Raw genomic sequence first — 69,378 nt, 5'->3', positions numbered from 1 at the left:
AGCGTCGGCAAACATCTGCCCATTCATTTTAATGGGTTTTACGATGTTCTGTGCCGACGGTCATTTTTTTTACGCGCCGCTGTCAAAAGGTGGCGCGTAAAAAAGATGCCCGCGTCAAAGAAGTGCCTGTCACTTCTTCAGACGTAAATGGAGCCGTTTTCCATGGACTCCATAGAAAAACAGCTCCAATTACGCCCGTAATGGACGCAGCGAAAGACGCCTGCACATGCCTTTACGGCTGAAATTACGGTGCTGTTTTCAGGAGTAATTTCAGCCGTAACGGACGCTGCCGTGTGAACATACCCTCAGGGCTTAAAATGTCAGGGGAAATAGCCCCAATACATGTGTGTCCGCCCCAAAAAAAATGTGTGTATAGGAGACATCATAGCATATCTATAGCACTACGACCCTATAAACTATGGATAGGATTAGATACATTGGCTCAGCAGACAATATCACACATGATAGGATTCGATACAGTGGCTGAGCAGACAGTATCACACATGATAGGATTAGATACAGTGGCTGAGCAGACAGTATCACACATGATAGGATTAGATGCAGTGGCCCAGCAGACAGTATCACACATGATAGGATTAGATACAGTGGCCCAGAAGACAGTATCACACATGATAGTATTAGATATAGGGCCTAGCAGACAGTATCACACATGATCGGATAAGATACAGGGCCCAGCTCGCTGACATTGCGGCTCCAGCGATGGACCCAGGAAAGGTAAGAATAATAATTTTGCTTCTTTATGTGTTACTAATTATTTTTGTGTGTTTATGTTTTTACAATTCCACAGGATAGGCCATCAATAGCTGATGTGTCGGAGTCCGTCTCCCGGGACCCACCAATCAGCTGTTTTGAAGGGGCCGCAGCACTCGTACGAGAGCTGCTTCCCCTTCATTTCACTACTCGCTCACACTGTGAATCGCCGACACCGATTCACAGTGTGACCGGAATGAAGGGGAGCAGCTCTCGTACAGTCAGCGCTACTAATCTTACCTTCCTCTTCAGCCGCGGCAGAAGTTCTGTCCTCTCGATGTTGTACGCGGCGCATAGCGCTGTGACGTCATGCGCTGCGCACAGCGCTTGACGTCAGGACCTCCGCTGCGATCCGGAACCAGGAAGGTAAGTACAGTCTGTTACTATAGTAACAGGGGCCCGCAGCCCGAGTTACTATAGTAACTTTTTATTGATGTGGTGCGGGGGGCTGTGGGCCCCCTGGCTTCGGGGCCCGGTCGCAATTGCGACCGCTACGACCCCTATAGCTACGCCAGTGCATGTCCTTGTACTTGACACACAATATGTTGCTGCTAGATTGTGCCCTGCTCTCACCCCTTCTTGTTTGCCCAAGCAGAGTCTTAGGGAGGCCTCTCAGATTTTGTCTAGCAGTGCCACATGCCGGAGGACTTCTGGAATCGAGGCAGTTGAAGAGTGGGACGCTGGTATAAAAATTATCCAGGTACAGGTGGTAACCCTGGTCCATCAGTGGGTACACCAAATCCCACACAATTTTTGCATTAACTCCCAGTAATTTGTAGGTATACCCTAATGCACTCTCGCACAGCTTATGCATCTTCACGCCATACCTTGCCCTCTTACCCGGTATGTACTGGCGGAATTGAAGCCTCCCTTTAAAATGTCCCAAGGAGTCATCAATAGAAATGCAATTCTCGGGGGTGTATGCTTGGGAAAACCAGGCACTAAAACGGTCTAATAGGGGTCTCCGTTTATACAAACGGTCAAAACTGGGGTCATCTCGGGGTGGGCGGGGCTCATTATCAATATAATGTAAGAAGCGAAGTATTGCCTATTTTTTTATTTTTTTTTAGGTTCCAGTTCAGTACTGAAGTTGCTTTGAGGGGCCGATATATTAGAAACCCCTATGAAACACCCCATTTTAGAAACTAGACCCCTCAAAGTATTCACAACAGCATTTAGAACGTTTATGAACCCTTTAGGTGTTTCACAGGAATTTAGAGCAAAGTAGAGGTGAAATTTACGTATTTATTTTTTTTTGTCAGAAAATCCTTTTTATACCATGTTTTTTTTTTAGAACACAAAAGGTTTTACCAGAAAAACGCAACTTAATACTTATTGCCCAGATTCCACAGTTTTAATAAATATCCCACATGTGGCCCTAGTGCACTAATGGACTGAAGCACCGGCCTCCGAAGCAAAGGAGCACCTAATGGCTTTTGAGGCCTCCTTTTTATTAGGCACCATGTCCGGTTTGAAGAGGTCTTGTGGTGCCAAAACAGTGGCAAACCCCCAAAAGTGACCCCATTTTGGAAACTAGACCCCTTGAGGAATCCATTGTAGCTTTCTTGGGGTGCATGCGACTTTTTGATCAGTTTTTATTCTATTTTTAAGTGGCGTGGTGACTAAAAACCAGTAATTCTAGTATTGTTTTTTACAGCGTTCACCGTGCGCTGTAAATGACATTCACTTTATTCTGCGGAGCGATATGATTACGGCGATACCATATGTTTATATTTTTTTTTAGGTCTTATGGCGTTTGCACAATAAAATACTTTTTGTAAAAAAACATTTACTTTTTGTGTTACCTTATTCCAAAAGCCATAACTTTATTTTTCCACTAAGAAAGCCGTGCGAGGATTTGTTTTTTGCGTAACTAACTGTAGTTTCGATCAGCACAATTTATTCCATTTTTTGGGAGGTGACGTGACCAAACAATTGTGATTCTGGTATGGTTTATTACTATATTCTTTTACGGCATTCACCGTGCGGGATAAATAACAAATTAATTTTGTAGTTCTGGCCGTTAGGGACGTGGCGTTACCAATTATGTATAGTTTGTTTATATATTTTTATTAATAATAAAGGCCTGATAAGGGAAAAAGGGGGATTTTTACTTTTATTTTCTTATTTTGACACATCTTTTTTTACTTTATTACTTTGTCCCACTAGGGGACTTGAGGACAGGAGGCCCTGATCACAATTCTAATACACTGTACTACATGCGTAGTGCAGTGTATTAGAGCTGTCAGCTACTCACTGACTTTGTCAGGACCCACAAGGCTTCAGTCGATGGCATAGCCGGACACCATTTTTAGGTGTCCGGTTGCCATAGTGACCATCACGGCCGCTAACGTGTAGCAGGCCAGCGATGGTAGCTTAACCCCTAAAAAGCTGCGATCACTATTGAACGTGGCTTTTAAGGGGTTAATCAGCGGGGACACAGCGATCGGTCCCCGCTATAGGAGCTGCAGCAACCGCTGTACGGGACAGCAGCTGTCACAGCTCTTGTATGTGTCGGGAAGACGGCCGAAATGGCCGTTGCTCCCACAACGTACTATTCCGCCACTGAGCACGAACGGTGTGGTCAGCATGACGGAATAGTATGCCGCTGAGCATTAAGGGGTTAAGCACAAACATAATTCCATGCTGTATAAGGGAGTGCAAAAAAACAAAATGTAATAGAAGTCAATGCTAATATGCCAGATATGATTACAATAAACCACAGGGAACCCTTATACAACAGTGACAAACGGAAACCATTTGCACCGGATACGTCATTATTGAAATCAACGGTGATGCAAACGGAAGCCGATGGTTTCCGTTCGGATTACGTTCACGGGTTCCCCTGACGGAAAGAGCAGACGGAACCCACGAACAGAGTCCCGATGTAGATGTGAACGCAGCCTTAGGCCTCGTTTACACTTGCGTGATATACGTGCGTGCGACGCGTGTGCTTTTCACGCGTGTCGTACGCACCTATATTAGTCTATGGGGGCATGCAGACAGTCCGTGAGTTTTGCTCAGCGTGAGCGCGCTGAAAAAAAACCTCACTACATGTCCTATCTTTGTGTGCTGTTCGCGCATCACGCACCTATTGAAGTCAATGGGTGCGTGAAAACCACGCATGCCGCACGGAAGCACTTCCGTGCGACTGCGTGATTCACGCAACAGCTGTTAAACTCTGAATGTAAACAGAAAAGCACCACGTGCTTTTGTTTACAAACATCCAAACGGAGTGTCATAATGATGGCAGCCTCACATCATACACTGATGACACATGCAGCTGTTAAGTGCCTTTTGCGCACGCAAAATGCCGCATTTTTTGCGTGCGCAAAACGCACACGCTCGTGTAATTTAGGCCTTAGTCCTTGACAACAACCGAATATAAATCAAGCAATACCCTGAAGGCCTCCTGCACACCTGTGTGCACAGTCCGGGATTATGGCATGGACGGGCAGCAGAGTGTCATCTGTGGGCCGTCCGCAATCACGGACAGTGCACAAACAAGATGTGCATTCATTTCAATTAAACCGCAACGCAATTCCGGACCGTATAAAGACATGTTCTATATTTTTTTTGCGGTCTGGGCTCCAGGCAATGCACGGACTGTGAAAATCACGGTCGTGTGCGTTGGCCCGTAGGTTAATAATTGTTTTATACTATGAGCAATTGCGGATAGTATACCGCGAAACTACGGTTGTGTGCAGGACGCCTAAACCACCAGCCGTGACCATATAAGCTACAGTGGCGTCATCACTGCTATAACTTCTCAGTACCACACTTCCAAGGGTTCGCCCCTTAGAGATGCCCAAAACCACCGCCATCATAATTTTGCCAAAAACCAAAGAAAGAAATAGAACACTTCATATACGGTTGCCAAGGACCCGCACACCCTCACAGAACCATGTCACACTCACACGCAGAGTCAAAAATGGCTGAAAATTGAAAAATTGCAGAGCGGTTTTCAGAGAAAACAGCCTCTGATTTTCATCCGTTTTTGAGGGTGAAAAAGTTTTTTTAAAGGCGTTTTTTTTTTAGAAGTTTTTGGAACTGTTTTTCCATTGACAATGAAAAACAGCTCCAAAAACAGCTCAAGAAGTGACATGCTCCTTTTTACGGGGCATTTTTTTTATGCACCCTTTTTTAAAACGGCAGCGTAAAAAACTGCCTGGTCGGAACAAAACGCAGTTTAGCCTACCGTTTTCTCAGGCATATTTCGGGTAGGATTACGCGCCGAAATACGCCTGAAAACGCAGCGTGACAACATACCCTCATAAAGATGAAATCTTTATTAGTCCGGAATCTGCAAAAGGAATCGCTGCGAACCCCCTGCAAAACCGCAACTGCTATTTGTTGCAGATTTTACCTCCCCATTGAATTCAAATGGGGAAAACCGGCAACAAACAAGCAGCGTTTACGGAAATACAATGAACATGTTGCGGAATAAAAGGGTCAATTTCTGAGAGTTTTTTTTCCACTCCGTATTTACGCAGCGTGTGGATGAGATTTTTTATTTTATCTCATCCACTTTGCTGCTACTGTATTTGCTGCGGAACTAATGCAGTTGCAAAAAATCTGCATCATTTACGCAGCGTGAGCTGACCCTAAAGTTTAATACAGACAAATCTAATGGGAGGGCTGGTAGGACAACATTTTTCAAGCCATGAAACACACTGCTTAACTCCACCACCAATATTCCCAGCCCCTTGACTCACATTCCTAACTCAAACCCTCCCACCAGGCTATAAACACAAAACCCTTAAAGTTAAAACCTTGCAGGCCCAGACCCATCGTGACCATCCTCTGCCCAATTGTCACGAAGGGTCTGTGGACCCACTGGGCCGTACCGCCTTGGCGGTAAGGCAGCTGGCCAACAGGGCGCAGGTGAATATCTATAGTTCGTATAGGTACCTGTGGCAGCTCTGACAGCAGCAGGGCAGGCTCGGCTTGGACTAGGCAGCAGGTAGACGCGCACCCTACGGGATCCGGCTGAGGCGAGTGGAAGTGAACGCTGGCGTCGGAGAAGGCTGGGGACAGTGCTTGCCGACTCGTGGCTGCGGCTGTCAAGAGGGGATTGGAGCGAACAGCCCGCAGCCACGGACGTTACACCAGCTTTGCCCAACTCTGGGCTCACATTACTGTTATATTTACCATGCTTCTAAATGTGAGGTTCTTCGCACAGATTTTGATCAAATTGTGGTGGGTCCATTTGCCACGACAAGGGGACATCAGGGTAGGTAGGAACCAGCTGTATTCTTCTCTATAAGGTAATGTGTCCGATCATAGTCACGGCAAAATGCCATTTGTTATGGTGGTGTAAAACACTCTCAGAAATAGTAATTCCATGAATTTACTTCCATTTTATGCCGACACATTATCTTGACTTCAACGTTCCTGCATTGGAAAAAGTCACAAGCGACCTTGTAATCACTACAAAAATCCGGTAATGTTGGATTTTTTTTTCCGATGGTCACAGGGTCACTTGCAACTTTTTTTTCCATAGGGAAGCATTGAGGTCACGATCAGCTCTCAATTTTAGAACGACTGCTGACGCCAGGAAGCCCTACCCGGATCTTGATGAATTAGAGGGGTTTCCAAGAATGGACTATTTTTACCTAGCCACAGAATAAATGAGAATTGTCTGATTGCTGGGGGACCCACTGCTGGGACCCCCACCTTTTGGAGAATGGGGTCCCTGAACCGCTCGCTACAACCCCAGCTGTACTCGTCTGTTTCTTTTAGTCCTATAGACTTTGAAAGAAGTGGTAGAGTGCACGCTCGACCGCTGTGCCATTCAAACTCCTAACTGGGGTACAGCCGCGTGGAGGAACGGGAGGCTTGGGACTCTAGTTCTTGATCGTTGGGGGTCCCAGCAATCCGACCATTATCAATGATCCTGTGGATAGGTGATAATTGTAAGAATCCTGAAAGGGGTATTCCCAGAATTGACACAGAATTTTTTCATAAGTTTGGACAATTTCAGATGATTACAATATGGCTACATTTTAACATGGCTGCAAGAGGCAGACCCTCCTTGGTGAATCAAACTTAGGATTGCCAAAGGGTTGAGACCTTAGGAACAGATAAAAACTAAAGTGACTAATACCTGGGCGGTTAGAAACCAAATTATTTTCACCAGCTAAAGAAAACATGGACTGACACATACAAATGGTTTCACGCAGTTTTATTGCTGAAGAAAATATATATAGGCACACTTTTCTTTTAAATATCAGGCCGGATCACACTGGCATTTTACAGAATAAATTATTTGAATAATGTAATAAATGCTAAATGCAGTTTATTAAAAAGAATCATTCCACTATTATGATTTGAATTAAAGGAGTACTCCCACTTTTTTTATTTTTATTCTCTGGCCAGTTGGAAAAGCACATTATGTAAATGGTGGTGAAGGTAATCATCTTACCGGTACCTGTATTTGTGAGTTATCCACTCCCTTCTGGTCCTCAGCTGTGTTCATGTGACCAGAAATAGGACTCGCCAACTGCCAGAGTGTCTCACGTGTGGACAGAAAGTCAGTTTCTCTATTCATTACTTTCACAGCCTTGATGTGAGTCTTAGGGTATGTTCACACGGCAGCGTCCGTAACGGCTGAAATTACGGGGATGTTTCCGCCTGAAAACATCCCCGTAATTTCAGCCGTAACGGCATGTGCAAACGCTTGTACGCAGCGTCAATTACGGACGTAATTGGCGCTGCTATTCATTGGAGTCAATGAATAACGGCTCCAATTACGGCCAAAGAAGTGACAGGTCACTTCTTTGACGCGGGCGTCTATTTACGCGCCGCCATTTGACAGCGGCGCGTAAATATACGCCTCGTGTGAACAGACAAACGTCTGCCCATTGCTTTCAATGGGCAGATGTTTGTCAACTCTATTGAGGCGCTATTTTCGGACGTAAATCGGGGCAAAAACGCCCCAATTACGTCAGTAATTAGTGCGTGTGAACATACCCTTAGGGTATGTGCACACGTAGTGACCAAAAAAGTCTGAAAATACGGAGCTGTTTTCAAGGGAAAACAGCCCCTGATTTTCAGAAGTTTTTTGAGCAACTCATGTTTTTCGCGGCGTTTTTTACGTCCGTTTCTGGAGCTGTTTTCATTGGAGTCTATGAGAAAACGGCTCCAAAAACGTTTTTACGCGTCGTCGTTTGACAGCTGTCAAACGACGACGCGTAAATTACAGGTCGTCGGCACAGTACGTCGGCAAACCCATTCAAATGAATGGGCAGATGTTTGCCGACGTATTGTAGCCTTATTTTCAGACGTAAAACGAGGCATAATACGCCTCGTTTACGTCTGAAAATAGGTTGTGTGAACCCAGCCTGAGGCTTTATTCAGATGAACGGGAAAAACGTCCGTGCAACGTGCGTGATTTGCACGCGCGTTGCACGGACCTATATTAGTCTATGGGGCCGTGCAGACATGTTCGTGATTTTTACTCAGCGTGAGTCCGCTGAAAAAAAGTCACGACATGTCCATTCTTCGGGCGTTTCGCGTGAATCACGCACCCATTGAAGTCAATGGGTGCGTGAAAACCACGCATGTCGCACGGAAGCACTTCCGTGCGAACAGCGTGATTCGTGCAACAGCTGTCAAAAGGATGAATGAAAAACAGAAAAGCACCACGTGCTTTTCTGTTTACAAACATCCAAATGGAGGGTCATAATGATGGCGGCTGCGCGAAAAGCACGCAGCCGCGCACCATATGCTGCTGCCACACGGAGCTGTTAAGTGGTTTTTGCGTACACAAAACGCCGCGTTTTTGCGTGCGCAAAAACGCCACGCTCGTGTGAGTGAGGCCTTATCGGAATGAATGGAAAAACGGACTTCCTGTCCCCACATGAGACTGTGCCATTTGGAGTCTCCTATTGCTGGTCACATGACACAGCGGAGGACCAGAAGGAAGTGGATAACTCACAAATACAGCTAGCGGTAAGAAGATTACCCTCACCACAATTTACATAATGTGCCAGAGAATAAAACATTTTTGGGGAGTGCTCCTTTAATTATTGGAAAAAAAAAGTAAAAATAAATAGTGGGGTATTTTCTCCTAATGAATAATGGGACTAACCCCCCCCCCCCACCCCCACAAAAGAAGTCTAATTGTAAATGAGAAGCATCACCGGCTTTTTAACAATTCTTTACTTTTATTAAAACTACAGTATGGCTTTCTGTTCTTTACAAATCTATTGTAATGGTTAAGAGTAACTTGCAGTATCATTTCTCACCACATAGCTGCCTGCAAAAACTTTTCATTGAAAACAAAAGCAAACAGCGCCACCACTCATTTTATTTAGAAAAATATTGGTATTTGAAATGTAATGACCAAAAATATATATACCTTATCTATAGTTTCAAAGAGGTTTTCCAGGTGTTAAATTGGATATGTCTGTTTTAGTAAATAATGGCATTCGCCACGTAATAACTATGCTAGAGCATCTTTTTAGAACTTTGCGTTGTGCCTTTTCTATGCTATTTCTTTTGGAAATGTTTGAATAAATTAACAAAATGTAACACTCTACCAGCACTGACTGGACAGCGTCACACTATGAAGGGACACAACCTGGTTTCAAGGGAACAAGTAATGCTCAGTTGTCCATTTACTAAAATATTTCCAGGAGGAACAACAGAGGAACAGCAGAACTCTAAGAAAATCTGCTCCAGCAATGTTATTTGATGGGGAATACAAGTATTAGCTAAAACAGGCATGTCAGGTGAGCTGGGAGGTCCGATTTAGAAACTTCCTTTGAGTTAAAGGTGGGAGTCTCAGAGCCCAAACCCCACCATTGAAAACTTCATATATGTCGCCATATTTTTTTAAAGTTAGAGTTACGCTTTAACTATACGTTTGTTCAGGAAATTTGGAGCTCTAGAGCTGAAAAACAGAGCTTTGGAGGTATACCGAGATATGGTTTAAAAAAAAAACAAAAACGAATGTTGGACCTATTCAGATAAAAAACCACAAAGCATAATGTTGTTGAAGTATGAAGACCTGTAATGTCAGAGAGACTGGTTGTTAGGGACTTGCTGCTTGACAACACCATATAATAGGCTGTAGCTCTTAGGGCTTATTCAGACGAACATATAATACGTCCGTGCTACGCGCGTGATTTTCACGCGTGTCGCACAGACCTATGTTAGTCAATGGGGCCATTCAGACAGTCCGTGATTTTCACGCAGCGTATGTCCGCTGCATAAAACTCACGACATGTCCTATATTTGTGCATTTTTAACGCATCACGCACCCATTGAAGCCAATGGGTGCGTGCAAATCGTGCTCGGGACATGGAAGCACTTCCGGGTGCCGCGCGTGATGCCCGCTACAGTAGTAAAAACTATGAATGAAAACAGAAAAGCACCACGTGCTTTTCGGTTTGTAAACATAAAAACAGAGTGTCATCATGATGCTGGCTGCGCGAAAATCACACAGCCACGCACCATATGCTGATGACGCACGGACCTTTTGTACTGTCCCGTACTGTAATCATGTTTTCAGTACGGGACAGTAGTTCCACGGAGAGGCAGGGACTCCTAGCATCGTACATAAGTATGATGCTCGGAGCCCGGCTCCCTGCACTGTGTTCGGTCCGGGACTTGCGGCCGAAATACGTCCGTCAATTACGGACGTAATTAGTGTGTGTGCACATACTCTTAGGGATACACATTCTGTCTCGGGTGACTCAGCTGACCAGTCAAATGTGGACTGGTTCTGTGTTGACAGCAGAGAAGGAGAAAATCAGCTTTGATGCAATTCACCTTTACAGCCGGTGTTAAGATTTTTTGAAAAATAGAAATGTAGGTGGAGATTGTCTTTAGAAAAAGTCTTCTAGCTTAGTAACATCTTATACAATGGATTATTTAATGCCAGTGATGAAGCTTTCAACATCTGTAATATGCCAGCTACACCTCCAAGTAGGGTTATATTAAAGGAACACTCCAGGCAAAACTAATGAACGGTGTAATGCCTAGAGCAGGATCTGAGGGGGCGGAGCTTGACACAGGAACTCTTTTTGGTGTTCTTTGAACTTAGGTAGCGCCCTGCATGAAGCATATCATGCTATCACTTTTGCCTGGAGTGTTCCTCGAAGGTCATCAAGGCCAACATCTTCATGAAAACTAGACCATTGGGTAAATGTCAAATAAAGTATATATTATCTCCAAAAACTGAATATAGAAGGATGGGTCTTTCTTTGAAGTCTTTAAATACAGATATTTTATTGGATATATTTTCTTTAGTAAATTGTAAAAAGTAATTGAAATCGTTAGAGCAGGACCAGAAGTCAATGATTAACTGTAAGTACTGGACTATACTTGGGAGCTAAACACAAGAATTAGAAAACTTTCCTAACTCTATGATAGAGTAACAATGAATAGTAAAGAGTGTCTAAGACTCCTTAGTGAGGCCATCTTCATCATCACTGATGTGCGTCCGCTCTTCAGACACTCCACTTTCGTCTATGTTTTCCAGCTCATCTGCCCGCTGGATTGCCAAGTCTTCCAGGTTGACCGTAGCTAGTGTGTTCTGCTCTGGGTACACCCATGGCTTGAAGTGAGGGTCATGCTTTCTCTTCCATTCAGGATACTTTAAACCAGCCTTGTAAATCTTCTTCATTGCCTGTACAGAATCAGGTATATTATATGAAAATAGAGACACTACATGCCTACAATTAGGGATTCGAAACAAATTAGGAACATGTTTTGGTGTATTCACCCAGTGCAGAACCATTACAGCAAAACGGAATGCAAATACATCTGATTTTACCATAATTGTGTTTTCTGCTATCGATGTAAAATCCCAGCATATTACATGTATTTACATGTGACCTATATCGCTTTGCAGTAATGGTGCAGCTGTCTTTCGCACCATTACGCACTGTGTGAATACACCCTAATACAAGGGCTTCTTTATATTAGTGCATTTCGAAGGGAAGCCTTGGGTGGGGTTAAGGTAGTTCTCCCAGAGGCATAGCTTGAAGCTTCTAGGCCCACTACCTACCATGTATCATTCAGAATACTGGTCTTTTCTTCTGAGGCAGGGGTACCCCAGATGAGACTGCACATACAACCCCATAGAGAATGTGAACGGGAGCCGTTCCATTCTCTGAAGCATATGCCGTCTGTGTGGGAACGGCGCATGCGCCATTCCCACACAGACCCAAGCTAAGCTTTTCATGTGGACCGGAAGCCGCTGCCGGACAGCAAGATGACGACTTCCGGCCATATGTTTAGGCGCAAGGAATAGGAGCGTAGACCAGCGGAGGCAGGTAATTTATGTTCGTTTATGTGATGTGTGTATTATGTTCATGTGATACTGTCTGCTGAGCCCTTTATCTAATCCTCCTACACTGTACAGTCGCTCCGAAAATGGCAGTGCACAGTGTAGGAGGTTTGAAAATTCAAACCCTTCCTTCTCCTGGCACTAGCCAGAAGAAAGGAGGGGGGATTGTGTGAGGACATTAGAGGAGAGTATGTCCACCCCAAATCTGCAGCATAAATCAATGAGGTTGCTTTACCACAGTGGCCATGCTGCAATTTTGGGAACCGCTCCCTCTAGTGCCCAGCACATGGAAACGTTATAAATTAGAATCTAATTTATAATATTTCCGGATTTGTTAAAAAATTAAAACAACATGTAATCACTCAAATACGAATTGTTTAACTGAAAAAAAAAAATAAAAAAATTCTACCCACACATTCCCTTTAAATGCCCATTCTCTACAGCTATACCATTCTGCAAACTTAGAATTAAAACTCCTGTCATTAGATAGCTTTGATGTATATAAGGGTCTCTATAGAGGACCGTGAAGGGTTGCCTGCTAAACAGCCCCCCCAAACCCAAAGTTTAAGGGTGATGTCATATTCGTAACTCTTCCTTGTTGGTTATTGCTCCCACACATTTCCACTTCACAATAACTGCGCTTACAGTTGAGCAATACAATGCTTTTGCATGGGGGGGGGGGGAGGAGGGTTCTATTCTAAGGCACGATTTACTGGTGTAGGTTTAGGTTTTGTAATGGAAATACGCTTACCTTTGGAGCCACAAATTGAGAAACTTTATTCACCACCCACTTTGGTAATGACCCTTCAAATGTAGAAGAAAAAAAATATATAAAATATAAACCCAACATTCACATGAGGTCAGCCATTTTGATATGTTGCGACATGTTTAAAGAATGTAAAATGTCCATCTACTTTTGGGTTGCCTAAATATGAAAGCTTTAGGTTATGCATTTTAATGGGACATTTATTCCACAAAATCAACAGCACCACCTAACGGTGAAGTAGTCTTACTGCGCCCTAAAAAGCGTGAACTACTGCAGACTGGTCGTCAACCGTTCTAGTAAAATAATTGTATACATGTGTCTTAAGTTTCCACACACAAAAAAAATATTGAGCAACCCTGCTATGGATTACTTGTGGTTGTGTGTATGCACAAGGTTTGCATTCATAGGATTTTAAAATGCAATTCTGCAATAACACGTCACCACTGCGACCATCAAAAGACTTCATTGTGGCAGAATGGTGTGTCATCCTGCGCCAGCTGACAAAGTAACAGAAAGCAATGGGGAACTCCAGTAACCAGCAATGCTGCTGAATTTACATGTATTATATTACAATTTCTTTAGCCAGTTGACTCTGACCTGGAAGATCCCTTTAATCTACAAAACCGCTCCTTCATATATACCAGAGTTGAATCTACAATTTATAATATCCTCCATAATCTGTGGGGGTGGGGTTTCCATGAAGATCAGGGAATTCATATATTCTTTTCAACTCGAGGACTTCAGATTATTACTTAGCATGGAGTAAATTGGTGTAAAAAAAAAAAGTTCTCGTTTATAGAAGTCTCAGTATTGGCAGGTACGCAAATTCATACGTCAGTCACTAGGATATGCATTTCTTAAAAGTGACGTAATCTTGCCACAATGCAGAAACTGAAGATTTCAGTCAAGAAAACCCTACTAAAACGAAGAAACGGATACCTGGTTGTATTACCTTTTGGGTCGACTTGTGTAAGGTAGTAGAGAACACAGCTGTTGTCTCCGTTGGCTTTTATTAGATATCCAGTCTGCAAGGAAACCGCCCTAACAAAGTCTTTTCGAGCAGGATGTTTCTGCAATGAAAAAGAATTTATAGTGAAAAAAGCAGCTCATATGCCCATCATTAAATAGTGTTCAACTTTGGTCTTACTGAAAGCGTATCAGTCACCAGAATAGGCTACCTTAAATATGGCCAAGTCCGCTGTACTATTAGCCCAAGCGATACGGTGTTTGGCTAACAGAACAAAGAATACAGCAGACTCAGTTCTGAGAGCCTTCCTCACTGACAGCCGGCGTGTATACAGACAAGGAAAGAAAAAAAAAAACATGCATGTCTTGACTGAGATTTCTGGCTATTAGCCCCCTAGGCTGCAAATGAACATGTGGTATAACTTTACAGAAAGACAAGGGAGGGGAGAGGTGAGATCAGAGACTTTGTATTTCTGTGAAGCCTGGATGACTGACAAAATATTGAGGCCTGCGTAAAGTGGCTATTGAGTTACTACAGTACCCAGAAAAAAATAATAATTCTTAAGTATCAATAAAAACAGACCTTTCATGATATTTTATTTACAAAAGTTTCAGTGTTGCCCTTATGGTCATTGATGAACATCAGGATTTGTTCTGAATACCTACTTATTTTAGCACAGAACCGAAGAGTTTTCTTGTAGTACTTTGGAGAACTGCTAAGAAAGACGTGGCTAAAATGTACGTAAAGACCGAGTTCAGGGGCATAACTAGGAAAGACTGGACCCCATAGCAAACTTTTGACTGGGGCCCCCCTCCCCTGGGTGTCACACAACCCCCCCCTTGTAGATAGTGCCTTTTTTTTTACAGCCCCCCCCTGTAGAGTTATCTACAGGGGGTCTGTATGGCGTTATCTACAGGGGGTCTGTATGGCGTTATCTACAGGGGGTCTGTATGGCGTTATCTACAGGGGGTCTGTATGGCGTTATCTACAGGGGGTCTGTATGGCGTTATCTACAGGGGGTCTGTATGGCGTTATCTACAGGGGGGGGGGGTCTGTAGGGAACGCCATACAGCCCCCCCCCTGTGGGGAATGCCATACAGCCCCCCCCTGTAGGGAACGCCATACAGGCCCCCCCCTGTGGGGAATGCCATACAGCCCCCCCCTGTAGGGAACGCCATACAGGCCCCCCCCTGTAGGGAACGCCATACAGGCCCCCCCCCCTGTAGGGAACGCCATACAGCCCCGCCCTTGTAGGGAACGCCATACAGCCCCCCCCTTGTAGGGAACGCCATACAGCGCCCCCCCCCTTGTAGGGAACGCCATACAGCGTCCCCAACCCCCCAAAAAAAATGTGACCTACAGTGTAAAAAGACAAAAGACATGTATCCCCTATCCACAGGATCAGGGATAAATGTGTGATCGCTGGCAGCGATAGGGAGAACGGGGGACCGAAATTCCCCTGAAGTTCTCCATGACTAACCTCGGACTTCCGACGTCTGCGCAGCTCAATAAAAATGAAAGGAGCGCTGGTCACGCATGCGCACAAGCGCGACCGGCGCCCCATTCATTTCTACGGAGCTGCCGACACAGACCCCGGAAGTTCGAGGTTTGTGATGGAGAACTTCAGGGGACTTTCAGTCCCTCGTTCTCCCTATCAATGCCAGCGATCACACATGTATCCCCTATCCTGTGGATAGGGGATACATGTCTTTTGTTTAATGGCAGAGCGGGGAGATACCTCCCTGCTCTGCCGTAGTGTTCAGTGGCGTCGCGCTGTAGCAGCCATAGCGGCTGCTAGCGGATCCTCCGGCCATGGCGGGGGCCTGTGCCGGCGGGAGACATGGGCCCCCTCATGCCGCGGGCCCCGTAGCAGCCGCTACTGCCGCTACGGCAGTAGTTACGCCACTGACCGAGTTGTATGGTTGGCTGTGTGTATAAAGTAAATTGTGGTTGGGTGATACCAACTTCGTGCTCTTTTGTTCATATTTTCTTACAATTTGTGTGAGAAATGGAAAAATGAATATATACATGGCTTTCTGTCTGGTGGTTCAAGTAGGAATTCGGGTATGTGGGAGCTTTTGGAGTCATGTAGGAACAGTAGCAGGAGAACATCTCGGTTGCAGGTAGTGAAAAAAGGGAGCATAAGATTTTGAAGTCATTCTAGATTTCTGAAAAATTGTCCAGATATTCGAGAAATATTTGACCAGTTTGACCCTTGCCAGTTTCCACATTTTTGTGGATGTAGCCAAAGTACCACAGCATAGAAGGTGGCACTGTACATGAGAATGAAATCAATATCTTGGAAAGTTTGTCGAAAGAAGATCTGTTTTTAAACAATTATACTACATAGAAAAAAAAACAGATTGTTTACCATTTGAAGCTGTGATACCTTCTCATCAGGTTGCAATAACTACATTGACCTTTTTAAAAATATTTAATGGATTATTGTAAAATGAAATTAGTAGAGTTACTAAAACTTTACAAAAATGACAGAATATTTATTCAAGACTTACCGGGTGCTTCACAGAGTAATTGATTATCATGTAATCAGTCCCAAGTGGCAGCCAGGACCTCAGGGTCACAAAATCTCTGTTTTTCAGTGGACTTGGGCACTTCCCTGTAATGAAGCAAAATAAGTTGACAGAACAGCATAAAACAGATCATAGCGGGATACATTTTGACTCAAACTACCTTTAAAGCTTTTGTGATGGAGACCAAAAAGTTACTAGATTGAACTACTTGTACTGCCGCTGCAAGTGCTGTTAATATATCAGTTGATATACTGAATTGGATGAATGTAGATATGGTGCAAGATAAATTAACTAAAATAAACGTACACAAGGCCTCGGGACCAGATGGGTTACACCCTAGAGTTCTTAAGGAGCTTAGTTCAGTCCCACTCTTCATAATATTTAGAGATACTCTCGAGACTGGTATAGTGCCAAGGGACTGGCGCAGGGCAAATGTGGTGCCTATTTTCAAAAAGGGCCCTAGGTCTTTGCCAGGTAATTATAGACCAGTAAGCTTAACATCAATTGTGGGGAAAATGTTTGAGGGGCTATATACAGAATTCTGTGACAATAAATAGTATTATAAGTGACAGCCAGCACGGTTTTACTAAGGAACGAAGTTGTCAAACCACCCTGATTTGTTTTTATGAAGAGGTGAGCAGAAGTCTAGACAGAGGGGCTGCTGTGGATATAGTGTTTTTGGACTTGGACACTGTTCCCCATAGACTTCTAATGGGTAAATTAAGGACTATAGGTTTAGAACGTATAGTTTGTAATTGGATTGAGAATTGGCTCAAGGACCGTATCCAGAGAGTTGTGGTCAATGATTCCTACTCTGAATGGTCACCGGTTATAAGTGGTGACCCCAGGGTTCTGTTCTGGGACCACTATTATTCAACTTATTTATTAATGATATAGAAGATGGGATTAATAGCACTATTTCTATTTTTGCAGATGACACCAAGCTATGTAATATAGTTCAGTCTATGGAAGATGTTCATGAATTGCAGGCAGATTTAAACAAACAGTGTTTGGGCATCCACTTGGCAAATGAAGTTTAATGTAGATAAATGTAAAGTTATGCACCTGGGTACCAACAACCTGCATGCATCATATGTCCTAGGGGGAGCTACACTGGGGGAGTCACTTGTTGAGAAGGATCTGGGTGTACTTGTAAATCATAAACTAAATAACAGCATGCAATGTCAATCAGCTGCTTCAAAGGCCAGCAAGATATTGTCATGTATTAAAAAAGGCACAGACTCGCGGGACAGGGATGTAATATTACCACTTTACAAAGCATTAGTGAGGCCTCATCTAGAATATGCAGTCCAGTTCTGGGCTCCAGTTCATAGAAAGGATGCCCTGGAGTTGGAAAAAATACAAAGAAGAGCGACGAAGCTAAGTCATTCTAGAATCTAAGAGGAAAGATTAAAAGAACTATTTAGCCTTGAAAAAAAGACGACTAAGGGGGGACATGATTAAGTTATATAAATATATTAATGGCACATACAAAAAAATATGGTGAAATCCTGTTCCATGTAAAACCCCATTAAAAAACAAGGGGGCACTCCCTCCGTCTGGAGAAAAAAAAAGGTTCAACCTGCAGAGGCGACAAGCCTTCTTTACTGTGAGAACTGTGAATCTATGGAATAGCCGACCGCAGGAGCTGGTCACAGCAGGGACAGTAGATGGCTTTAAAAAAGGCTTAGATAATTTCCTAGAAGAAAAAATATTATCTCCTATGTGTAGAAATCTTTTACTTCCCCGTTCCCATCCCTTGGTTGAACTTGATGGACATGTGTCTTTTTTCAACCATAGAAACTATGTAACTATGTACATGTAACCTACAGGGAAACAGACTGCCCTGGCCATAATAGGTTTCTTACATGAGTAGTACCCAACATCGGCATTCACAGTGAGTCTCCCAATATCATAGGTATCGATCATGTTAGTATCCCATTTCTTGCGGTAGCTGGTGTCATGGAGAACATCATAGAGAACCTCTGCGGAGACATCTTTGCAAATAATACGCATCTGTAAGAGCATGAAAAAGAACAGCGTTAGCATACACACTTTGTACCGTTTTACATTTTGAAGCCTTCAACATATTAAGCAGATGGATCTGTGAAGGATGGTCTATTTGCTTATATTCTCTCTATTAAATTAGATTGTGAATCATCAAGCAGGATGCTGAATTACTAAAATATGTATTCTCCATTATTTTAATGATCTTTCCCCTACATAGTTCTGCTCGAGTCTCAAGGAAATGGGTTATCTTTATGTGATCATCATGTGGCCTTCATGCATCCATGGCTAGCAGGTTGGCTGAACGCCCAGACATAAAATGCAACTATTTGTCGTTATCGCGACAAACTCTCTCATGGGAAAGCACGAACACCATCCCATTTTATGCTTGTCTCCAGGTGTTACCTGATGTCAGCATTTTAATGAAGAATTATAATTATGTATTTGAAATATTCTTATGGTCTGCTATTGGCTGAATAAGAATTATTGGTCACATTGCCTCTGATTGGTTAACCTCAAGCCTACACCCCTTTTGAATGATATTATTGTAATTGAGTTTGGCTATAAACCCCCAGAGTAGTATTTTGAGCATACTAGCGTTTTATTTCTCCTCTCTCAATAGATATCGGTATGATATTTCCTGATTAGGATGCTAGATAAAGTTCCTGGCGTGAGTGTCTGCTGGAACACTCGTCTAAATTTCAGTCTAATATCTAATATATATTTTCAGCCATTGACTTCCACGAAAGATCCTCTCAAAAGTGTACTGTAGGTGCATCCTTGATGAAGCAGTGAAAAAAGTATTCCAGGGTATTGTTTGAATACAAATTGCCTGATTGTTCTAATTATTCTTGGTGTGAAATAAAAATTATAAAAAAATACAAAAAAAAAAAATACAAAAAATGGTAAGGCTATGGGTTGCTGTATATGGCCGCCAATATTCTGTGAGTAGGGCAGACATACAAAACAGAGATATCTCAGCCTGTGCTTGCTGAAAGAATGACATGAAAGCAATGAGGAATTCAAGTTTTCAAAAGGGGCTCTACTGTATCATTGGAACACTACCAAAACTAAAGAGTGACCATAAAAAGTAGTATTATGGATTTCCTTTAGGTTTTTCTCTAGATTGTTAGCATTGTCTGGAGTCTGATATACATTATAGTTGATAAATGTGACACTTCAATGAAACCAACTTGAATGGCATTGAACGCAACAAACAAGATATAAACAAAAAGGAAAAAATATTTGAAGATTATGATTATATACAGTACGTGCACAAACACACACATTGTGTGTGCGCGTGTGTATGTGTATAAATGTATATCATACACAACTAATCATAGTACTGTGGATGACCGTTATCAGGCATAACAAATAACGGAATACCGTTCACCGATACGTTAAAACCATCTGCCCAATATTGTGTAGGTCCCCCCTATTGCTGCCAAAACAGCTCTGACCTATCGAGGCCTGTTCTACATGAGACTTTTGAAGGTGTTCTGTGGTGTCTGGCACCAAGATGTTAGAAGCAGATCATTTGATTCCTTAAGGTTGCGAGGTGGGGCCTCCATGGATTGGACTTGTTTTTCCAGCACATCCCACAGATGCTTGATGAGATTCAGATCTGGGGAATTTAGAAGCAAAGTCAACACCTTGAACTCTGTCATGTCCCTCAAACCATTTCTGAAAACATTTGCATTGTGGTAGGTCGCATTATCACGCTAAGAGAGGCCACTGGCATAGGTAATATCGTTGCTATGAAGGGGTGTACTTGGTCTGCAACAATGTTTATGTAGGTCGTACATGTCAACGTAACATCCACATGAATGCCAGGACTCAAGACTTCCGTGCATTGTCAGGGGTGGGAATCTGGATGGATCTCCCAAATTGGTTGTTAAAATAAAAAACTGGTCTGTAGAACAGAAGAGTAGTAATGTTCCTAACCAGGTGCACATGACTCCATTTTATCTGCATCTTTAGGGTGCGGACGCAATGGAGCAGTCTAGCCCTGTCAAGGTAAGGGTACTAGCTGTTCCCTACCGTGCAATTCGGCACTCTACCCGTGATGCAGTCGGCACTCATTGCGCCGTATGCATCTTTCTGCTAGAGCGGGCATGGTCGTTTTGACCAGGCACGCATCGCTGGAGGACAGCGTTGAAACTGGAACATGCGAGTATGTATAGTTTATATGGGGGCATGGTGTATGGCACTATCTACAGGCAATCTGTAGTGGTAAATTCAAAAGGCACGTGTGCCATTTTTATGGGCAGAGTGTGTGGTGCATTATTTAACAGTGTGTGACATGATTGTATTTAGGAGCACAGTGTGTCTGGCTGTATATTCAGGGGCTCTGTGTGTGGTGCCATCATATTGAGGTGCACAATGATTTTATCTTCGTTTATAGGTGCAGATGTATTGGAAAAGTGAGAAACCGAAGAAATCTGAGGTACAAACTTTGCAGAGAGGAGTCGTGGCTGGGAGAAATTTAAAAAAAAAAAAAAAAAAAAAAAAAGAGAAAAAGAATCTGAGAAAACAGCACCTGTGAGTCACTGAAGGTAAATTTTTATTCTCACACTGACTGACCAATACTGTATTCACTGCATGATCTTAAGTGAGATTCAGGCCATACTGGGAGCTTTAATTTCATATAGTACAAACTTATATGGCAGGGGGTTAAACATAAATTTTCAAATGATCTTTGTACGGAGCTGTATTTTTGCTGGTATTGTATATATGTACTGATCTTTGTTCTGATACTGTACATGTACTGATCTTGGTTCTAGTGCTGTACTGATGCACGGAGCTTGGTTCTAGTGCTGTATAGATGCACGGAGCTTGGTTCTAGTGCTGTATAGATGCACGGAGCTTGGTTCTAGTGCTGTATAGATGCACGGAGCTTGGTTCTAGTGCTGTATAGATGCACGGAGCTTGGTTCTAGTGCTGTATAGATGCACGGAGCTTGGTTCTAGTGCTGTATAGATGCACGGAGCTTGGTTCTAGTGCTGTATAGATGCACGGAGCTTGGTTCTAGTGCTGTATAGATGCACGGAGCTTGGTTCTAGTGCTGTATAGATGCACGGAGCTTGGTTCTAGTGCTGTATAGATGCACAGAGCTTGGTTCTAGTGCTGTATATATGCACAGAGCTTGGTTCTAGTGCTGTATATATGCACAGAGCTTGGTTCTAGTGCTGTATATATGCACAGAGCTTGGTTCTAGTGCTGTATATATGCACGGAGCTTGGTTCTAGTGCTATATATATGCACAGAGCTTGGTTCTAGTGCTGTATATATGCACAGAGCTTGGTTCTAGCGCTGTATATATGCATGGAGCTTGGTTCTAGTGCTGTATAAATATATACACATACTGATCTTGGTTCTAGCGCTGTATATATGCACGGAGTTTTGTTCTAGTGCTGTATAAATGCACTGAGCATGGTTCTGGTGCTGTATTTATGTACGGAACTTTGTTCTGGTGCTGTATTTATGTATGGAGCTTGGTTCTAGTTCTGGTGCAGTATCTATACATTAATCTTGAATCTGATACTGTATTTGTACACTAAACTTTTGAAATTAGGGGGCACATAGCTGGAAGACTATTGTTCTATGTGTAATGAGCGAGTTTAGTACAACAAGTGTGAGCACTGTAGGTAGGGATATATGCTTTTGCAATTATATACGCAGTGTGGCAATCCAGTTAAATATTCTGGGATCCACACAAGCTTGGAAAGTTTGTACGATGTTATGGATATTAATATTTATTTAGAGTCCACATTAATATACAGCGTATTTGGAATATTAATTGTCTTATTTGATTAGAGTCGTAATAATAATTTTCCATGGTGTGACACCCCCATAGGCATATCTATATAGAAAGGTGGTGGGAGGGGGGGGGGGTTGGGAGTGGCACACACATTTTATAAGAAATTCCCCCATTAACCTTTGTGTGTATGTGTCAATAGTTCTATAAAAGATTGATCTTTGATGGTCTGGCTGCGCTTATGGCACCTACGGTATGGACCATATTTTTATAGCATATCTAAAAATGTTATAACAAACATTGATATTTAAAAAAACATTGCTAAGGCTCCGTTGCTACCAAATAGACAAAAAGAAAACAACAAAATCCATGTTTTGTTTGTAGTTTAATTTACTATCTTTTCAGAAAATAAAACTGGCGGAAAGTTTTGGGGAAATCGCTGATGCAAAAGTGAAAATTGCGTCCACAACGCGAGAACTTAGACTTAATGGCACAGACTGTGCTGGCCGTTAATTTTGGATTTTATTACACTAACTACATTACCTTAATTGATTTTTAACTAATGGTGCCGATACAATATGCTGTTGAGCCGCGGTAATTGCCACGCGGTTTTACCTCAAGTTATTCCGTGCATTTTTCTGCTTAGGTGTAGCACAAGGTTTTAATGTGCTTCACCTGTACAGATTGTGCGGTGTATGGGCACCTAGGGGTACATCCACACATAGTGGAAGAAAATGTATTTATTCCAAATACAGTTTTTTACCAGCATTTTAATTGTTTTAGTTTCCGATATATAAAAAAAAAAAAATTCCCCACTAAAAAAAACAACAAAAAAAACATGTTAGCGTACTCCTGTATGCTAGTACACTATACTGTATCACTATGACATAGGCTGTTGGGGCAACACTTTGTATACTAAGCCTGCGGTTAGGCAACACTGACAGCCCTCGGGTCCTTTCTAGGTCCCCAATGCCGAGTGCACAGGGGTTACCAAGTTCCCTATCGTTACAGCGGAAAACCCGATTGGGGTCCCATTTGATCATGTGGTGATCAAAGAAGAAGCTTGGCTTTCTCCATAAAGTGGAGCACTCACTCCAGGATGGCACAGGACACCCGTCCAGCACTTATACCACAGCTCTGTAAAAACACGGCGCTGTAGAATAAGGCCCTTTAATGACAACTGTCAAAAAGTGTATTGGCAGACATTAAGGGGTTAAGTTGCAGATTTTCACTACAGATTTCTCCCAGGCCAATTCAAAGGGTAAAATTCACTGCAAATCTGCATGCAATAGATCGGTTATAGATTTGTGGAGTCGCGCACCTGTGTAATCAGGACGTGACCAGTACAGGTTTTTCCAACCTCTAAACTTAAACAATGGTTTCTATTCAATTACTGCAAGCAGAGCTCTTGAAAAAGCATGAGGAATTGATATACAGTACAAAAGAATACTATAAAATTGCAGAAGTTTTCATTATAAGATTAAGTTTTATTTGCTAAAGCCAGAAAACCCCTTAAAAAAGGTCTACATGAAAAAAAAAAAAAAAAAAGTTTTAGCAAAAGAAATTTGCAGTACTTGCATACAGCAACAAAATGGGTTGTAGATTTAATTTACAAAAGGGTCTCTGAAAAACGACAGCCTTAGGCCCCTAGCAGACAACCGTAGCACCAGTATGCGATTACGGCTATAGCCGGGTGCCTGCGGACAGTCTCCCGCATTTGCGGGCCGTGCTCCCATTATAAAGTATGGCAGCACGGTCCGTAAAAAAAAAAAAAAAATAGGACATGTCCTATTGTTTGCGGGTCATTTTTACAGCCCGTACACCTTCCCGGAAATTACAGTCATAAATGGTGGATTAAAATTACGCCCGTGTACATGCGGCCTTAAGCAGATTTGCTTCTGTGGGCAACTGCTACATTTTTCCTTTGCCCTCGACTGACCACTAACAGTCCGCTCTTTCCTTTCAAAAGGAAAAGTCACTTTGGTTTTTGATTTTTTAAAAAGCGGTTGTCCAGTTTAGAAAACCCATTTTTTATACACCCCATTAGAGAATTCTGAGATGAACAAGCTTGTTCAAGGGCTGATTGTATAGTTTTAAATGACAAATTATTGTTGTTGGCAGCACATCTATTTGTGCAAAGAGGGAGATGTGCTGCCGACATTATAGAAATTTCTTGCGACGAGCGATCGTAGTAACGAGTGCTCGTCCCCATACTAGCTCCTTGTGAAAGGAGAAAACGAGCGCCGATCAACGAGCTGTCTCGTCTAACAGTGCTCGTTTACACTGCCCACGTCAGGCTGTGTTAGGGCCTGTTCACATCAGCGTTGGCTTTCCGTTCCGGGGTTCCATCGGAGGTTTCCGTCGGGTGAACCCCGCAACGGAAAGTCAAACTGAAACCACAGCTTCCGTCACCATGGATATCAATGGTGACGGAAACATTGCTAATGGTTTCCGTTCGTCACCGTTCCGGCAGGTTTCCGGTTTAACGACGGAATCAATAGCGGAGTTGACTGCGCTATTGATTCCGTCAGAAAAACGGAAACCTGCCGAAATGGTGACGAACAGAAACCATTAGCAATGTTTCCATCACCATTGATACCAATAGTGACGGAAACGGAAGCTGTGGTTTCAGTTTGACTTTCTGTTGCGGGGTTGACCCGACAGAAACCTCAGACGGAACCCCGGAACGGAAAGCGAACGGTGATGTGAACAGGCCCTAAGAGGACCTTTACTGCCAGATTTCCCTACAGATTACAACGGATTGCTGGGAGTCCCAGTAGGGGGACACTTATCAGTTTATTGTAAAGGGACCCTTCTAACAAGTAGGAATTGTCCAAAGCAGAGAACCCCTTTAATGTCTTGATAAAGTTGGTTTATGTGGCTCCCTGTTGCGGACAAGTGCAATTGAATATTTTTATTAATATCTTAGCCAACTCAAACCCTCTTATAAATGCTCCTATTGGTTTACGTTGGAAATCCGCCAATGTATGAAAAACATAATGCCTATAGCCCTTTGAAATTGGAGAAAACTATCCAAATAGAAGGTGCGTCAGATATCAAAGAATAACTCAATGGGTCATACTTCGGTCATTGCCTGTTCTGGGGTTGCTTTTTTTATGAGGTAGTCATCACAGAAGATTGAGCTCTGAGGTAACCAGAAACCATTACCTAGTAACCCAAACGGGTCCATGATACCAAATCTTCAGAGATGGTGTAAATAATTCATACAGCCCTCCTCCGCTGTGTCTCTGTATCCCTCAGTGCAGGAAGTGACTGCTTACGCAATGAATGGAGTGTCAGTGGCAGTCGTTAGGGTCACTTGAATATTTAATGAGTCTCCGACTCTGATGTTGAGTAATTAGAGAGCTGCCCTTTATTTTGCCTGTGTCCGCTTTGTTTTGATTATTTTTCACTCTTATTAATGCAGCAGTTTAATCTCAGTGGGTGAGCAGCTGAGGAAATGGTTGGAATATCAGGTGCCTGTGGAGTGCTCCGAGAATATATTACAGTTTTCCGAAGGCTCACAACTGGCCCTGGGATATAAAAGGTCTTAATTTTATAGACATGTGGAGAAGGTCAGTGCATAAAAAAGGCAAAAACACAAACAAACCATGGTACAACTATGATCAATACTAGGCACTGTGACAGAACAAAATATTACTGCTAAATTATAATGTAGTTGTATTAATTTTCTATAAATCGTAAGGCTAGGTACATGTAGCAGATTTTCCGTCTAGATTTGCAGATGAAAAATCCACAGCGAAATATAGTAGCAGCAAAACAGATCAGATTTGAACAAATCTCATCCACACGGTGCGGAAACTTTCCCTGCAGAAATTGATCTGCGTTGCAGATTATTACATCCGCAGCGTGTGAATTTCTGCTGCGCAAAGTACACCGATTGGTTGTGGATTCTCCACAGTCAATGAGGAAGAAATCTGCAAGCAAATTCAAGTGTTGGGGATTTTTCTGCAGATAACCTGCGGATCTGTAGCAAAATCCACAAGTCCAGATCATCTAAACAAAGTCTAAAATACAAAAAAAAAAACCAAAAACAAACATTATTTATATATACGCGGACACACACACACACAATTTTCCACACCGAGATTCGAGCATGCTGCAGATTTCCATACCCGCGGCACGGTCATTCTGTTCTGGATGATCACTGAAGATGTTAACCTTTTCAACGTAGAATGGTTGAAATCCGTTGCAATATCCACACGCAACACGTGCCGATTTTCCTGAAGAAACGCATTTGACGATCCGCTACGTTTGCAGTGGAGCTAACTCACCTCTCTCGGCACTTCCCTGCTGCTCTCTGTACACCTGACCTTTAATGATGTTATTTTGACATCTGACCTCTGCAGCCAATGACTGAACTGGTGATCGCTGGAGGCTGGTACAAGACCAGGGAAGCTGTGTTACGGGAACGCAAGGGAGGGGAATATGCGTTTTTTTACTTTAAAAAAAAAAAACAAAAAAAAACAAAACACACACTTAAAGAGGCTCTGTCACCAGATTTTGCAACCCCTATCTGCTATTGCAGCAGATCGGCGCTGCAATGTAGATTACAGTAACGTTTTTATTTTTAAAAAAAACAAGCATTTTTGGCCAAGTTATGACCATTTTTGTAGTTATGCAAATGAGGCTTGCAAAAGTCCAAGTGGGTGTGTTTAAAAGTAAAAGTCCAAGTGGGCGTGTATTATGTGCGTACATCGGGGCGTTTTTACTACTTTTACTAGCTGGGCGCTATGACGAGAAGTATGATCCACTTCTCTTCAGAACGCCCAGCTTTTGGCAGTGTAGATCTGTGACGTCACTCACAGGTCCTGCATCGTGTCGGACACATCGGCACCAGAGGCTACAGTCGATTCTGCAGCAGCATCGGCGTTAGCAGGTAAGTCGATGTAGCTACTTACCTGCAAAAGCTGATGCTGCTGCAGAATCAACTGTAGCCTCTGGTGCCGATGTGTCCTCGCTCGTCTGACACGATGCAGGACCTGTGAGTGACGTCACAGCGTGATCAGGCAGAAGCTGGGCGTTCTGAAGAGAAGTGCATGATACTTCTCAGAACGCCCAGCTAGTAAAAGTATTAAAAACGCCCCGATGTACGCACATAATACACGCCCAGTTGGACTTTTGCAAGCCTCATTTGCATAACTACAAAAATGGTCATAACTTGGCCAAAAATGCTTGTTTTTTAAAAATAAAAACGTTACTGTAATCTACATTGCAGCGCCTATCTGCTGCAATAGCAGATAGGGGTTGCAAAATCTGGTGACAGAGCCTCTTTACCACAGGGAAATACACACCAAATTTGGTGCGCATTTGCCACTGTAGTTTTTCCCGAATAAATTTTCTGCAGCAAATGTGCTTTGTGTGGTCACTGTATCCAATGAGCCATGTGTCAATCATTGCGAGGAACAGCTGCACGTACACAAAGTCAGCCGAACACAACGATTTTGGTGGATCAGACAACAATCTAATGTGTATGGGGGCCTATCATCTTCTCCCAGACAGCAGATGTCCGGGAAATAAAGGATAGAGCATGTTGGATTGGAACGTGCTTGACCCTTTGTTCCGGCAGTCGATAAGCTGCTGCCAGAGGTGTCTGGTAGCGGCTTCACATGTTTATGGTGGAGTCTGGTGGGAGTTGTGTCAAGTTTATGGCCAGCTTTGGAGCTGAACGACTGCCGTTTATTCCACCTCCAAAAAAATTATTTGGTCAACAGCCATCTCTATGGCAGGCTTGCATGTCAACTGAACATTTGTTTCTCCCTATCCCACCATAAACATGCAAAACGCGTAAAGTAGAATAGGGAGAAACAGGCATTTGGCTTAACGTAAGTACTTGACTAAGGTCACTATCACATTTGCTAATTTTGAATCAGTAATTGTAAGCCAAAAACCAAGTGTGGGTCTCCGGTGTCCAGGCCACAATTTGCCACTCTTCCTTGCCGTCCAACCCACAGCTCCTCTGCCGTCGCGCTCCTCCTGCTTCTCTTACCCTTTGTAGCATGTGTGCTCCGATACCCCCGCTCTTAAAATGCCAGCGCCTAGATACAACCTCCTTTACTGGGTATATAAAGGTACCCTCCCCATTGCAATTTGGTTCTTTAGTCTTGCTTGTTAGTACTGCTTTTCTGTTTTTAGTATTGAATTTACGGTTACTGACCCTGGTTGTAGTTGACCATCCCTGTCTGCCGCCTGCTCTGACATTTTGCCTGTTCACCGCGATGAACGTCTGTCATGAACTCTGGCTCTGCTAACCGTATTTGATTGTCTGCCGGAGTCCACATCCCTGTATAGAGATTAAGGGTATGTTCACACGACAGCGTCCGTAACGGCTGAAATTATGGTGATGTTTTCAGGAGAAAACACCCCCGTAATTTCAGCCGTAACAGCATGTGCAGGCGCTTGAACGCTGCGTCCATTACGGACGTAATTGGCGCTGCTTTTCATTGGAGTCAATGAATAACTGCTCCAATTACGCCCCAAGAAGTGACAGGTCACTTTGACGCGGGCATCCATTTACGCTCCGTCATTTGACAGCGGCACGTAAATATACACCTCGTGTGAACAGACAAACGTCAGCCCATTGCTTTCAATGGGCAGATGTTTGTCAACGCTATCGAGGCACATTTTTCGGATGCAATTCGGGGCAAAAACGCCCGAATTACGTCCGTAATTAGTGTGTGTGAACATACCCTGAGGCTGAACATCTAGCTATCCCTTAGGCTCTGCTCCCCAGGTTAGCCCCACACCCTGTATAGGCCCCATGACAACACGGAAGAGGTGCAAATCTTTCCATTCTACTTTTTCGGTGTTTAGGCTCCACTTCTAGTTTTGGCTTACACACAATTAAGGGGACTGTATGCATGTGAAAACTTATAATCAACTGGTCGTCTAGATAATTAAATAACCCCTTAATAAATTAACCACCAGCACTTGACTTCTTTGAATATGGGGTTGACCTGGGGGGGGGGGGTGTCGGCCGGCCACAGCTTTTTTTATTTGAAGTAATTAAATAATATTTTGTTAACCTTGCCAAAATATCAAGACTCTGAAATGAACTTAATCAAAGCTCAATGAAAAACCTGTATGCCTGCCTATTCCAAGGACTTGCAGGTAAATACCCTTCTAATACCACTAACTATGACAGAAAACAAATCATACAGCAAAATATACCAGTCAAGACACCACCGTGCCAAAAAGAAGTTTTTTCTTATCGCTGCTTTAGTGTTTTTTTTTTTTTGTTTTTAATGCATCCACACAAAAACCATGAACCATGTTCACTATAAGAGTATGTGCACACTGGCTATTTTCAGCCGTTTTTCGGGCAGTAAACGGGCCGAAAAATCGGGAGCAGAACGCCTCCAAACATCTGCCCATTGATTTAAATGGGAAATACGGCATTCTGGTCTCATGGGGCGTTTTTCAAAACGGCCGCGTGAAAGAAGTGCATGTCACTTCTTGAGCAGTTTTTCATAGACTCTATAGAAAAACAGCTCCAAAAAAATGGGCGTAAAAAAAGCAGCGAAAAATACGTTGCTAAAAAAAGAGCTGAAAATCAGGAGCTGTTTTCCCTTGAAAACAGCTCCGTGTTTTCAGACGTTTTTTGGTAAGTGTGTGAACATACCCTAAGTGTTCTCGTTCCTTTTTATTTTTTTTACAAGGTATTTTCATGTGTGCGGGTGCCCTATTGTTTTTTTGATGAGACAGCAAATGCAAAACAAAACAAACAGGTGCACAAATAGAGACATAAAATTAAAAAATTAAAAACACCATCACCACACACACACACCTCATGCTACCAGGGAGGGAGGGAGGGAAAAAGGTTCGGCCAAAAGAGGCTGATGAGGGAGGGGAACTATATACTACCATAAACTATCCCCCTTGCACTACCCATACAGCCTCCCCCTCCTAGAATAGCTGACTCACTGTAGAAAGGAGGGAGACCCCTACACTACTTCAACCATAATTAACCCCTTAGCCAGCAACAGTCGCAGGCTCAGCAGCTATACGCCTGTGAGCCTACAAAGTTTACGATCGGCTTCATGCCAGTATTATGGCATATGCCATATTTGCGAATTTTTGCCGTTTTACACCAACTTTAAAAAAAAAAAAAAAAAAAAAAAAGTGTCCGGCTCTAAGCGTAAGGGGTGGGGCCAGCTGCAGCCTGGCAAATTTACATTTGTTAGTTATTCATGAACAGCTTGACCACAATTTTCCATCTCCTTCAGTGAAACCCCTTTGTTGTTACATCAATGGGGGAACCAAGTCTTGTCATCTCATTATCTCTCATTCATAATTAATAGGAACAGAAAACGAGTCCTTTGAAACCACTGGCAGCATCTTGAGCAGCTATTCACAGCCAAGAGGAAACAAACTGTAGATTACAAAGATTGAGAGTCTAGGCGTTAAGTAGAAAACTATTAACCCCTTACTGGCTAAGAATAATTATTATTTTTAGAGCACCATCAACTTATGTAGCACATTACATAGCAGGATATTGTGGAAACACATTGTAAGGCTCAGTTAACATCTTGTTTTGCAGGCACGTCTGAGTTATATGTCATGATTATTCCCCAACGTATGCCACTGCATAGCATAGTGGCATATGACAATTCACTGCCGTTGTAAAAATATATATACCGCGTGGTACATGTTTTTTTTTTTACTGTGTCCGTCTGCATAGAAAAGGGTAGTAAATCTCGCTTTTCTATAGTTATAAAATAGGTATGCCATCATATACTGGTCCAGCATATGCCAAAAGGACACTTTAACATACACGGTTTGCATAGGTGGCTATGGGAACGTCGAAGTAAACATCAGGGAATACTCCCGGCGTTTACCACCCACGTGCCTGAAAAACGAGGTGTGAACTGAGCCGAACAGTTAAAAAAAAAAAAGACTGTGCCATACCTCCCAACTTTTGAATCTTGAAAAGAGGGACATTAAGCCACGCCCCCTAACCACGCCCAATATCTCGCATAAGCACAGCAAATCACACCCAGCTCCTCCTTCATATAACAAGAGCATATTCTCACTGCGGATCTCTAGATCTATATCTTACAAAAAAACCCTATATGGATATTATAAATATTATGGATCCGATTACATATGCTTTGTTTTAGTAACTTGGATATAACATTTGTTGAGAGCGAGAGAGCGATTTGATATTGGATAGAAAGGAGAAATGTGTTTTTCTTTTTTTTTCTTTTTATTACCACCATTATTACCTGCCAGGAGAGGGAGAAGTTACAGCAGTCCAGGGAGGGGGGCAGGAGAGGTGGGGGCGCGAGAGGGGGAGCCGCAAAAAGAATGTCCTGCGGCTTCGTTCTTCTCCTCTCCAGTGTTCCGCTTCGGTGTGTCTGCTGCACTCTGCTCCCTTGCTCCAGGCAGACTGCTGTGCAGGCAGAGTCATTGCAGGGGGGCGTGGCTGGCAACAGGGAGGGTCCGGGGTAGGGCGGGACATTGCTCAGAACGCCGGTGAGAAAACGGGACTGTCCCGCCGGATCCGGGACGGTTGGGAGGTGTGCACCGTGTGCTACAGACAAATGAAAAAAAAAAATATGGTGAAGGCAGTGTTGTAATACCGATTGGGGGACTCTTTAGATCAGGTTATATGCTTGTCTGCAGAGGTAAGTTTTCAGCAAGCGTTTGGAGAGTTGGAGAATATTGGATGGATTAAGGAAGGGAGTTGTAGGACAGAAGGGAGGCACAAGAGAAGCCTTGTATGCCAGAGGAGTGTAAGGAGGGGATTAGAGTGGTAGAGAGCAGGTGGTCATTGGCAGAATGGTGGTTGGATGTGGGGTGGCATCTGTGAATTAAAGAAAAAATAAAAAGTAAAGACAGAGCAGAATTGAATAGGGCTTTGCAAGTTAAAGTGGGGTTTGGAATTTGATTATTTTTGTGATGGGCAGACGGTGAACACAGTGACTGATGGGATGGCAGAGGAACGGAAGACGACGTAGTTGAGCAGTGGTAGGCAACTAAGGGCACCATTGGGCACTGACTAAGCTGCTAATAATGCGTTACAGTGCATGGTGTAAAAGTCTGAAGCTCCCAGAAAGCAAATCCGCCAGCCTAAACTCTGTGCAGACAGAGACAGCAAGGAATGTAGGGAGATTTCCGTTTTGAAGCCAGCAGAATTGTTAATGCAGCCTGCCCTGTATACAAGCTATAAAACTCAGGATCAGAACAAGATGAATGTAATGTATATACAAAGTTCTTTAATATAAGATGGTTTCCATCGTAAGACGTTAAATGGTGTTTGAAGGTGAATCTCTACTCAATTACGAATTATTATTGCGCCTTTCATTTCACACTTCAGTAATGTTTTGCTTTTGCTGACTGCGCACTACCATCCACTTTTTTTTTTCTCTCTTTCAAAAGAAAAAAGACTAAACTTGTTCTTAATTAGAAGACTTGAGTATTTTCTGCCAGTGCTGCAGTTATTTGGCTGGCGAGTTCAGACCTTGGAATAGATCTCCTCAGAACACATACAGAATTAGCCTCTGGAGAAAAAGGTTTTCTTCCATCCTGGAATAATCTTTGAGTGGCCCAAAGCATCTTGAAGATAAAACTGACCAAAGGAGTAACAATAAAAACCAGACTTGGTTTGTTTTAGACAAAAGGAGAAAATCTAATATCACATAATGAGATATACAGGGTAATTCAAAAAGGATGGTGCAAAATGATAGCCTTGGTATTCATAACCAAGAGAAAATAAAAATTTTATTAACCTGAAAAGACACACTAAGTTTTATCTATACACTACAAATGCTCAAACATCTTTGTTGTAAGCCATACAGATTACAATTATCTTCAGGAGCTGAAACCAGAGGACAAACCAGAACGCCTTGACTTTTGCATTAACTTGCTGGGCCGATTGGAAGAGGACGAATTCACGGACAGGTTGGTGTTCAGCGATGAGGCTACCCACAATAGCCAGATCTAACACCCTGCTACTGCTTTCTGTGGGGGTACATCAAGTGCATCTGCCCTCCCAGCCACAGGATCTGAACGACCGGAGACAACGCATCAATGAAACGGTGGAGTCCATATTCAAGGATATGCTGGCACGTGTCTGGACAGAACTAGACTACCGCCTAGACATCTGCCGTGTCACCAATGGAAATCACTTTGAACATAGATAAAGCTTTGATAGTTAGTGTGTCCTTTCATGTGAATAAATTAGTGCCATGTTCTTTCGGTTATGAATAGAGAGACTAATTTTGCACCATCCTTTTTGAAATATACATACACACACCAGTGGCAGATTAAGTAGACTATAGGCCCTGGGCTGTTCCACAAACTTTGGCCCCCCTTCCCCACCACTGCTCTGCCATCTCTATAGTAAACACCACCGTTTTGTGCGAGCATTGACAAATGGGTGTTACGATTCCCCTTGTCAAAGGGCGGTGTCCCTACATACTGACAGTCTCCAACCATCACTGACTGTATCACACTGCAGTGACACATCCTCTTGACAATTGGAAGTGGAACACGCATTTGTCTATTAGTCCTGGGCACACAGACTTTATGTGGAATATAAGGATTTCCTTCAACAGATATGTTAGGAGAGGGGACAGATCCTCTATAGAAACAGTGACTCACAGGTGATGTCTTCCCTGATGGTAGTCACTCTTTTCTTCTCAATCTGACAGACCGCTATGGCGATTTCTCCTGATGAGACATCTTCTGCAGCAATTCCCAACCTCTATAGAAACACAAGAATTCAGACACCAAGGCCCAGGACCATACATTAAAGGGGGTGTCCGGGCACGGACCGGTTTTTCATACTGATGACCTTTTGATGTGCCCAGACAACCCCTTTTACTAATAAATTGGAATGCATACAGACCCGAGACCTTCTAAAATTATTGCCGCCCCAGACCACCCTATGCAAATACAGACCCCAGAACAAGCACCCTAAATACAGATCCCAGACCTGACCCCTAAATACAGACCCCCATAAACTAATAGACAATACCTGATGCTCTAAACTAATACAGAATCCAGACCCCCATAAAACTTAGCGCTCAGACTCCCTAAATATACAGACCCCAGACCTCCTAAATGCAGACCCCCTAAACAGACCCCAGACCCCTTAGACAAGTCCATGATCCCCTAGACTTACCTCACAGCTCACCTTAGGTCTTCTCTCTTGCGGCTGTTGTAGGACATGCGGTCATGTGACCAGCAGGTCTCTAATCAGTAACAAGAACTGCAGATATAAGGTCACATGACCTTTATGTCTGCAGGTCCTTTACAGGACATACACAATGCAGTTGTGTTACGGTTTTTGCCGCGATTCGCGACAAAAACGCATTGTACTTGGGGCGGCCATGAGCCCCCAGGTGGGCCGCCCAAAACGCCCAATGATGATCCGCCATTGATACATACACACTTAATGAATTAGAATATCAAATTAATTTCAGTAATTCAATTCAAAAAGTGAAACTCATTATATAAATTCATTATACACAGTGATCTATTTCCAACATTTTTTTTCTTTTAACCCCTTCCCTCTTTAGCCACTTTTGACCTTCGTGACAGATCCCATTTTTCAAATCTGACATGTTTCACTTTATGTGGTAATAACTTCGGAATGCTTTAACCTATCCAAGCGATTCTGAGATTGTTTTCTCGTGACACATTGGACCTTATGTTACTGGCAAAATTTGCTCGATACATTCAGTATTTAAATGTGAAAAACACCAAAATTTGCATTTTTCTAGATTTAAATGTATCGGCTTGTAAGGGCTGATTCAGACGACCGTGAATTGCGTCCGTGCAGGTCGCGTGGTTTTCACGCTGCACGCATGGCCCAATAGAAGTCTATGGGCCAGTGTAGACAGTCCGTGCTTTTTGCGCAGCGTTTGTCCGCTGCGTAAAAAGCGCGGCACGTTCAATATCTCTGCGTATTTCGCGCATCACGCACCCATTGAAGTCAATGGGTGCGTGAAAACCACGCAGGTCGCACGGAAGCACTTCCGTGCGAACTGCCTGTTTCGCGCAACAGCTGTCAAAAGGATGAATGTAAACAGAAAAGCACCACGTGCTTTTCTGTTTACAAACATCCAAATGGCGTGTCATAATGATGGCGGCTGCGCGCAAAGCACGCAGCCGCGCATCATATGATGCTGCCTCACGGAGCAGGTAAGTGGCTTTTGCGCAGGCAAAACGCTGCATGTTTTGCGTGCGCAAAAACGCCACGGTCGTCTGAATCAGCCCTAAGACAGGCAGTTATACCACACAAAAGAGTCACTAATTAACATCCCCCATATGTCTACATTAGATTGACATCATTTTTTGCACATCCTTTTATTTTTCTATGACATTACAAGGCTTAGAACTTTAGCAGCAATTTCTCACATTTTCAAGAAAATTTCAAAAGGCTATTTTTACAGGGGCCAGTTCAGTTGTGAAGTGGCTTTTAGGGCCTTATATATTAGAAGCCTCCAAAAAGTCACCCCATTTTACTTCAAGTCACCCCTCAAAGTATTCAAAACAGCATTTAGAAAGTTTCTTAACCCTTTAGACGTTTCACAGGAATTGAACCAAAGTAGAGGTGAAATTTACAAATTCAATTTTTTGTTGTCGAAGAAATTCATTTTTAATCCATTTTTTTTTTTGTAACACAAAGTTTTACCAGAGAAACGCAACTCAATGTTTATTGCCCAGGTTCTGCAGTTTTAGGAAATATCCCACATGTGGCCATAGTGTGCTAATGAACTGAAGCACCGTCCTCAGAAGCAAAGTAGTACCTAGAGGATTTTGGGCCTCCTTTTTATTAGAATATATTTTAGGCACCATGTCGGGTTTGAAGGGCTCTTGCAGTGACAAAACAGTGGAAATCCCCCCAAAAGTGACCCCATTTGGGAAACTACACTCCTTGGGGAAATGATCTAGGGCTATAGTGAGCATTTTGACCCTACAGGTTTATTGCAGAAATTACTGGAAGTAGGCCGTGAAAATGGAAATCTACATTCTTTCAAAGAAAATGTAGATTTAGCTAATTTTTTTCTCATTTCCACAAGGACTAAAAGGAGAAAAAGCACGCAAAATTTGTAAAGCAATTTCTCCTGAGTAAAACAATACCCCATATGTGGTAATAAACGGCTGGTAGGACACACGGCAGGGCTTAGAAGGGAAAGAGCGCCATTTGGATTTTTGGAGCTCGAATTTAGCAGGAATGGTTTGTGGAGGCCATGCAGAGCCCCTGTGGCGACAAAACAATGAAAACGCACAAAAAGTGACTCCATTTAGGAAACTACACCCCTTGAGGACTCCATCTAGGGGTGTAGTTAGCATTTCATAGAATTTATTAGAATTGGGCAGTGAAAATAAAAACAATCTGTTTTCTTCAATATGACATAGCTTTACCTCTACATTTTTCATTTTCTCAACAAATAAAAGAAAAAAAGAACCCCAACATTTGTAAAGTAACTTCTCTGGAGTATGGAAATACCCCACATGTGGTCATAAACTGCTGTTTGGGCACATGGCAAGGAACAGAAGAAGAGTGGCGGCATTTGGCCCACAGATTTTGCTGGATTGGTTTCTTGACACCATGTAGTCTTTGCAAAGCCCCTATAGTACCAGTACAGTGGAAACTACCCAAAAGGCACTCCATTTGTGATACTATACCCCCTGAGGAATTAATCTAGGTGAGTAGTGAGCATTTTGACCCCACAGCCGTTTCATTTATTTGAATTGGGCAGTGAAAATAAAAATTCAAATTTTTTTTCCAATAATGTTTCATTTTCTCAAAAAAATAAAGCAGAAAAAGAACCCCAACATTTGTTAAGCAATTTCTCCCGAGTGCGGCAATACCCCATATGTGGTTATAAACTCATTTTTGAGCACACGGCAGGGCTCAGAAGGGAAGGAGTGCCATTTGGCTTTCAGAGTACAGATTTTGCTGGATTGGTTTCTGGTCGCTATGTAGCATTTGCAAAACCCCTATGGGACCAAAACAGTGGAAACCCCCCAAAAGTGACTCCCATTTTGGAAACTACACTCCTCAACGTATTCAACTAGGGGTGTAGTGAGCATGTTAACCCTGCAGGTGTCTAGCATAAATTAGTGTGCACTCAATATTGCAGAGTGAAAGTGGGATTTTAATATAGACATGCCAATATGTGGTGCCCAGCTTGTGCCACCATAGCAAGACAGCTCTCTAATGATTATACTGTGTTTCCAGGTTTTAGAATCACCCTACATGGGGCCCTAATCTTTTGCCTGGACATTTGACAGGGCTCAGGAGTGCGAGAATATCATACGAAATTAAGGCCTAATCTGGCGATTTACACTGAATTGGTTCACAATTGCAGAAGGGGTGTAGTGAGTATTTTCACCCCACAGGTCTTTTCCATAAATAAATGCGCTGCGTATGGTGCAAAAGTAAAAAATGAAAACATTTTTCCCCAGAATTGTCAATTCAGTGGCAAGTAGGTCGTGCCCAGCTTATGCCAATGTAGACACTCCAAAAATTGTTAAAAGGGTTCTCCCGGGTATAGCGGTGCCATATATGTGGAAGTAAACTGCTGTTTGGGCACGCTGTAGGGCTCAGATGGGTGGGAGCGCCATTTGGCTTTTGAAGCGTAGATTTTGCTTGGTAGTAGTTTTGTTTGAGTATTACTGGTGTTTCCGTTTATAATGTGGGGGCATATGTAAACTGCACAGAGTATATCAGGGGCATAGTCAGGTGGTATAATAATGGGATAAATAATAAAATAATCCATAGATGTGTATTACGCTGTGAAGCAATCATTTCTGCACAGGCCGGCGTCGCACTGATAAATGGCCCTTTACTACCCCCCTTTTGGTCCACACGCCACACCTTTGCAATTTGCGGAATTTTGCCAGGAAGAGTTATCCTGGTATAATACGGATGCCCTCGCTTCTAGCAGATATGTTTGGGCCCTCCCCTTCCTGGTTCCCTAATTTTAGGGCACCGATAAATCTCCTCTTGAAACAGACGAAATGTTCCCCTCTGATCTGCACAACTGCATATTTTTTATTTCCTGACTTATGGAAGACTTAGAGGCTCTGTCACCACATTATAAGTGGCCTATATTGTACATGATGTGATCGGCGCTGTAATGTAGATTACAGCAGTGTTTTTTTATTTAGAAAAACTATCATTTTTGACGGAGTTACGATTTATATTAGCTTTATGCTAATGAGTTTCTTAATGGACAACTGGGCGTGTTTTACTTTTTGGCCAAGTGGGCGTTGTACAGAGTGTATGACGCTGACCAATCAGCGTTATACACTTCTCTCCATTCACTTACACTGCACATAGCGATATAGCTATGTCGCTATGTGCAGCCACATAAGGGCATGCCCCCACGTGGCGGATTTCCTCCGCAACTGTCCGCATCAATGCCGCACCTAATCCGGGTTGCGGATTACGGCTGCGGATCTGCCCAAAATGTGCAGTAAATTGATGCGGACTAGCTGCTGCGGACTGCGGAAAAAGTGCTTCCCTTCTCTCTATCAGTGCAGGATAGAGAGAAGGGACAGCACTTTCCCTAGTGAAAGTAAACGAATTTCATACTTACCGGCCGTTGTCTTGGTGACGCGTCCCTCTTTCGGCATCCAGCCCTACCTCCCTGATTGACGCGGCAGTCCATGTGACCGCTGCAGCCTGTGATTGGCTGCAGCCGTCACTTAGACTGAAACGTCATCCTGGGAAGTCGGACTGGAGACAGAAGCAGGGAGTTCTCGGTAAGTATGAACTTCTATTTTTTTACAGGTTGCTGTATATTGGGATCGGTAGTCACTATCCAGGGTGCAGAAACAGTTACTGCCGATCGCTTAACTCTTTCAGCACCCTGGACAGTGACTATTTACTGACGTCTCCTAGCAACGCTCCTGTAATTCCGGGAGCCCCATTGACTTCCTCAGTCTGGCTGTAGACCTAGAAATACATAGGTCCAGCCAGAATGAAGAAATGTCATGTTAAAAAAGCAAGACGCATCCGCAGCACACATAACATGTGCATGACAGCTGCGGACTTCATTGCGGAATTTAGAATCTCCATTGAAGTCAATGGAGAAATTCCGCCATGAGTCCGCAACCAGTCCGCCACTGCTCCGCAACAGACAGAGCATGCTGCGGACACCAAATTCCGCTCCGCAGCCTATGCTCTGCAGCGGAATTTTACGCATCGTCTAAACGAACACTTCTAAATTTAAGTGGAAGTCAATGGAGAAACGGCTCCGCTGCGGATTAACGCTGCGGAGTGTCCGCAGCGGAATTCAAGTGAAATTCCGCCACGTGTGAACACAGCCTAAAACACACTATAACGTTACTGCAGTGTCCGGACAATGAATATACATTACCTCCAGCCAGGACCTGATGTGTGTTCAGAATCCTGTCACTTCTGTAGCGTCTGAGATTTACAGCAAGGCAAGCGTAATCTCGCGAGATTACGATGTAACCTGTCATTTCAAACGAGATTACGCTTGCCTTGCTGCAAGTCTCACAGAGACGCTACAGAAGTGACAGGATTCTGAATACACATCACGTCCTGGCTGGAGGTAATGTATATTCATTGTCAGGACACTGCAGTAACGTTATAGTGTGTTTTATGTGGCTGCACATAGCTATATCGCTATGTGCAGTGTAAATGAATGTTGAGAAGTGTATGATGCGGATTGGTCAGTCATACACTCCTCTGTACAACGCCCACTTGGCCAAAAAGTTCAGCTCGTCTGCATTGTTGGGTCTGGTGTCTCATCTTCCTCTTAACAATACCCCAAAGATTCTCTATGGGGTTTAGATCAGGCGATTTTGCTGGCCAATCAAGCGCAGTAATACTGTGGTTATTAAACCAGGTATTGGTACTTTTGGCAGTGTGGGCAGGTGCCAAGTCCTGCTGGAAAATGAAATCCGCTTCTCCATCAAGCTTGTCAGCAGAGGCAACCTGGGCCTCCATAACATCTCAGCAGTGCAACGGGCTGATCGCCTCCATGCCACGCCGCACTGATGCAGTAATTCATGCAGAGTCGGCGCCCCGACCAAGTCTTGAATGCATATACTGTACATACTATTCAGTAGGCCAACATTTGAGTATTAAAAATCATTTTTGAAATTGGGCTTCTATAATATTAATTACATTTTCTGAGACACTAAATGTAAAATATATATATAGTGTAGTGTCTAGTTAATTTAATGAGAAGAATAATTCAAATAGAAACTAGGAATTGTTAACAAATACAGATGTAGCCATCTTTATCTTGACTTCGTGCATTAAATACAGTGTCAAGCAACTTTAACTTGACTTTTTCAATGGGTTTTGTTGTGATATCACTCTGCAGCAAGTTATTAGAGTCAAGATAAAGATGGCTACATCCGTATACAGTAGGGCATACAGACAGGTACAAAACTGCTGCAGAAAGATTTCACATGATAGTTAAAAGGGTTATCCGGAGGAAAAAGTTACAGAGCATTGATTTCCTAACATAATTGTATCGACTGCGGTTGTGGACCACGGCTCACCATCAGCAGATGGCCGCGACCACAGCCTCCTGGCCGTGTGCCAGAATCTCCCTCCCCAAAAACGCCAGCTCACATGGCCTTCCCACTGGTCATTGTGGTGCATGCTCGTCCCCGTTCTTAAAAGGCCAGCGCGTGCACTCACTAAGGGTTCCCTAACCTATCCCCAGATTACCCTAAGCTATAAAAAGGGCTTCTCTATTCCACTCATTGCATGAGCATTGTTCCCGTCTACCCATGATGCAATTGATCCCTTAGTTGTATCCGGTTGCCAGAGTTCCCGTGCCCTGCAACCTGTATCCCGTGCAGTGTTTGTTCCTGAGCCTTTTCTAGTGTCAGGTCATCTGCCACACCTGCTGTTATACACCACGTCTAGTGTAGTCTGCCACTCCTGGTATCATCCGCCATGTCTGGCGCTACCTTCCCCGTCAAGTTCCATCTGTGCCAAAGCCTCTGATACAGTCTGGACTCAGGAACCCTAGTGCTAGAACTTTGTATAGACGGACTTGGCCAGCTGCCACTCTACTACGGCGGAGCGGCCTAATGGGTCCACATACCCCTAGATCGTGACAATAAGAATGCACTTACTAATATACTTGTACTTCAATTCTGAATGGTACTGCCAGATCAATACCCAGTGACGTGGACCCGGAAGTTGCATCTCCTGCCGATAGGCATGATACCACCGCCGTCTTATACACCCTATATAGAGGGACAGCATTTGCTGCCCGTTAATTCCACACACGGCATGAGTCACCCATACAGCAGTGCGGCTAATGACGACGACAGGCAGGAGACCGATCAGCCGCCGCTCCACAGAGTCCACACTCCGAAGAAGCATCTTAATCCATAGCTTTCAGCACACAGGTCTCTACCAGGGCCCTACTCTGAATCCACTCTTCCAGTTCTTGGCTCGCTCTGCTGACCTCAGTTACGTGAAGTTGTTTCAGCATGTCACCAAGACCAAAAGATACAAGTTTGGTCTGGCGGTACCATACAGAATTAAAAGTGCTGCTATATTAGTGCTTTCTTATTAGGTTAGGATGTCAATGCTCCGTAATATTTTGCCGCTAGATAACCTCTTTAAAAAAAAAAGGTATGACCGTGAGAACATCCGCTCTAAATGTTGCCCCCGGAAAATGGCTGATCATGGAGCATCATCTCCTAAAACTCCCTGGGACACGGAGCATTTTCTATGCAGCAATTCAGAGTAGATATATTACACGACTCCCATTCAAATGCTCTTTATAGCAGCTCTTTGCTCTGGCTGATAGGTGTGACCCCCTGTATGTCATCGATATACACCCATTTATAAAAAGGTTTACAAATCTTATTCAAATCACAACCACAATGTATTTAGACAGGTGTAACTTGAAGCTCATAGGCATCAAAGATGGCATCTGTAGCCAAGAAACACCTTATCTTATAGATTCCATTATAGAGGTGAATTAGTACACAACTTAAAAAAATAAATTGTCTGAAATGTAGAATAAAAGAGCAAAAAAAACCAGTCATCCTGCTGAAGGGAAAATTATGGTAGTTAAATGCCATTCGAGGTCTACAGTACATTAAACATGTGCTATACAGGGGACCCCGATAGGGTCTGCGCGATGTAGGTTGAGGTACTCTGGCTGCAGGGACAGGTGGAAAGGAGTTAATCCATAGGAGAATAGGGAGCACACATTATTGGCGTCATGTGGTCTCATCCAGTCGGTTATAGGTAATGTTCTCCCATGCACTGTTCTATTTATCCGTCTAGATCCCTGCAGGAGAGTGGGCAGGGAAAAAACTAGGCTCTCTTTTATACGGTGCAAAGATTCAGTTTGGTGGCCCTCCCCCATACATGGATTTTATCAGGCTTTCTGCCCTAGCACTGCAGCTCTGGCCCTAATTTCCGCTACCATGCAAAGATAGTCCGCTGCCAAAATAGTATGTATCCCCGTTATGAAACTTTTTTTAACGCTTGCTGCGGATGCCAGTGGAGCCCATACAGAGCATAGCGGCAGCCATGCTGTGGGAAATATATATAAACCAGTACTTCTAAAATGTATAACCAGGTCTTTATTACAACAAAAAAAAACCCCACTCTTTTCAAAGTCACAAGTATAACAAAACTTTGCAAACATTTCTAATTAGGTTTTTTTTCCCAGTACTTGCTTAACTAGTAAGCTCTTAACCCATATGCAAAAGTATTACACATTGTAATATTAACAAACTGCTCTAGGTTACGGACACAGACCGCGCCAGGTCTAATGTTTAATCTGCTCTCAGGGCAACAAATTTCAGATACCATAGAAAAGTAGATATCAAAAGGCAGCTCTATAATGACTATTCCCATGGTCTGTTCTTAATTAGACTATATCCTAATGGGGGAAAAAAATGCGAAATGTGCAGAAGAAGAAAAGTAGTGTACAAGATGAATTGTAGTTTTCTGCTCTAACAGTGCAGAACTTCAGTAAAATCCATGATTTTATTAATAATCTTATATCCTTCCTAAGACGCTAGGTAGCAACAGATTTTCTATACAAGTAACTAGCCAATCACCCTAGAAAGAGTGTATTTTTAATTGGTGCACTTGAAGTCTGGGAGTACTTCGTATAATACCGCTACTTTAGGTTTTGGAAGCTCTTAGACATTATGATTGACATTGATGCTTGAAAATACAGCAGAAACTGGGGACAATGTGACCCACTTGTCAAATCACTGGCTCCAAATTTTTATTTTTTGTGAATTTTTCCATTTGAGAAAAGAAAAAACAAGTCACATTCAAAATAAATCCGCATTATTGAGGATGCCTTCTAAATAGATGGATGGTCTATGAACGGATTCTTCATTTATTTCTGTACGTTGTTCCTATAAGATATTCAGAATAACGTGCAGGGAGAAGTGGCTACACAGAACTCTATAAGGCTGGGATCGCACAGAGTAAATGCTGAATTTGCAGAATTTCTGAAACATAATTCTGTATGGAAAATCTGCAGCAAAAAAAAAAAAAAAAAAAAACACAAAAAAATAAATAAAGTTTATACTTACCCCTCTGGCATTCTCATAACGATGGCTCCTTTTCTTCCAGGCCGTGTTTTCAGTGCAGCCCGGACTACTGGGAATACCGGAATATTGGCTTTTTTTTACCTCTGTTTGCCACAGTGGCGAATCCAGACGAAAAATCTGCACCACAATTTGGTGCGGTTTTTGGCCAGAACTCCCTGCAGGTTTAGGTCGGATACACTGCATACTTTTAGGCCTAGGATCAAACACAGTTCTAATGCAGATTTTTGTGGCAGTTTGCCTCAGTTTTTTTTTTTAAACCAAACTCTGAAGTGGACACAAAAGAAAGGGGATGCATCAGTCTTTTCTTTACAGCCTTCCTTCCTATTTGATCCAGTTTTGGCTTTGGCTAAAAAGAAAAAAAAAAAAAAGCTTGCAAAACAAGCTGCATTAAAACGGTGCGTGATCCTGGCCCTATGCAGTGCATCTTACTTGTGTGAACAGACCCTAAAAACAAAACAAAATAGTTGGCTAGTTTGAACCATATCACAAGTGTTGTAGTTCAGCACCATTGATGTGGTAATACGAATCTTGTGTCCACCCTACTGCTACCCAACTCCCTGCTGCTGGAGAAACTTATTCTTTCTGACCAGACCAGAGAAATAAACATGTTTTGCTCATCACAAAAAACATTTTAGGGATTATAATCTTCCTAATTTTGGTGCAAAAAAAAACCAAAAAAACACCTGTACAAAAGTAGAGGACTGTATAACATGATCAGAATGTAATACTTAGGCCCCATCCACACAACCGCAAAAAACCTCAGTTTTTGCGGACCGCAATTGTGGTCCGCAAAAATGGACCACTCACTTTCATTAAAGGCGGACACCTTTTCAGAAAATTATGGAACATGTCCATTCTTTTGGATTTTGCGGGCCGTGCTCCCATACTTTGTATGGGAGCACGGCCCGAAAATGTGGGTGGCAGTCGGCGGTCCGCTTCGTGTCTATTCGGCTATTAACTGAAATAAAATGTATCTGCGTACGGACTCAATAGAAAGTCTATGAGCCCGTACTCCGATACATCGGCTTTCCGGAAAAAGCCGAACAGACACGAAGCAGCTGAGCGCTCACACGAGTGCTTCAGCTGCTTAGTTCTAGCGATTGGTGGGGTCTCAGTGCTCGGACCCCCACCAATACAAACTTCTGACATGTATCTATGACATGTCAGAAGTTTGCCAAACGTTTAGCTACACTTTAAGTGGTTGCAGACTGCCCACAGTATTTATACAGCGGGTGGTCGAGGTCCGTAAAACATGGGCCATAGTATATCAACGAGACGGGCTAATAGTGTGTCAGCTGAGGTAAGGAAATTGGATCCATATATCTTACAATGTGTATGCATCATTTTGTAAGTGTCATCCCCTGTGGGATATACAGCTCCAAAAATTACTAGGCCAGTACTGGGAACAGTAACCTCATCCTCCTCGGTTGGGTTTATTTGCATTGTAGAACAGGCACTAAGAGCAATTTAATGATTCCACTCGTTTTCTGCATATTCAGAGAATTCACATTGTGCTACAATGCAAATACCTCGGACTGGACTCCTACTCATTATCTGTTCAGTTTTGTAGCCGAATGCGAGCTTATAATTGGATCACACAAAGATTTTAAAGTCTGAAGTCAAACTCACAGTGACAATAGTATTGGGATACACCTCTTAACCCCTTCCAGTCACAGCCATTTTCTGGATTTTCATTTTTTTTCTCCCCACTTTCCAAAAGCCATAACTTTTTTATTTTTTCGTCAGTAAAGCAATTTATTGTATAATATAACCTGGAAAAAAATGCTTTGTGTGAATGGAATGGGATAAAAACCAATTGATTAATCAATCTTTTGAGGGGCTTAGTTTTTATGGCTTTCACCATATGGTAAAAATGGCATGTTAACTTTATTCTACTGGTCATTAAGATTACAGCGATACCAAATTTATAGTTTTTTTTTTCTTAATGTTTTACTACTTTTATAAATAAGAAACGAATTGTCAGAAAGTTAAAATTTGTGTTTTGTTGCCACATTCTAAGAGCCATAACTTATTTATTTTTATGGCGATTGAGCGGTGGGAGGGCTTATTTTTTTGCAGGGCGAGCTGTAGTTTGTTGGTACAATTTCAAGCTACATGAGACTTTTTGATCACTTTATTTCATTTTTTTGTGGGATATGAAGTGACCAAAAAAACCAGCCAGAGGCAGGGCTTAACAGGTGATGAAGAAAGGCAGCCCTGGGGGTCTTCAGTAGGCCCCTGGACTTCCATGACAACCAGCGGCAGCCCTCATCATATTGCGAGGAGGGGAATGTGCGGTCAGTGGGGGGTGCCCCCCTCTTTTTAACGTCTCAGATGCGCGATCGATCACAGCATCGAATGGGTTAAACAGCGCGACAGCTATTCCTGCAGGAAGTCCCAGGTGTCAGCTGTAATATGTATGGAGCGGGGGAGCGGGTGAGCCCACTCAACATTAGTACGTCGTGGTGTGGACAGGGGTTAATCATTGAATTCTGTTTCATTAGGTCCCATTGACGGTGTTGTATAAAATTAAACACCTAGCCACGCAGTCACCTTTACAAACATTTGTGAAAGAATTGGTCGTTCTAAAGAGCTCACTCAATTCAGTTTGTGCAATGTTTTCCCTCTTAGATATTCCACGATCAAACATGAGTGGTATTATTGCAAAGTGGAAGCTTTTAGGAACAGCAGCAATTCAGGAGGCGTATAGAGCATAAAAGTCACCAACACTGAATCAATAACTGCAGAGCTCCAAACCTCCTTTCATTAACCGTGCGCCAGGAGCTTCATGGCGGAGTAATCACACGCAAACCTTACAGTCCATCACCAATCACAACGTTAAGCGTTGGATGGAGTCTGTGGCAGTGGAAATGTGTTTTGTAGAGTAACTAATCACTTCTCCTTCTGGCAGTCCGATGGACCAGTCTGGGTTGGTGAATGCCAGGAGAACGTTACCTGCCTGACTGCATTGTGCCAACTGTAAAGTTCAATGGAGGTGGGATAATGTTATGGGGTTGTTTTTCAGGGGTTTGCCTAGGCCCCTTACTTCCAGTGAAGGGAAATCTTAATGCTTCAGCACAAGACATTTTCAACAATTGTAGCTTCCAACTTTGTGGGGAAAGTTTGGGGTTCGGCACTTTTCTGTTCCTGCATGACTGTGCCGCAGTGCACAAAGCAAGGTCCATAAAGACACGGTTGAGTGAATTTGGTGTGGAAGAACTTTACTGGCCCGCACAGAACCCTGGCCTCAACCACATAGAAAACCTTTGGAATGAAATAGAACGAGATCGCGAGCCAGGCCCTCTCCTCCAACATCAGTGTCTGGCCTAACAAATGCTTTTCGTGTAACTCCATATTAAGGACTATGTATTTAGAACGGGATGTCGTGAAAGCTCCTGTAGGCATAATGTGTAGGTGTCCCAATAAGTGTGTCCAATATAATGTATATCGGACAGCAGAAGTGTCTGCTCTTAAAAGCTATTTCTTATGAATTTATTCAGTTTTAAAGGAAGGATTGGATAAACAGAAGTAAAATTTCTTCTTATTTCACTCAGCTCATGACAACAAAGTAGGTAATCTGAAACATAACAAAATTAAGTAAATGTTTACTTTTTAAAGCCATTTTGTTTTTTGTTCCATATTCTGAGCTTATTCATTTAGATATCTTTTTGGTGGTCGGAGCTCTTCTTTTCTGATACAGAATTTTAAATCCTGAAGCAAATGATAACATTCTGGCTATCTACAGCCACCATGGAGAGCTTAAAGGGGTTTTCCACCTTCCGATAACCTAACCACCCGGACCCCGCACAGATCAGCTGGTCCGGTGCCTTTGTGCACCGGACGTACATGCCGGAAGCAGTTGGCTCCGGCTACTGAATAGCGGCCGTACTGCAGCTCTGCTCCTATTCAAGTGAATTGGAGCAGACCTGCAGTTCTGCAGCACGGCCGCTATGCTATGTACGGAGCCAACTGCTTCCAGGCTCCGTACATAGCATTATGTAACATCAGGTGTCCACAGGCCACCGGTGCAGCTTAACTGTATGGGGTCCGGGTGTCGGACCCGCACCAATGATATACGGATGACCTATCCGGTGGATAGGTCATCAGAAGGTGGAAAACCCATTAAAAGGTATATTGTTTCACAGTTTTATTGGGATCACTAATGGTAGTGAACGAGGATCCCTAATCTCCAGTTCCTTCTCACTGCCCCTCCTGCATTGAGTAGGCTGAGTGGAGCAGCACTAAAACTTGCACTTACCGATCCATTCAATGTCTGTGGGGCTGACAGAAACAGCAGAGCGCTGTACTTGGCTGTTACCATCATTCTCATTAAGACTTTGAATAGCGCTACAGCACACATGCTTGACCGCTGCTCCATTCAATGTCCTCCTCACTGCGGTCAAGAAGTCAAGAATGAGGGGGTTCGGAACCCCCATTCTCACGATCGGTGGGGTCCCGACAGAGCCCCCAGCCATCAGAAAATGTATCACCCTTCCTGTGGATAGGTGAGAATTGCCAATTCTGTGACAACCCCTATAGGTAAAAGATAGTGAGGCGTATTAACTTATTAGGCACTATTTTACTATAATCCGCTCTGTTCTGGGCACCCGTTGGGTAACATGATCCTTAATCTGACTCACTAACTTACATTGCATCTGCTAGAAGACCCAAAGGGGAGTCTCTCAATGCAAGTCTATGAGAGCCTCGATGTGAGGAACGGACTACCGGTCTCTACAGACGACGCTGTAGGATTCAGTGCGTCAGAGTTAGGATCACATGACCCAACGTCAGCCCAGAATGGAGCAGATACCAGTAATTTTGCAGGAGTGCCTCTTTAATTCAGATCTATACAGATGATTGAGCTTTGTATCAGGGGGGGGAAAAAAAAAAAAAAAAAAGGCTCTGATATAAAGATAGATGAAAAATTAATCAGCACAGAATTTGGGACCTACAAATGGAGTTTGAACACCCTTTTGGTTTATTTCTGAGTTGCACATTCACTTAAAAGTGGTTGCCTGAGAAAAAATAAAATAAAATGTCTGTTTCTAGAAGCAGTGTCTCTCTTCTTGCCAATCTTAGGTCGGGTTCCCACGGGTTGGCTACGCTACATAAAAATCACAGCGTATTCAACCCGGAACCCGCAGTATATTCCATTTGAAAAACCGCAACACATTATGGTGTCGTTTTTCGGCCAAAATTTCCACTGTGAAAAAATCCCCCCCAAAACAAACAAAAAACACGTTCATACTTCCACTCTTCTGCGGTAGTTTGGCCTCCTAAGATTACTTTGCAGGCAGTGAGACGCTGCAGCCTGTGATTGGCTGCAGCGGTCAGATTGGATGAAAAGTCATCCTGGGAGGCCGGACTGCAGGAAGGAGAAAGTTGTGGGTAAGATTTTTTTTCTTCCCGAGTTGCGATTTTTCGCCGCAAAAGCCTCAACACGTGGCTTTCTGTTGCAGAAATTGCATCCCCACTGAATTAAATGGGAAAAACGCACAACAGAAAACGCAGCATAAATTGACATGCTGGAGATTTAAGTTCCACACCGCAGGTCAATTTCTTACTGTCTTTGCTTTTTTTTTTCAACGCAGCATGAGATGAGTCTCATCCACTTTGCTGCTACTGTAAATGCTGCGGAACTTCCACACAGAATTCCGTTGTGGAAATTCCACAGCGTTTACAGTAGCAGCAAAGTGGATGAGCTTTAGAAAATCTCATGCCCACACTGCAGGGAAAAAAAAGTAGCGTAAAAGTTAATTGACCTGCAGTGCAGATTTTAAATCTGAAGCATGACAATTTATGCTGCATTTTTGTTGCTTTTCTGTTGCGTGTATTCCCCATTGAAATCAATGGGGATGCAAAACCCTCAACAGAAAGCAAAGTGTTAAGACTTTGCTCGAGTCCGGCCTCCTGGGATGACATTTCATCTCATGTGACTGCTCCAGCCAATCACAGGCTGGGGGTCACATGAGCTGCAGAGTAATCCAGGGAGGCCGGACAGAACAGCAAAGGAGGGATGCGTCACCAGGACAACGGGCGCGGGAAGTTTGAATGTTTTTTTTCTTCTTTATATCGGCTTTCCGCAGCGAAAATTCTGGCCGAAAAACCGCAACAATCTGTTGCGGGTTCCACGTCAGATATGCTGCGTAGTATTTACGCAGCGTAGCCGACCCGTGGGAACCTGGCCTAAGGCTGTGCCAGATACTGCAACTATGCCATGTTCTAGTGAAGATTATAGATCTTTATCTTTTGACCCTATAACTCTTATAATAGAGAACATTAAACTCAAATTATTATTCTTCTCTAGAGGACGCGATTATTAATCTGGGCAATTTGGTTTAGTAAACATTGTATGAAGCAGGAGACGGCACTGTGAACCCGTTATGCAAACCTTCTTGAGCTCTGCATACCATGTACCGGATATTAGTAAAATCTCTCCAAATTCTACCATTTAGCCTTCGGAGACTCCTTTATAAATGGCGTCATTGTAAAAGCCATTTACTTAATCAGTAGATGAAGTCTCCAGCAGCTCCCGGACAGATGAGACCCGTGACATTTCATCAGCAACCAGATACTCCTGCACAACTGATAAATATTAAAAATAGAACACTAGAAGACGGGAGCCATCTTCCCGTATACAATCGGGTGACTGTGGCTTGTAAGACACTCCAAGCTAACAAGATCATATGATCTACTCATCAATGTACATAGGAGATCATACTATTAATATACTGGGTTATTACAATCACTATAAAACCCATCGCTAAGACATGCAATCATGTTTTAGTCAGGGGGGGGTGGGGGTGGTACTAGCAGCCGGGACCCCCTCCTATACAGAGAATTAAGGGCCCGCAGCGATGGTTTAGTGCTGTGGCCCCTTCACAGTGGCACTCCCAATTATCCTCTTTGTAGGGAACAGCCGAAAGTAATTGGTCTAGGTTCTGGATTTGTATATTTAACATAAACTTAGAGGCTCTGTCACCACATTATAAGTGCCCTGTCTCCTATATAAGGAGATCGGCGCTGTAATGTAGGTGACAGTAATGCTTTTTATTTAAAAAACCGATCTTTTTTCACAACGTTAGGAGCGATTTTGGTTTATGCTAATGAGCTTTCTTAATGCCCAAGTGGGCGTACTTTTACTTTTGACCAAGTGGGCGTTGTACAGAGGAGTGCATGAAGCTGACCAATCAGCATCATGCACTCCTCTCCATTCATTTACACTGCACTAGCGATATAGATATATCACTATGTGCAGCCTCATACACAAGCCCTAACATTACTGCAGTGTCCTGATAATGAATACACATGACCATCCAGCCTGGACGTCATGTGTACTCAGAATCCTGACACTTCTGACTCTTTTCTGTGAGATTCCAGCAACGGATACGAAATCTCACGAGATTATGAGGTAAACGAGATTTCGTATCCGTTGCTGTAAATCTCACAGAAAAGATTCAGAAGTGTCAGGATTCTGAGTACACATGACGTCCAGGCCGGATGGTCATGTGTATTCATTATCAGGACACTGTACAGGGTGGGCCATTTATATGGATACACCTAAATAAAATGGGAATGGTTGGTGATATTAACTTCCTGTTTGTGGCACATTAGTATATGGGAGGGGGGAAACTTTTCAAGCTGGGTGTTGACCATGGTGGCCATTTTGAAGTCGGCCATTTTGTATCCAACTTTAGTTTTTTCAATGGGAAGAGGGTCATGTGACACATCAAACTTATCGAGAATTTCACAAGAAAAACAATGGTGTGCTTGGTTTTAACATTACTTTATTCTTTCATGAGTTATTTACACGTTTCTGACCACTTATAAAAGGTGTTCAAAGTGCTGCCCAATGTGTTGGATTGTCAATGCAACCCTCTTCTCCCACTCTTCACACACTGATAGCAACACCGCAGAAGAAATGCTAGCACAGGCTTCCAGTATCCGTAGTTTCAGTTGCTGAACATCTCGTATCTTCACAGCATAGACCATTGCCTTCAGATGACCCCAAAGATAAAAGTCTAACGGGGTCAGATCGGGAGGCATTTCTTCTGCGGTGTTGCTATCAGTGTGTGAAGAGTGGGAGAAGAGGTTGCATTGACAATCCAACACAATGGGCAGCACTTTGAACACATTTTATAAGTGGTCAGAAACTTGTAAATAACTCATGAAAGAATAAAAGTAACGTTAAAACCAAGCACACCATTGTTTTTCTTGTGAAATTCTCGATAAGTTTGATGTGTCACATGACCCTCTTCCCATTGAATAAACTAAAGTTGGATACAAAATGGCCGACTTCAAAATGGCCGCCATGGTTAACACCCAGCTTGAAAAGTTTCCCCCCTCCCATATACGAATGTGCCACAAACAGGAAGTTAATATCACCAACCATTCCCATTTTATTTAGGTGTATCCATATAAATGGCCCACCCTGTAGTAATGTTAGGGCTTGTGTATGAGGCTGCACATAGTGATATATCTATATCGCTAGTGCAGTGTAAATGAATGGAGAGGAGTGCATGATGCCGATTGGTCGATCGTTAGATCGCTTGCACGATACACTGCAATACTAATGTATTGCAGTATCTCGTGATTCTGACAAGCTTCTATTAAGCCCTGACGGGCTTAATAGGTGCACAAAGATGGTGGACCTGGGGGACTTCAGTAGGCCCCCAGGCAATCATAGCAACCATCTCCCCCCCACGATGCGGGTGGCGCGTCGAGCTGTTAGAGCGGGTCGCTCCCCTCTTTCAAATTATTTAAATGCTGCGGTCGGGATGGACCACAGCATTTAACGATTTAAACGAGCGTGATGACGCTCGTTACTCTGAAGTATCGGCTGTAACATACACGGCATCGTATGGAGCGGGTTCACTCCGTGAGCCCGTTCCATACTTCCCATACCAAACTTTGGCGTATGGATACGTCAAATGTCGGGAAGGGGTTAAACACGAACTTTCAAACAATTCATGCTAATCTAATAGTATACCCGATATATATCAACTTTGTAATTTACATACCGTTAAAATGTCGTTTTATCCATGCAAATTGTGTGTAGTTACTGCCACTAGGTGTTTCCCTTCCTTTAATTTGTTGTCCATCCTCTCTTCTCAAGCAAAGTCTGTCTCTAGTAACAGAGGTGACGGAATGGGCTATGTCTCTTCACTGCTTCCCTATACAAAAGTCTATTTAAAGGGAGGTGGAGGAAGCAAGGAGAGAACCCCCCCCCCCCCAAAAAAAAAAAAAAGACAAATTGCCCATAGAAGTCTATGGAAAGGGGAGGGGAAGACACACAGACATGCTGCAGTTTCCTGCCAGTGTTCCGATCTCACCCTAGAGATGGATTCTTAACTACACTGCTCAGTACTGCTTTTAAATCTCCTATATGCTGCTGCAGCTTTTATATATGGGAGAGAGATAGGACAGCAGGATCCTCCTCTTCCCAGTGGCGTAAGTATTGCTGTAGCAGCTGCTACGTTGCTCATGGCATGAGGGGACCCATGCCGCTCACCGACATGCCCCCCCCCCACATATACCCGGTGGTGCCGCCAGCAGCCGTTATAGCTGCTACAGCGGTAGCGACGCTACTACGGGGCCCACGCCGCCGAGCCTCTAACATTTACGGGCCGGGCGGCACGTCCCTCATGCCCGGTGGCGTTGCTAGCACCGGAGGGAGCCCCGGTGCTAGCGACAACCACCTCCTCTTGTAGAAATACAAATACATGCATTAGCGCTGAATGGCTGGGCACGTACTGTGGGGCATGATCTACAGGGGGCTATAGGTAGGGCACTGTCTATAGGGGGAGCTATTTGTAGGGCCATATATACAGGGGGGGCTATATGTTAGGCACTATATACAGAGGTGGGCTATGTGTGGAGCACTATCTATAGGGGGAGCTATTTGTAGGGCAACACGGTGGCTCAGTGGTTAGCCCTATTGCCTTGCAGCTCTGGAGTCTATATGTGGGCACTATCTACAGGGGCTTCTATGTAGGTCACTATCTACAGGAGGGCTATGGGGGCATTATATACAGGGAGCACGGTGTGTGTGTGTGTGTGAGATAGGTGGTATGTTTTTTTTTGGTGAAACAGCATCTCCTTACCATTGTTTGGGCCATGCTGGGAGCTGTAGTTTTACGCCGTACAAACCTATACAGCAGGGGTTGCACTAAATTGAGCTGTATTTGTTCACACACACACACAGCTTTGTTCTGGTGCTGTATACACAGACACTTACTGAGCTTTGTTCTGGTGCTGTATATACACACACGTACTGAGCTTTGTTCTGGTGCTGTATATACACACACGTACTGAGCTTTGTTCTGATGCTGTATATACACACACGTACTGAGCTTTGTTCTGGTGCTGTATATACACACACGTACTGAGCTTTGTTCTGGTGCTGTATATACACACACGTACTGAGCTTTGTTCTGGTGCTGTATATACACACACGTACGGAGCTTTGTTCTGGTGCTGTATATACACACACGTACGGAGCTTTGTTCTGGTGCTGTATATACACGTACGGAGCTTTGTTCTGGTGCTGTATATACACGTACGGAGCTTGACTCTTGTGCCATATATGTATGAGCTTGGTTGTGGTACTGTTTATACATATGTCATAGTTTGGTTCTGGAGCTGTAATTACCCTCCATGAGCCAGCAGATTGCTTAACAAACATACAAAACACAATAATAACATATAGTGTATTATTAAAGCAAACCATATATAGAACACAGACATTACTCTTGTAACTGGCAATTTGTTAAAACAAGGATTTGTGTGTGTAGAAAAGTGACTGTCCTGTGTAACAAACTGAATCGTTATCATATGATAAAGGTTTCTTTCTGCGTTACGACATAGGAATTACACAAAGTATGTTCAATAGTGTAAAAAAACAAAGTTACCCATGACGTATCAGAGTTTTTACCTATTCTTCCTGATGGAATGCAGTTTGTTGGGCTTCCACCTGGTGCTCACACAAAATGACTGCAGACTATCGAAAGCCGCTTTCAGATGTGTAAAATACAGGGCTTTTGCACCCCAATTACAAACGCTACTCACGGATCTCCCACAGTTCATCAGAGCTGGAGTAAGAGCACCATAGGCTTCTATGGTGCTCTAACTCTATAGGAAGTCCGGGTGTTGTGCAAAAAAGCACCCCTATTGAGCCCATCTGAAAGTGACCTTATTCCAGTGGTGTTTTATTTCTTAATAACCTGTATTGCTACACACTCATAAAAGTTCTGAGGAGGGGTGCACACCGACAACAGGGCCGCTGTTCAAGAACTGTATAGGGGCTCCTTTGCTTTCCAATTGATGAAAGTAGGGTGCTAGCCATAGACCACCTCTTTTATGACCCTCCAGAAAATCCCTCAGTAATGCCAATCCACCAGTAAATGTGAGACGTGGATGGGAATGGACATTATCTCTCTCATGTGATCTAAGAAACAGTAGGAAGCACTAGAATTGTATTTATCTTTAAACAGAGACGCCTTGCATGTAGGACCCCTGAACAGCTGCACAGGTGGTATGTCTGACTCTTGTGCAAGTATAGAAATTATTCAGAAATTTGTCCTGATGGGTAACTTCCCACATACATAGTGAGGTATTTTTGTGCATGTTAAAAGGCTGAGAAAATTTGGCATAAAGTCATTCAACACAATAAACACCCAGGGTTTACACATTCACCTAGACCACCAAGAATTTGGTCCCATTTATATATTGTTCCAAATTCCTTTTCAGCCTTCGCTACTCCGTCTGTCTTCATTTACCTTTATTTTATTTTTGTAGGTTTTTACTTATTTTGCTCAAGAGACTTAAAGGTGTTTACCAATCAATAAAAATGGATGGTGTATCCTCAGGAAAGTCCATCAATAGCTGATGGGTTGGGGTCCGATTTCCGGGATACCCGCCGATCAGCTGTTTTGAGGGGGCCGCAGCGCTAGTATGAGCGCTCCTTCCCCTTCATTTCTTGTTTACTGTGAATAGTCAACACATTTAGTGGCGACTCACAGGTATTGCAGCATTCTCCCATTCACTTCAATGGCAGAAAGGGCTGCAATACCCGTGAATCACCACTAAATGCATATCGAACATTCACAGTGAGCAAGAAGAAATGAAGGGGAAGCATCGCTCATACGAGCTCTGCGGCACCCTCAAAACAACTGATCGGTGGGGGTCCCGGTACCTGTGAGTCTCCACTAAATGTGTGTTGAATATTCACAGTAAACAAGAAATGAAGGGGAAGGAGCACTCATACTAGCGTTGCGGCCCCTTCAAAACAGCCAATTGGCGGGTATCCCAGAAATCGGACCCCAACCCATCAGCTATTGATGGCCTATCCTGAGGATAGACCATCAATTTTTATTGGCTGAAAAACCCCTTTAAAATATCATACACTTTAAGTGGGTAAGTACATTCTTCAAAAAGAGTTGGAGTCCCAATTTTAATACTTGCCATTCGGATCCATGAGCCACAGTTTGTATCTATGCGCCATGTATTTCATCTATATTTGGATAGTTAATACTAGCCTGTACGTATTGTAAAATGCACAGAAAAAAATAAAAAAAAGTAACCATAAAACCACCCAGCATCATGTAATGGTAATGGAGGTATTTTTTGGGTACTGAATGTCAGTAAGATGATGTTGGCTTCATATGGAATTGTGTGAAAACTGTACTGGAACTTTTATTTGGATACTGTATATTATGTGGGCACTGTATGGGAGTATAATTTAGATATTATATGGTGGTATTATTTAGTCACTTAAAAGGAAAAATCAGCCCCATCAGCGGGCAGTAGGATTTGAGCAGATTGATATAAAAGTTTTGTGGGAAAAGATTCTGTAGAGCTTGAAATTTATTTTTCTTAGCCTCTACGCATTCTGAGCTTAGGAGTCCAGTGGGTGTGCTCTCACTGCCTTCCCTGTACATACAAAAATAACGGTCAATCACTGACTAGAACCACCCACTGGACTCCTAAGCCTAGAACGAGGAGAGATTTTAAACAAAAAAAAATTACACGTTCTACTGAATATTTTTCCACAAAAATTGTCACAGAATAGGCTGCGTTTTTAACAGGACTGGTATTGTTAAATGACAGTTTTGTGCGGACACTATAGTGGTATTACCATTTAAAGAGTCAAAATTTTAGTGTAGCTTTGCTGAGGAAATCAAATAGACAAGCAGATCTATATATAGATGCAGATCTACGGCTATTACCCAAGTAATGCTCTAAGATGACTTCTCAAGTCAGATAATAAAGAGGTATTCCAGTCTTAGACATTTATGGCATGTCCCGTGGATCTGCCATAAATGTCTGATAGATATGGGTCCAAGCTCAAGAACATGGAACACCCAACTCCTGCCCCGTGATGATTGGAGGTGTGGCCGTGCATGGCCACCTTTCTATTCATTACCAGCCTGGATGTGGTTGGTACCACACTGGGTCAAGTTCCGAAGCAGGGACACGCATATATCAGACATTTATGGCATATTCCGTGGCTATGCCATAAATGTCCAGGGTAGGAATAACCCTTTGACTTATAATATAGTCATATAAATGCCATTTAGGAGAGGTTTGTTTTTTTCACTTAAGTATTTGCAGACCTTGGTTTGTCATTCCCAAATAACATTGCCTGATGTCTCACTGTAGATTCTCCCTCAGGAAAGATTTATAGTGAGACGGTCATGCCAATTTTTTCCATTTATTGTATATTAATGCAAAAAAGAATTCGCTCATTCTCTATTTTACTTCTTAAAATTAAAGTTATTTCCTTCTCTTTTTTAAAGAAAATCTCGCAAACTTATTAGATACCCTGGTGGCCTGACAACTATTAAATAAGACATCTTGCTTAAAATTGATTTGTATGTTTCGGTATTCACTGCCAAAGATGCATAGCAAACCACACTGCAAATTGAATCATTTGCTAGGCAAGATTTAAAGCCAGCACTTCATTGCTTGCCTGGGGCAACGTAGACACATTGCCTCGGAAAAATACCATGTGCTCGGTGGAAATAGAGAAGTAATTGGATTTGGGGAGGGGTACCATGCATATATATCACACATCTCGAAGAGATGCTAAAACTTCCATCTGCAATGTGAAAACTATGGGAATTAGATTTTGCATATCCCTGACATAGGATGCCCTAGATTTGTCAAAGCTGAAGATCATGTAAAAGCTATGTCATGATTTTCTGCCTGTTAACGTTGTAGTACTAGTATGGACTAAGCCAGCTCCACACTGTTTGCCGCAAGTGAAGTGACACCGACACTTAACAAAAGTGTTTGATCTCCCAGAAAGTCAAATTCTTCGAGTGTCAGTCGCAGATAAAAAGTATTTCCATTGACTTGCTGCTAACACTCAGCTAAATTCTAAAAATAAGTTTATTACGGAGGTGGAAGAAAAAGAGTTTACATCAATGTAGGCCACAAACATCTAACCGTGTATACAGTAAAATTCCATTCATTCAGCTTCAATCAGACCAGACAGCTGGTAAATTGTCAGATATTCTTGATTATCGGATGGCTATTGAAAACTACATAAAAATCACTGTTAAATGTCCTTAGTGGGAAAATATTTTTGTCAACTATCCACAGGATAGGTGATAAATTTAGAAAATTGCTGGGGCCCCAACCACTAGGGCCCGAACCCTGTTCCTGCTCACTGCAGTGAGGTTTTTGAATGGAGCAGTCGTCACACATGTGCGCTGCCACTCCATTTAAGGTCTATGGGGTTGACTGAAACAGCCGAGGACAACAACCACCACTCCATTCAAAAGCCTCCTCACTGCGATCGTGCAGGGAGGATGAACAGGGGTCGGGATCCCTGTTCTAGTGATAGTGGGGGTCCCTCAGCAGTCACATTTATTTATTGGTATAATTGGTTAATCATATACCTGAACATAGTCCTACAAAATCCATGATTTTGTGCAAGTGTACCTAGAAGAATTGATGCCGTTTTGAAGGCAAAGGGTGGTCACACCAAAAATTTATTGGATTTAGATTTCTCTTCTGTGCATTTACTTTGCATTTTGTTAAACGGCCATCGGTATCCGGACATCGCATGGCAGGGGGGAGGCCGATGCATCGTCATGTGAGGCCGCCTCTGTTTCTGACGACAAAGATGCCGCGGTCACTGTTGACTACGGCACCGAAGGGGTTAAATGAGCCGGATACCGCTCGTTACATTGAAGTGTCAGGAAGGGGTTAATAATGTGTTTGACACGATGGGCCTCATTTATCAAAACTGTAAGATGAAAACCGCCATTGTTGCCCATAGCAACCAATCTGAGCTCGGCTTTAATTTTTTCAGAGCAATTTTAAGAAATTAAAGCTGTACCGTGATTGGCTGTTAGGGGCAACAAAAGACTTCATGGCTCTCCCCCATTATAGCTACATCTTTCAACAGTTTTCAAAAGGGTCTAGATAAAGGAGCGTGGCTAAGGCCTTATTCACACGAACGTATTTTACGTCCGTGATACGCGTGTAAAAATCACGCGCGCCGCACGGACTTATGGTAGGCAATGGGGTCGTTCAGACTGTCCTTGATTTTCACGCAGCGTGTGTTCGCTGCGTAAAACTAACGACATGGCCTATACTTGGCCGTTTTTCGCGCAGCACGCACCCATTGAAGTCAATGGCTGCGGGAAAATTGCACATGGCACACGGAAGCACTTGTGTGCCTTGAGTGATTTGCGCTACAGTTGTAAAATAAAAGCACCTCCTGCTTTTAGGTTTGTAAGCATAAAAACAGTGTCATAATGATGCCATATGCGCGAAAATCACGCAAGCACGGACCATATACTGATGCCACACGGAACTGTTACACGCGCAAAACGCAGCATTTTTTGCGCGCGCAATACGCACATGCTCGTGTGAATAAGGCCTAAGAGTCACAAAATGTACAGTTTAAAATATAACAGGTCACTACGAAAGACATTTTGAAATTAGAGCGATGCCCTAGTATTGCTAGGATTAAGCCCCCCCAAAGTGCCAATTATGTGGCTTAAAAGAAACCACTTCTGTTTCTGTGGAGTCACATTGTGGATCTTTTTCAGCCAGTCAGGAGCTCTGAAAAGGATCATGTTACACATCAGATGACACCACAGAACCTGGAATAAAAGGCACACGTACGAGAATGGTTGCTATGGAAACAAGGCCAGCTTCTCTGTTCGTTCATTTTGATAAATAAGACCCATAGTACTTGAACCAAATTCTCATATGTGCCTATATTTAGTGTATGTCCGGTAAATTATACGTCATGACTTTCTGCCTACATCCCATAGGGTTTGCTAAATAATTTGCTTCACCACAACCCTCATGACCAGAGTTCTCAAGACCGGGGACGTTACTAGATGCTGGTGCAACCGGAGGAAAGGAGGGCCCAAAAGATCCTTCTGTGAATTTTGAGGAGATTAATACTAGAAATGACAGTTCATAGGAGTTATAGATTTTGTATTTGGTCTGAGGATCTTCAAGTTCGGCTTCTGCAAGGTCTGTTTTGTTATGGACATTGGTATGAATTAGAAAAGTAGGTTCTCTGGAAACAGAGAATAGTTCTGATTACTGGAAGTCTGGAGAGTGCTGAAATTATAAGGCCATGTTCACACATGGTGGATAGTCAAATCTGCAGCATGCCCGGTCTGTCGCAGGTTATTGCTGCAGTCTACATTAATTGCATTCATAACTTTCATATTCACTATGCGGGTGGAACACATTACTGAAAGTATATACTAGGCACATGGGGAAATCTAGAGATGTAAAAGCACCTACTTAATGTATTCCCCTATGCAGGTACATATGTGCAGTATATATCTTATAAGATATGTCCTAGGACAACCAAAATAGTTTATACTGAGCCATATGGGTAATAACAGACTTTTAGAGTGTTCTATACTTTTTACTAAAGATTATGAAGTTAGAGGACTAAATCTAGTGCACTCATTATGTAATAGACACAATGTAACGGAGAACTCACACGGCCAGAATTTCAGTGCCAAGTCTATAGATTTGTTGCCAAATAGTAAAGGTTTTTCTGCTTAACACCTCTTGCACAGGAAAGAGTTTGGGCCGTGAAAAATGGTCCGTATGTCGGCCAGATTTTCCAGCTCAACCACGGTACAGGTGATCGGGACTACTGGCATCAGATATTTATGATGCTAGGGGTCCCTGCCTCCCCACAGAACTGCTGTTCTGAACAAAATGATACAGTATAATACATCAGTTCTATAGGGAGGCCGAGACTCCTAGCATCATAAATATCTAGGATGCCAGGGGTCCTGTTTACCTGTACCACGGTCGGGCCGGGAAATTCGGCCGACACACGGACCGTTTTTCATGGCCCGACTTCGTTCTCGTGCAAGAGCTGTTAGGAGCCCCACACAAGAGCATGTTTGGTCCATGATATACGGTCCATAGGTCGTCTGCTTTTCCCGGACCGAACACACTGCTGGGAGCCGGGCTCCTAGCATCATAGTTATCTATGACGCTAGGTTCACTGCGGGACAACTGTCCCTCACTGAAAACATGATTACAGTATGGGACAGTTGTCCCGTAGCGAGGCAGTGACACCTAGCGTCATAGATAACTATGATGTTAGGAGCCCGGCTCCCAGCAGCGTTTGGTCCGGGAAATGCAGCCGTCGGATGGACCGTATATCACAGACTGAACACGCTCCTGTGAAGCCGGCCTTACTCTGGCAGGATCTGGAACAGCTCTCATTAAAAGTGGAAGAAATTCAGGTGATAAACAGGGAATAATGAATATCGGAAAACTGAGCTGAACCCAACGAGCTGTTGTGATATCCATCAGCACATCATGACAGCCACAAACAACACTATTATGTTCATGGTGCCAGGGAGAGCAGCCTAAAAGTCCTCAGGCTGTTCTCCCTGGCACAATGAACATAATAGTAGTGTTGCCCAAGCGTAACGGAATCGCTGCAGAAAATTTCTAGCAGACATACCTGCTGCGGAAAAAACGCACCATTTCCAGCGTTTTTTCTCTACAGAAAACGGTGCAGATTTTGCAATTCAGTCCATTTTCAAAAGCAGGAATTGAGATGCTGCGCAACGGGAAAAGCAAAAAAACGCACCACAGGTGAATTTCAGGATAACATTTTTACACAGCATGTGGATCAGCTTTGTTAAATCTCATCCACTATGCTAGTACTGTATTCCACTGTGTATTTTCAATCCGCAATTCCAGACTGAAAATACGCAGCAATTCCGTTACGTGTGGACAAGCCCATAGGGAATTTTGTTTTTCCTCCTTATTACTCAAATTGCTCTTGCAGGTAAAGGAGGATATGGTTTGTGTACATGCACTCAGCCATGATGTAGTTGAGCCGAGTTTGTCATTTAGCACAACTCCTTCTGAAGTCATGATCCGTTATCAGCATTTTTCCATAGGGCTGCAGGTAAACATACAGGGTTATAACTCAATGGAGTTATCATAGGGCACAAAAGAAACGATTAAAAGACCAAACCAGCTCTGCTCTATCTGTACATAGTTTCTGCCTTTCTCTAGAAATGCACATACACGGCGTGTGCGCTATAATTGCTTTGTTATGTTAGTAATATTTATTACGATGCACAGTATATAATACTTTTAAAGTCTTGTATTCAGGGTCTTATTTACAACGCAGATTTCCAGAGCACTGGGAAGAAACAAAAACACTGTAGTAGGAAGAGGCACAGAAAGCGCAATACTACAATAATGCACCAATTATGCAATAAACTCGGAACTTAGTTACAAGAGCGTCCATTTCATATTACCTTGAGTTTCTTTACCGCTTTGCTGGTGTCTTGCTCCTGGCTCCAAACGGTCACTCCCCCCTTGTTGTATTGGCACTGCCAGCCTTCAGCACTCTCACACTGCTCCCGGAATGAGTTAAAATCTGCATCGTCCGGAATATGCACCATCTTTCCACTATTCCCAGCAACTGTACTCCAAGCAATGGGTTAACCTTTTAGTTCACTGTACATTAAATTATTGCCTTCCTTGCATGTATCTTTGATCTCGCCTTGAAATCGTAATTGGTTAGAGAAGACGTGTCTTGCGTTAAGCTTTGCAGAAGAAAATTCTCTGTATTTCCATATTGACTGGTTCTGGTATATTTGTTTAAGGGTGAATATTCATAGCTTGCTCCTGTTATCCGTCTTGTGATGAGTATGCAAGGTTAACCTCAAAATCTCTGTCTCTTTTCCAAAACTGAGTGATCCCAGAACAGAACTGAACTGCACACTTCCAGGCTTGTATTCCAATAAGCTCTGCTACTTGTCTCTGGTTTCCTATACCTAAGCTCTCAAAGTCCTATATTATTTAGCAGGTAACATCATACAGGTGTCTTGGATTCCGCACCCAACCCATTACATCCCCTCCCTCCTCTTCATTCCCAAGCACCCACCCCTCTCTGGGTGCCTAATCTCCATCTGTTTGACTTTGCAGCAGTTATGGTTTCAGCTGGTCTCCTGGCAGCTTCATCAAGTCCATTAAACAGGCCTGGAACATAGGTCTAAAAGCGTAGAACTACTAAAGCCTTGTATCAATGAGAGATGTGAGCAATGCAGCAATCTCCAAAGCAGCCTTGTACTGCACTAACACTGCAGAGGATCAAGCAGGATCTGAAATAGAGTTGCAGCAAGAAATTTAGTGAGAAGCAGAGAGTCACTTAAAGTATCCGGAAGATACAAGCTACATAAAAAAGGTCTATGCCATTTCTATATCGGCTGTAGCCTGCCCATAGCAGAGCATTATCCACCAGACATGCAGCCCCAATATCACCCGCTCTGCAGTGCCCTGCATACAAGTGGTACAGAGAGCTGTGTAATGGATATCTCAGCGGTATTCTGATAGCAGAGCACACTAGAGAGGCCGCTGGATAATAATTCCTGCAGGAAGCATTATATTATACACGTACAGATAAAGCAGAGCTGAAGTGGTCAATGAACAGTTTCTTTACATGTAGTTCTATGGAAACCAGAGATAAAACACGCACATTGGCCCACATGTACTAATGCTGTCTCAGGCCCCATGTAGACGTCCGTGCAGTATTTACGGTCAGTAAACGGACGGGCCACAGAGAATCATCCTTACTTGCGGACCGTGCTCACAGTAAGGCTGGGTTCACACAACCTATTTTCAGGCGTAAACGAGGCGTTTTACGCCTCGAATTACGCCTGGAAACACGGCTCAAATACGTCGGCAAACATCTGCCCATTCATTTCAATGGGTTTGCCGACGTACTGTGCCGACGACCTGTAATTTTACGCGTCGCTGTCAAAAGACGGCGCGTAAAATAACAGCGTCGTCAAAGAAGTGCAGGACACTTCTTGGGACGTAATTTGAGCCATTTTTCATTGACTTCAATGAAGAACAGCTCCAAATTACGGCCGTAATTGACACCTCTCAAAACGCGAGTACGAGCAATTACGTCTGAAATGCAGGAGCTGTTTTCTCCTGAAAACAGCTCCGTAATTTCAGCCGTAATTGTCGTTATCGTGTGCACATACCCTAACAAGCATAGGAGCACAGTCCGTAAATGAGAAATATGAGACATGTCCTATTTTTTGCGGCTCATTTCTACGGCCCGTACACCAGGGGCATCGTTAGCACCAGGTACTCGAGGATCATGGCCCGGATCAGGGCCGGCAAACTGGGCAATTGCTCAGGCCCCAATCCTTTCAATGGGCCGGGCGGCACGTCATGCCCGATGCTAGCGACAGCCACATTCAATTGTATCTGCGAACTGAGGACGCAGATGCAATTGAATACTATAGGCTGCAGGCCACGTTAGGCCTGCATGCTGGGACAAGGTCTAGAGATGGTGGAGCACTCCGTCCGTCGCAGGAACGGGGCCAGGCAAGTACAATTTATTTATTTTGGGGTGCTGTGTATCTAAAACAGGCAGGTGGCTGTGTGGTGGTACCTATGGGGGGGCTGTGGGGCACTATCTACAACGGGTGTGTATGGCACTATCTATTAGGGGGGCTGTGTGGCACTATACAGGAGGGAGGGCTTTATGGCACTATCTACAAGGGTGTGCGTGGCACTATCTACTGGGGGGCTGTGGGGCACTATACAGGGGGAGGGCTGTGTTGCACTATCTACAAGGGGGGGTTGGCACTAGCTACTAGGGGGGCTGTGTGTCACTATACAGGAAGGACTGTGTGGCACTATACTAGGAGTTGTGGCACTATCTACAAGTGGGGCTGTGTGGCACGATCTACAAGTGAGGCTGTGTGTGGCGCTATCTACAAGGGGAGGTTGTGTGTGGTGCTATCTATAAGCGGCGGGCTGCGTGTGGCGCTATCTACAAGGGGGGGCTGTGTGTGGCACGATCTATAAGGGGGCTGTGTGTGTCGCTATCTACAAGAAGGGCTGAGAGTGGCACTATCTACAAGGGGGGCTGTGTGTGTGGTGCTATCTACAAGTGGGGCTGTGTGTGTGGCACTATTTGCAGGGGGCTGTGTGTGTGGCTCTATCTACTAGGACACTGTGGCGCTATATACAGAGGGCACAAAGGGGGCATTATTACTGTGTGGGAGCACAAAGGGGGCACGGGTACTGAGGGGGCACTTTTATTGTGTCGAGCACTGAGGGATCATTATTACCATATGGGGCACTGTGGATTACAAGTTTGTTTAGAGGATGGGGTATAGGTCGGAAGGGTGCTGCAAAATCTAGAAATCAACATGTCGGTGTGTCAAATTCTACAGAGATGAGTCATGGCTGGAACAAGTCGTTACAATGGTCTGGTCCGAATGGAGAATAAAAGGGAAAGTGAACGTCTCTAATCAGAGAAGACATCACCTGTGAGTCACTGGATATGTGCTGTAATCACTTATATGGTCTGCAGAGCTCCTGTGTGTAACTGGCATCTACCGCTATATGGTCACTATAGTGAAATTTTATTCAGTAACAGTATGGTGATATTATTTAGTCACTACGTGGTTATGGTGTGGCCGTATTATTCAATAACAGTATGGGGGTATTATTCAGTCACTATGTGGTTATGGTGTGGCAATATTATTTAGTGTCACAATCTGTGGGTGTGTGGACCCACTGGGCCGCACCGCCATAGTGGGATGGCAGTTGGCCAAACTACAGTGTACCAAGTTAATATATAGAAAGTCCAAGCACAAGGGTACCTGTGATAGTCCAGACAGTAGCAACGGCTAGACACAGATGGGATCTTGACGGCAGGTGATGCAGATGAGACAGGTGACACCAGAAGTGGTGTAATACAGCAGACGTGGCCAATGGCAGAACTCAACTCCAACACTATAGCGGGCACATAACCAACTACAACACGGGATACAGGTAGCAGGGCACGGGAACAGGATAACACTAAGGGACCATTTCCAATACAAACAGAGGAATACGAACACCGCTCAGGCAAGTAGTAAAAGGGCAGAACCCTTCTTATAGTTCAGGGTGATCATGGGCTAATTAATGATGTTTTGCATGTGCGCGCACGCTACGGGACACAACAGAGTAGAGCGGAAGAGAGCGCTGGTGTCTTCTGGGTAGGAAATGCGGGCCAGCGCTCACCAGACCATGGCTGTGGCCATCGAGGGGTAAGTAATACCGACGGTCCGCGGCCATGGACGTTACAGTATCCCCCTCTTACGCCCCCTCTTCTTGGGACCACAGTGAGAGAGGAACTTCTTAATGATGGTAGGCGCTTTGAGGTTCACTTCTGGCTGCCAGGACCTCTCCTCTGGACCAAACCCCTTCCAATCCACCAAATAAAAAGTCCTTCCTCCTACTCTCTTGAAGTCCAGGATCTCCTTTACCTTGAACACATCGGAAGAACCGCTAGGAGCAACTGCAGGACTATGAGTTTTAGTGTAGCAGTTCAGGACCACAGGCCTCAGGAGGAACACATGAAAGGAGTTGGGGATTTTGAAGGTAGGAGGCAGCCGAAGCTTATAGGAGACTGGGTTAATTTGATGCAGGATCTCAAAAGGTCAGAGGAACCTGGGTGCAAATTTATATGAAGGCACCTTCAGATGGATATTCCTTGAGGACAGCCAGACTTTGGTACCCGGAAGATACTGAGGCGGCTCTCTTCTTCTAGTATCTGCCTTTCGCTTCATGCGATTGACTGCCAGCAGCAAAGAGGAACGGGTCTGTTGCCAGATTTGCAGAACGTCACCAAATGCAGAGTCAGTACCTGAGATGTAGCCGCCACAGGAAGAGGAATTCATGGATGTTGGCAGTAGACAATGAAGAACGGTGTGTAAGTGGTGGACTCACTGGTGTGGTTGTTAGGGTATGTTCACACACACTGTTTCCAGGCGTATTTTGGGGCATTTACGCCTCGAAAAACGCCTCAAAAAAACGGAAGCTGAATGCCTACAAACTTCTGCCCATTGAAATCAATGGGAAAAAAAGCATTTAGTTCATACGGGGCATCTGTTTACGCCTCTTTTTAAAAAAACGGAGCGTAAAAAGACGCTCCGTAAAAAGAAGTAGCATGTCCCTTCTTAAGGCATTTTTTGGGGCTGATTTTCCATTAAGGCTCGGTTCACACGAGCACATTAACGTCCGTAATGGACGGACGTATTTCGGCCGGAAGTCCCAGACCGAACTTAGTGCAGGGAGCCGGGCTCCTAGCATCGTAGTTATGTACGACGCTAGGAGTCCCTGCCTCTCCGTGGAACTACTGTCCCGTACTGAAAACATGATTACAGTACGGGACAGTTGTCCTGCAGAGAGGCAGGGACTCCTAGCATCGTACATAACTATGATGCTAGGAGCCCGGCTCCCGGCACTGAGTTCGGTCCGGGACTTCCGGCCGAAATACGTCCGTCCATTACGGACGTTAATGTGCTCGTGTGAACCCAGCCTGAACACTATGAAAAACGCCTCTAAAAAACACCTGAAAAGAAGCCTCAAATAAAAAGCTCCAAATTAAAAGAAACTTAATTTTCAGCTTCGAAAACGCCTGAAAATCAGGAGCTGTTTTCTCTGAAAACAGCTCCGTATTTTCAGACATTTGTTAGTAAGCGTGTTAACATACCCTTATACGACAACTCGGCCCATGGAGAAGCTGTACCCAGTCATCATGCTGCATGGAGATGAAGTGGCAGAGATAATTTTCCATAATCTGGTTAATCCTCTCGACTTGCCCATTGGACTGGGGGTGATAGGCTGAGGAAAAGACCAATCTCACATCTAGGAGTTTACAGAGGGCTCCCCAGAATTTTGAGGTAAATTGAACCCCCCGATCGGACACGATGTGAAGGGGCAAGCCATGCAAGCGGAAGATGTACTGAATGAAGAGACTTGCCAGTCGAGGAGTGGTAGGCTGGTCAGCGGGATAAAATGTGCCATCTTTGAAAACCGGTCCACCGCCACCCAGACAGTATTGCATCCACCTGAGGGAGGGAGGTCAGTGACAAAGTCCATTGTGTAACGTCCATGGCCGCGGGCCGTCGGGTTTACTCACCCCCCGACGCCCGCAGCCATGGATCCGTGAGCGCTGGTCCCTTTCTCACTTCCGCTCCGTCCTGCTGTGTTCCATAGGGACATCATCATCATCAACTGCCCTGATTTCCTGCTCTATAAGAAGGCCCCAGGCCTTCTGATCCTTTTCTGAGCGTTGTTAGTCTATCCCAGTCTGTCTCGCAAATGGTCCCTTAGTGTTCCCCGTTCCAGCTTTTACCCGTGCCCTGTTACCCGTTCCTGTATTCCGTATTGTTCTAGTTCCTGTGCCTACCTGCGTTGGAGTAGTGTCTTCTGCCACGTCCGGTGTCGTCTGCCACGTCCAGTGTCGTCTGCCACGTCCAGTGTCGTTTGCCACATCCAGTGTCGTTTGCCACATCCAGTGTCTTCTGCCACGTCCAGTGTCTTCTGCCACGTCCAGTGTCTTCTGCCATGTCCAGTGTCTTCTGCTTCATCGGATACTGCCCGCCACGTCTGGCGCGACCTGCCGCACCAGCCTCCATCCGTGCGGAAGCCACAGCCACCGTCCGGACTATTTCAGGTACCCAAGCGTTACTGTCTGCTACGGCGGAGCGGCCTAGTGGGTCCACATACCCTGTGTCCGTGACACATTGCAATGTGCTGCCAAGGGGCATTGGGTACAGGCAGAGGTTGGAGCAGACCGGCAGGCTTGGAGTGAACAACCTTGTTTAAAGCCCACACAGTGGAGGTAGAGACAAAGTCCATAACATCTTTGGGCAGCGTGGGACACCAGAAATGACGAGTTATCAGGTTTCGAGTCTTACGAACACCCGCGTGTCCAGTCAGTTTGTTGCTGTGTTCCCAGCAAAGGATTCTCCTCCTGTCTGCCAACCGCACAAAAGTCCTCCCTGGAGGGATGTCTCTAACTTGCAGGGGATTATCCGTAATAATGCAGAACGGGTCTATGATACATTGGGGGGGACTCCACTATGTCCTATGTTTCAAATAACCTGGATAGGGCATCGGCCCTCACATTTTTGTCAGCAGGATGGTAGTGGATAGAGATGAGCGAACCGGGACAACCGTACCCGGTCGTTGTCTTGGTGACGAGTCCCTCTTCTTCCTCCAGACCTTCTTTTCTGACGCGGCAGCCTGTGATTGGCTGCAGAGGCCTCTGCAGCCTGTGATTGGCTGCAGCGGTCACATGGGCTGTAACGTCACCCAGGAATGTCGGGACGGATGTCGAGAGGGACACGTCACCAAGGCAACGGCCAGGAGACCGGACTGGAG

General features: G+C 43.8%; 1 protein-coding gene across 1 annotated transcript; it reads right to left on the bottom strand.

Annotated features, from left to right (window-relative positions):
• Positions 1-8,914: 8,914 nt before the first annotated feature.
• Positions 8,915-63,021, bottom strand: LOC142750947 (START domain-containing protein 10-like). The gene is made up of 6 exons (XM_075859928.1): positions 62,451-63,021; positions 18,203-18,350; positions 16,317-16,420; positions 13,789-13,906; positions 12,822-12,874; positions 8,915-11,407 (listed from the first exon to the last, which is right to left on the bottom strand). The coding sequence occupies exons 1-6, from the start codon at positions 62,595-62,597 to the stop codon at positions 11,177-11,179; spliced, it is 801 nt and encodes a 266-aa protein (XP_075716043.1). The 5' UTR covers positions 62,598-63,021; the 3' UTR covers positions 8,915-11,176.
• Positions 63,022-69,378: the final 6,357 nt, after the last annotated feature.

This window comes from Rhinoderma darwinii, chromosome 3 (assembly GCF_050947455.1).
Source record: "Rhinoderma darwinii isolate aRhiDar2 chromosome 3, aRhiDar2.hap1, whole genome shotgun sequence".
Taxonomy (NCBI): Eukaryota; Metazoa; Chordata; class Amphibia; order Anura; family Rhinodermatidae; genus Rhinoderma; species Rhinoderma darwinii.
Note: the sequence above shows the minus strand (reverse complement) of the source record. Positions and strands in the feature narration are given on the sequence as shown.

What these genes read in the sequence shown, in the direction of transcription:
- LOC142750947 (XM_075859928.1), bottom strand. Translation starts at nt 62,597, where the DNA reads ATGGTGCATATTCCGGACGATGCAGATTTTAACTCATTCCGGGAGCAG. An exon ending in AAGCGGTAAAGAAACTCAAG is followed by an intron (nt 18,351 to 62,450) that starts GTAATATGAAAT and finishes ATGCTCTTACAG; the next exon opens with ATGCGTATTATTTGCAAAGA. An exon ending in CTCAATTTGTGGCTCCAAAG is followed by an intron (nt 11,408 to 12,821) that starts GTAAGCGTATTT and finishes GATTCTGTACAG; the next exon opens with GCAATGAAGAAGATTTACAA.